Source organism: Callospermophilus lateralis, chromosome 6 (assembly GCF_048772815.1).
Source record: "Callospermophilus lateralis isolate mCalLat2 chromosome 6, mCalLat2.hap1, whole genome shotgun sequence".
Classification (NCBI taxonomy): Eukaryota; Metazoa; Chordata; class Mammalia; order Rodentia; family Sciuridae; genus Callospermophilus; species Callospermophilus lateralis.
In genome coordinates, this window is record NC_135310.1 from 126,133,931 (window position 1) to 126,205,710 (window position 71,780).

General features: G+C 43.3%; 2 protein-coding genes and 2 pseudogenes across 2 annotated transcripts; 2 read left to right on the forward strand and 2 right to left on the reverse strand.

Moving 5' to 3' along the window:
* Window positions 1–55: 55 nt before the first annotated feature.
* On the forward strand, window positions 56–4,162 carry Cdsn (corneodesmosin). The gene is made up of 2 exons (XM_076857795.1): window positions 56–140; window positions 2,652–4,162. Exons 1-2 carry the CDS (start codon window positions 56–58, stop codon window positions 4,160–4,162), a joined length of 1,596 nt encoding a protein of 531 aa, XP_076713910.1.
* A 4,081-nt stretch (window positions 4,163–8,243) lies between these two features.
* On the forward strand, window positions 8,244–9,452 carry C6H6orf15 (chromosome 6 C6orf15 homolog). The gene is made up of 2 exons (XM_076859547.1): window positions 8,244–8,310; window positions 8,545–9,452. The coding sequence occupies exons 1-2, from the start codon at window positions 8,244–8,246 to the stop codon at window positions 9,450–9,452; spliced, it is 975 nt and encodes a 324-aa protein (XP_076715662.1).
* A 624-nt stretch (window positions 9,453–10,076) lies between these two features.
* LOC143402040 (small ribosomal subunit protein uS7m pseudogene) lies at window positions 10,077–25,011 on the reverse strand (annotated as a pseudogene).
* A 23,032-nt stretch (window positions 25,012–48,043) lies between these two features.
* On the reverse strand, window positions 48,044–49,903 carry LOC143400794 (eukaryotic translation initiation factor 2A-like; annotated as a pseudogene).
* Between the last annotated feature and the right edge of the window lie 21,877 nt (window positions 49,904–71,780).

Consider the following 71,780-nt stretch of genomic DNA (forward strand, 5'->3'; position numbering starts at 1 on the left):
TAAAGGCCCTGGGTGTCCACGAGTTGCTGTCAGTCAGAAGGCCACGCCGTCCGAGATGGGCTCCTCTCGGGCACCCGAGATGGGGCGTGTGGGAGGGCAAGGGATGATGGCATTGTTGCTGGCTGGTCTCCTCCTGCCAGGTAGGAGGTTGGGGGCCCTGGGGGTAGGAGGGTAGGGTGGGAGAAAAGGAACACAGACCCAGGGGCAGGGAAGGCTAGGGGAATCCAGTGCCTGAGGAGGGTCTAGGAGAGAATCTAGCGAGGAAGAAAGGCAGGGGCTTTGGAATCTGACCTTTGAGTCTAGGGGCTGCTCCTCATTACTTTGTTACCTCAGGCAAGTTTCTTAAACTTGCCTTGGTTTCTAACACTCTAAGGTAGGGTTTAAAATAACACCTAGTACTAATTTTCCCTGTGTCTCAAATTAGCTAATGTGTGTGACAGGTGTTTTGGAAGCTCTAGAGGGCTGTATCAATGTTGTGGTTGTCATTATGGAAGCACTAGTAGGTGAAGATTGGTAGTAAAAAGATTTTGTAGTAAAAAGAATTGCTACCATTTTTAGAGGTTTTTGTTTCTGTTTTTCTGTACTGCAGATTGAACCCAGGGGTGCTTAATGACTGAACCACATCCCAGCCCTTTTTATTTTGAGACAGAGTCTTGCTAAATTGCTCAAGGCCTCACTAAACTGTTGAGCTGGCTTTGAACTTGGGATCCCCAAGCTGCTGGGATCACAGATATGTGCCCCCAAGTTCTGTTGTGGAATTATTTTTAATGTGTCAGACACTGTTCTAGAACTTCAAATATAGTAGCATTTTTGATTATAACAAAAACAATAAGAGAAGATTTATGGTTCCCTTTTTACAGGTGACACCAAGGCTCCCAGAGGTTAGGAAACTGGCTCAGGATCATGATTAGAAGCAGTTCAGCCAGGATTCAAACCCCAGACTGGGTAGTTTTGGGGCCTGTACTGTTGACCACCAGGTGTTTATGGCCCTTGAGGCTTTTCTGTGACCTTCCCCCCTTGGTCGGGTGGGCAGGTGGAGAGCAGGGTGCACAGCGTCGGGGGGAGCAATGGAGGAGGCGGGGAGTGCTAGATGATTTCACGTGGAGTGAGGGGCAGTGGCAGAGCTGGGGCATGGAGGTTCATGCAGAGGATTTCTTTTTGAGGAGATACTAGGGATGCTGTAGACTAGAGGTCTGGTTGCTGGTGGAGAGCTCAAGGATGAGTAGCAATAAATAATGAATCATAATGTCTAACGCTTTCTGTTTTTGAAAGTAGGTGATCTCACTCAGTCTCATAGTAATGCTGTAAGGAAGGCAGGACAGATTTGGCCTCCCGTGTGTGTGAAACTCAGAGAAGTTTAGTGATCTGCTAGTGTGGGCTCTGTCCATGCCATCTAGGACCCAAAAGGACAAAGGTGGGCAGAAGACATTTAGGTAATAGAGAGTGGTGAAGACAAACTAGGGTAAGCTGAGCCTGGAGGTTAGGAGCAGAGGATTGGTTAAAGAAGAAGTGATTCCACAGTTGAGGCAAATAAAGGCAGCAGGAGTCAGATACAGGGCTGGGTGGGGACGGCAGGTGCACATGTGCGAAGGCTGGGTGGGGAGCAGGGAAAGCTGATAATGGTCACGTGCCTCCAAGGAGGGTTTCATGCTGGTGTCCCTAGGCTGGGCCAGTGAGAGCAGGGGTGGCTTAGGGTGCGGTGTCCTGTCACACTGGTACCAGCAGGTTCTGAAGCAACAGGTGAGTGCCCCCACATCCGGGCCCCCACCCAGCTTCACTGGCATGGTCAGCACTGAGACAGGAATCAGGATTTCCATCCTCCCCTCAGCCTGTTCTCTATGAGGGAGCTGGTGACCAAGTGTTACCCTCATCTTTGTGTTGGTCCCTCTGCCACTGGGTGTCTCTTTTCCCATTATTCTTTTTTTTTTTTTTTTTTTTTTTTTTTTTTTTGTATTTTCTCTTCCCTTTTTGGCCTTCTATTGTTTCACCTTCTATCTTTTCTTTCTGTTTGGTCCCAGGGTCTGGCCCAGGATTTTTCTCCTCCAGATTTCCCTACCTCTCAGAGTTTCAGCCTTGACACTGTATTCTTTTCGACCTAGTTGTTCCTGGACCTGTCTGTTCACATTCTTCACTCTCTGCCGCTTACTCCTCCAATGCCTCCCCCTTTGGAGGCTGGCTACTTCTCTAGTAAATGTTGAACCTCTTCCCCACCCAACACCACACTCCCAGAACAATGAAACTGCCCTTATTCTGCCACCCTGATATCCTTTAGAGACAACAACCACTTCTTCCTCCCTTTTCTTCTGCTGTCAAAATCTCATAGGGCTCACCTGTCATCCCAGCGTCGTGGGAGGCTGAGGCAGGAGGATTGCGAGTTTAAAGCCAGCCTCAGCAATTTAGCAAGGCACTAAGCAATTCAGTGACACCCTGTCTCTAAATAAAATACAAAATAGGGATGGGGATGTGGCTCAGTGGTCGAGTGCCCCTGAGTTCAATCCCCAGTATCCCCGCCCTCAAAAAAAAAAAAAAAAAAATCTCATAGGCTCCACTCTGGAGAAATCAGCATGGAAGAAGACTGGGATTGGTCTGAAAGGTAAGAGAGAAAGCCAGGCTCCTCTCTGGCCCTTACTGACAGCTACTTTCCTCCCCAGGAACTTTGGCTAAGAGCATCGGAACCCTCTCAGACCCCTGTAAGGACCCCACACGAATCACTTCTCCGAACAACCCATGTCTCACTGGAAAGGGTGGCTCCAGCAGCTTCAGCAACTCCATTTCCAGTTCCGGTGGCTCCAGTGGTGGCTCCAGTGGTGGCTCCAGTGGTGGATCCAGCAGTTCTAGTATCTCCAGTGGTGGCTCCAGTGGTGGCTCCAGTGGTGGATCCAGCGGTTATAGTATCTCCAGTGGTGGCTCCAGTGGTGGTTCCAGTGGTTATAGTATCTCCAGTGGTGGCTCCAGTGGATCCAGTTTCTACCAGGGTGGTTCTGCAGGATCTGCATTATTTAAACCAGGATCAGGATATCCCAAAGGAACAGGGGATGGCTCTGCTCTACCTGTCAATGATAAGTCTCACATGACATCAGGCTTTTCCCAGTCTGGAGGAAGCTCTTCCTTTTCCCAAACCTCTCAGATGTCCAGCAGCAGTAGTCAAAGCAGCAGCTCCAACCTGCGTCCCTGTAGCTCAGATGTCCCTGACTCTCCCTGCAGTGGGGGACCCATTGTCTCACATTCTGGCCCCTACATCTCCAGTTCCCACTCTGTGTCAGGGGGGCAGAGGCCCGTAGTAGTGGTGGTGGAGCAGCATGGCTCTGGTGGCCCTGGAGTGATTCAAGGTAGCCCCTGTAGCAACGGTGGCCACCCAGGCAAGCCCTGCCCCCCCATCACATCTGTACAGCAATCCTATGGTGGCTATGAGGTGGTAGGTGGCTCCTCTGACAGCTATCTGGTCCCAGGCATGACCTATAGCAAGGGTAAAATCTACCCTGTGGGCTACTTCACCAAAGATAACCCTGTCAAGGGGTCTCCAGGGTCCCCGTCCTTTGCAGCTGGGCCCCCCATCTCAGAGGGAAAATATTTTTCCAGCAATCCCATCATCCCCAGCCACAGCTCATCTAGTTCCAACATATACCAGTCAGGAGCCTCCTCTGCCATTGCATTCCAGCCTGTGGGCTCTGGTGGGGTCCAGCCCTGTGGAGTTGGCTTCACAGGACCTAAGGGACCCTGCTCCCCTTCTGGCTCTGGAGTGCGCATCAGTTCTAGCATATCCAGCAATTCCGGTTCATCCTACCACCCCTGCAGTGGTGTTTCCCAGGGTCCCTGCTCCCCACCAGGCACTGGCTCCTTAGGAGGCAGCTCCAGCTCCAGCTCCAGCTCCAGCTCCAGCTCCCTATCCAGTGGCAAAATCATCCTTCAGCCCTGCAGCATCAAGTCCAGCTCTTCTGGTCAACCTTGCATTTCTGTTTCCTCGTCGACACTGAGTGGGGGTCCCGATGGCTCTCCTCAGCCTGATCCCTCTGCTGGTGCCAAGCCCTGTGGCCTCAGCAGCCCTGGAAGGATCCCTTGCCGCTCTATCCGGGACATCCTGACCCAAGTGAAGCCTCTAGGGCCCCAGCTAGCTGACCCTGAAGTTTTCCTACCCCAGGGAGGGTCACTTGACAGTCCATAAGTCAGCTTTTTGTACATGCATGCACGGGCACACACATATACACATGCCATCTGCTAGTTGGGTGACATCCAGGGGCCCAGACATGGGGTTAGCTCATATCCTCTCCTAAAAGAGCTGCTCTGCCTTCTCCAGTATTCCAGTGCTGCAAACTCTCCCTTATTACCTCTTCTTTCTTCATCTCCTATCATTCACTGGCCCAAATAGTAGACTCCAAATCCCTTTCCCCATTCTCTCCTACATCTTAGATCCCATTCTACTGCAGTGCCATTTCTACCAGAACATCACCCCTTAAAATTTCCTTGGGTATTTCTTTGAGATAGTCCATTAACAAAACCCACCTACTCAGGTTATTGACTAGGAAACCCCTGATCTCTGATGCCTGGACTAGTCATTCCTTCCTTTGCCAGATAAAGCAAAGTCCAAATTGTTACCTGAAGATAATGACCATGTTTCACTGACCTGTCTTCACCATCTGCTCAACCAAACCTCTATACCACTGGATGCTGTTTCCAACACACCCTTGCATCAAAAAGCCAGCCCTCTCCCTGGCTGTCGCTTCTCTCAATGCTGAGATGCTGCCCTGTGTGAGACACCAGGGCATCTGCTGAGAATGGAGCCATCTCCCTGCTTTCTCTGGATCCTGGACATGGCTCAATAAACTGTGTGAACTCGATGCAGAATTTTTGCCTTCTTAGAGTCCTGGTTCTCCTCCTAGGACATGGGTGGTGAACCTCCTGTGCCTCTAGAGGTCTCCATGTCCCTGTTTCCATTCATAAGTTGGCCCAGTATTTCTCTCATGCCTTACAGCTACTCCCACAAAGAAGGAAAACAATAAATATTTGTTGAACTGAAAGCAGAAGTTGCCTGGTTTCCCAGACCCTTCCATCCACTTTCCCCCTCTCTCTTGGCTCCAGGAGATCCAGTCTCTCTCTACTCCCCATTCACACTGGAGTCCTTTTCTCCCTTATATAAAATCCTGATTATTTCCTCCCCTCTCCACCCAAGTTCTGTCTCCTCTACCATTAGTGTGCCTCACCTTCTAGACGCCATCCTCTCTGGGAGTCCCCAGCGTTGATGACTTCCTGGGTTTCTGGAACACCTGGAACTCTGGGAAGGCTTAGATACAACAACTCAGACCAGATTCCTTGTGAATGAATAAGAGCCTGGTTGTTCTGGGAGCTGGGGGTGGAGAGAGTGAGACAAGATGGGAGGCTGGCAGGAAGTGCAGCCAAGCACGTTGACTCACTTAACAAGATCCCAGCCCATGCAGACCAGAGCCAACAGTGTCCTCTCTGCTTCCTCACACTTGCTGCCTCTGCTGTGGATCCAGAGTGAGAGCTGTGGTCGGTTAAGAGGTTAGAGTGCTCAAGTTCAGAAGGGAAGGTGGCCTTCATGGAAAAGAGAGAGAAAGTAGAGAGTATGGACAGGGTCATGTAATCTACATCCTGAGATGGCAGAGGAGAAGCTGAGGTTGAGGATGCTCTTACATTCCAAGGAGGGCAGGGGGCACTATGTGTCCCGGTAGAAAGGCCTCATTGGCCACTTCTCAGAGCCCCTGCTTTGCTGCAAATAAATCCACCCCTATCCTAGGATCTAACCTTTCCCCTCCTTTCAACAAAGTGGAGTAGGCTTGTACTGAATTTAGAACTGCTGAAGTTCCAAGTTCAGAACCAGCAGCAATATGTTACATTGACTAGAAATGACCTAGGGCAGCTGAACCAAACTTCAGGGTTGATTGGAGACAAAGTAGGGCTCCAAAACAGTCCTATTTCTGTCATTACTGTAGAGTCACCCTTGGTCCAGCACCTGGTCCCCAAACTTCAGTCAGTGGCAGGAATAAAGGCCCTCAGAAGTTCTCTAGATGGGAAAAGTAGGGGAGATAGGCCCTGTGATACGGCGACTCTAGTTTCTGAAGTGGACCAGGTTAAAAGTTTTGCAAAATTGCTGGATGTTTCCCAAAAGGGGTACTGTGCTCCCTCTACTATAGAGTTCTGTCACTCTTCTAGTACCTAGCCCACAGGGTCAGAGGATGAGACCAGATCAATAAAATTGTGTAACAGCTCACATTTTTCCTCAGGCAACCAGGAGCCTATCTAATGTGTGTGTATGTGTGTGGGGGGCATTGGGTTCCTAGAAGAAATGAAGAGAACAAAGGCATGTGTGTGTGTGTGTGTGTGTGTGTGTGTGTGTGTGTGTGTTTCTGATGATTGAATCCAGGGCTCAGTGTATTTCTGCCACTGAGCTATAGGCCAGCCCTTAACTTTTTATTTAAATATTTGTATTTCACAGCCAACTTTCTGTGCCATAACAAAATACTTGACTCTAAGTAATGTACAGTGAATAGAGGTTCATTTAACTTGGTTCAAGAGCATGGAACTAGCAACTGCTAGGCTCTGGTGAGGACCCTCCCGCCCTGACTGTGTCCCAACATGTCAGAATTGCATGTGAGAGGGAGAGATCACATGGCAAGATAGGATGCCAGAAAATTCCATGGTCTGGCTCACTCACTCTTTTGTAAAAACACCCATTAGTGAATTAGTGGGAACTAATTCACTCCAAGAGTCCAACATTGATCATCCCAATGACCTAATTGCTTTCCATTAGGCCTCGCCTCTAAAAAGTTTACCACTTCTCAATACTGCCACACTAGGGACCATGATTCAGTATACGAATCTGTGGGGGACACATTCAAACCGTATGTAAAACATAGCAATATTTAAAAATAGACAAAGAGTTAACAGACCCTATTCTCCCACCACTCTGCTGCAAGTCATGGCCATTTGAAAATAGCATTTAAATGTCCAGCTCTATTGTTCCTTGGAAACAGCTGCTCTCTCTCAGTATTTCATACATTTTATGAGCATATCTGACCATATGCCCAACACCCCCAACACCACCAAAGATATCCATGTTCTCATCATTGGAACCCGTGAATATGTCATATTACATGGCAAAGAAAAATAAGGTTGTGGATGGAGTTAAGGTTGTTAGTCATTCTACCTTGATTTAAGGGGATTATCTTGGATTATTTGGGTGGATCCAATGTAATCACAGGTTTTAAAAAGTGCATATGGGAGGCAAAAGGAAGACACTTGATACAGTGTGAGAAGAACCTGGTGTTTGGAATTACCAGCCAAGGAATGCAGGTAGTCCTAGAAACTAGAAAAGGAGAGTTAACAGATTAGATTGTTCTCTAAAATCCTGATGACACCTTGATTTTTAACCTGGAGAAATTTTTTTTTTTTTTTTAAACTGGGGATTGATCATTGAGCTATATCTCCATCCAGCCCTTTCATTTTGAAACTAAGTTGCGTAGGGCCTCACTAATTTGCCCAGGCTGGCCTCTAATTTCCTGTCTCAGACTTCCCATTTGCTAGTATTACAGATGCATACTACCACACTTTGGTTGAGACTCATTTTGGACTTTTGACTTCCAAAACTGTAACATAATACATTTGACTCCCAAACTGTAACATTAAGTTTGTGGTACTTTGTTACAGCAGCAACAGGAAATTAATACACTATCATCTCATGGATGGGAACTAGTTCTATTTCCCTAGATACAGGGAAGGAGATATGTGTAGAAGCAGTTCCTCAGATGGGGGACCACTCCGTGCCCCAGAATCCCCTGTAGGTGGGGTTCAATATGTAGATATGGGCATGCATGAAGGAGAGTGCTGGGTGAGAATGATCTGAATCACAAAGAGAGAGAAGAACCAAGTGTTTCTATTACTGATGGAGGCAATGAGGATGTTGGGACCCCCAAGGGTGAAGGTCCTAGTGGGCCTGATGTAGGGACTAGGGAAAGGCAGATCTGGCAACCAAGAATGAGCTGTGGGCCAGAACACCTGGATCAAGAAGAGGCAGGGAGTTTTAGGAAAGGAGCCAGGCATAGAAACACCCAGCTTTCTCTGGGACATTCAAGTGACACCTGTTGCCACAGACTGAATCAAGAATGAGGGTGGACCGTGAGATCTATTGTCTCTAAAACCACTGGCCCAGCCTGTTTCTTCTGTCCCCCACCCCACTAACAGGATAAAGGTGCTGTCTTGGACTGAAGGAGATGCTGGAGATGAGCAGGATGCTGGCCCGTGTGGCAGGGAGTCGGGCTCCTCTGGGCCTGCTCCTGGTCTGTCTGCATCTCCCAGGTATGAAGTCCATGCCTGGTCCTTGGGCAGGAGGGGACATGGGCCCCTCCAGAGCTGGAATGACAGGGAGGGTAAAGGCAGCAGGATATACACAGAGGGTACAGATTTGGGTCCCTGAAGAGATAAGAATTGGTGTTGGGGAAGTGAAGGAACTTTTAGTGAAGAGAATCAGGAAAAGAAGGACGTTTGGTACCAAAATGAGTCCATTGACTGCTTTGTCTTCCCTTCCCTCAGGCTTCTTTGCCCGGAGCATCGGTGCCATGGAGGAGAAAGTTTCTCCACACTTGGGGACAAACTTGCCTCTGCTGGGACAACCTTCCTTCACTGGTCCCACCAACTATGGACATCCTCAGCCGAAACCAAACTCTGGGTCTAATGACTTAGAGGGAGTTCCTCTCAAGCCCAATGTTCCTCCACCAGATGGCTCCCAACCTGCAGGGGGATCTGGGGTGCGGAGGTGGCCTCCATCCTGGGGGCCTCCTCTGGGGTTCTGGCCCTCTGAGGATCCTTGGCAGGTGATGGATGCTGCAAATGAGGACCAGCTGGGAGAGATGCCACCTGAAGGACTGCCTTACCTTTCCAGTGCTGGTGCTGTCTCACTGGGTGGCCGTCCTTTGTCTGTGGCATCCTCTGCTCACCCGGAAGAGCCCTCATCTGAGACTTCACTTCTCCAGCAGGACTCAGAGTCAGGACAGCTGCCACGTTCTAACCTGCTGGGAGCCCAGAGACAAGCTCTTTCCCAGCACCCTTTCTGGTCTCTCATCCATAGGCTTCTGCCTGGTGTCCCCTGGGGGACCCTGAATCCTGGTGTGTCCTGGGGAGGTGGAGGTCCTGGGACTGGATGGGGAACAAGGCCCATAGCACGCCCTCCTGGAACCTGGGGTATCCATAATCAATTCCCAGGTAGCATCTGGGGGAATATTAATCGGTATCCTGGAAGCATCTGGGGGAATATTTATCGGTTTCCAGGTACCAGCTGGGGGAATATTAATCGGTATCCAGGTACCAGCTGGGGGAATATTCATTTGCGCCCAGGTATCAATAATCGGTTTCCTCCAGGAGTTCTTCATCCTCCTGGCCTCTCTTGGAACACCCCAGCTGGTTTCCCTAATCCTCAGAACCCTGATGAGCAGTGGGAGTAGAGATGGTGAGAGGAACCCCCAGTCAGAGGAGGGAGTGGAGCTCCGGCCCCTCATGATACAAGTTGAATCACGTTCCATCAGCACTTTCCAATATTATCCCCATTTTTACCTCCTCTCTTACTGCTCCACGCTAATCTCCAATAAAATATAAGCAACTCTTGAATTTGCTACTTGTCGGTGTCTTTGTTTCTGGGTATAAACTGAAGTGCATTTGGTCCATCCCAGTTTTCTAGCCATCCCCATGTTTCTCTAAGGTTCCCTGTGAACTGACCCTCTCTTGTCATCCCCATCTTTGTGAAATATCAAAGCCCAGGTGTATGTGGGTGGAGCTTCATGGTCTCACCTTGTCTGGGTGGGAGGGCTGGTTTCAGAATGGTCTCTCTGGCCTCTCATCCATAGGCTTCTGCCTGACCTCCCCTGGGGGACTCTGAATCCTGGTGTGTCCTGGGGAGGGGGAGGTCCTGGGACTGGATGGGGAACAAGGACCATAGCACATCCTCCTAGAATCTGGGGTATCCATAATCAATTCCCAGGTAGCAGTTGGGGGAATATTAATTGGTGTCCTGGGAGCCGTGGGGAGATATTAATCAATATCCAGGCACCAGCTAGGGGAATATTTATTTGTCAATACTCAGTGTCCTCCAGGAGTTCTTTCCTCCCGGCTTCTCTTGGAACACCGCAGCTGGAGTCTGAAAAGGGGAGGAGAGGTAGCAGGATTCAATGAGAGGACACCTGCTATAGGAGGGAGGGAGAAGGACCCGGAAGCGAGCACCAGGGCCAGGTGGGATAATACCCTTCTATTCACAGAGACACAGAGAACCAGAGGTCACCTGTCTATGCTTATCTTTTATTCCCCAGAAAGTCACACTTCTTGGAAGTGGAGATACATGGATCTCCTCCCTTACATGCATCACTTAGTGCATTGTGCCCCGGAGAACCACACCACAGACTTTGAACATTCGCTGAGTGAATAGTAGCCCTTGATAAAGAAAAAGAGAAAAGGGAGAGGAAAGGGAGAGAAACTTGGAGCCAACAATCCTGCCTACAGGAACATCTGATACTTTTGTTCCCACAGGATGACATAGTTTCTGTGGTCACACTGATATTTCTCCAGCCTCCCTCTGGTTTTCCCAGGAGCTCAGCATCCTTGAACAGGAGTTGGTGTGAGGATAATGGAGAGTTAATCTACAAAAGTGCAGAAAGAATTTAGCAGGAGGGGCATGGAGCTGACTGGGTCTCTAGATTCTCTTTTCCCCACGCTGTCTACCCCGCTCTCAGTGTGCAGGTATGTGTGCTCCATACAGCCTGGGAGCACCCCAGGCCCAGGAGACTAGACAGCATGTGGGGAGAGCAGGCAACAGGAGGACCAATGCCAGAGCCCTAGAGAGCCACCTGCCTGAGTGAGAAGGTGCACTGGGAATTCCTTTTAGGGACCTTCCCCTATCAGTCCACCTTTTCCTTCATCAACCACAACCCCTTCTCCATCGCCTCCACCTCCTTGCCCAATTACTTCCCCTCTTCGGACTGTCTCGTTTTCTCCTGGTCCTAGGGCAAGGATGAAGAGCTGTTATCAGGCCCAAGATCTTTCTCTCAGGCTTAGAGTGTCATTTTTTTCTGTCCCTCTTTCTGGTTGCCCCCTCACTATAATCACTCCTATTTGCACTTTTATATTCTGTGTCAGAAATGCCCTACCCTGTCCCCCAGACTCATTAGTGCAAGCACCAATGGACAGGGACTTTGTCTATTTTTCACTGCTGCATGCCTGGCACCAGGAACAGTGTCTGGACCAGGGCAGGCGCTCAGCAACCCTGAAGGAGAGGGTGAACCTCCTCCCCACCTATCTACAAGTGCTATAGTTTGGACCTGGAATGTCTTTTAAATGGTCTCTCTGACCTCTCATCCATAGGCTTCTGCCTGGCCTCCCCTGGGGGATCCTGAATCCTGATTGTTACATTTTTATTGTGGTTATTAGTGGAAATGGTGGCTGAAGGAATCTACGGGAGAAAGAGCACTTGATCCCCAGTGTGGCACTATTTGGAAGTGGTGGAAACTTTAGGGGTTGGTGCCTAAAGTGGGAAGTATTTAGGTCATTGGAGGTGTGCCCTTGAAGGGGACTGTGGGATCCTGGTCCCTGCCTCGTTTTCTTTGCTCTTGGCTTGCCATGAAATGAGTGGTTTTGCTCTGCCACGTGCTCCCACCATGATGTGATGCCTTGCCATAGGCCATTAAAAAAAAAAAAAAAAAAAAAAAAACAGGGTCAGCTGATCATGGACTGGAAGCTAAATTGACAGCCAAAAGAAACCTTTTCTCTTTATAAGTTATTTCAAGTATTTGTTATAGTAACAGAAAGCTAATGCACTAAGCCTCTGTCATTTTCTTTCTTCTTCTACTGGCTTCCTGAGCCACATGACTGCACACAGAGCCCGATCTGCACTCCTGCTGTGGCCTTCCCACAGCCTCACTGATATTTCCTTTTGTATCTCATGAAGCCCTTCTCAGCTCATACCATACTCTGCACATTTCACCGTTTAACCTTCTATTCATGATGAAGGTATTATAGGATTATTTTTAGTGATGGAGAAACTAAGAGAGAAATTTTACAAGTGACACAAAATTTTACACAAAATTTTGCAGTGACTTCAAGCTAATTTTTCTTATTATCTGTCCACGGAATGTTCAAGTACAATATGCAATTAACAGAAATACCAACTAACTTTTATTATCTGTGCTAGATTCTGGACAAAGTGTTTTTACACACACCCTTCCAGCTAGTCCTCCTAAGAACTCCTCCAGGTCCTGCAGGGCCCCACGTGCAGGGGAGACACTGAGGCCCAGAAAGGAGGGCAGGGCTTGTATGCAGGCAACACTGAGCTGAGGGGGTGAAGTTCAGCACTGATGGCTTAGGAAAGCTGGGTCTGCAACAGAGGAGGGTCTTAGGTAGCTCTGGCCAGTTCCATCAGAGTGGTCTTTGGCTTAAGGCTAGTTGTTGCTTAAAGGGAGGGGGTTGGTAATTTGCCATGTAATAAAGATGCCAATGTTGCAATGGAGACTGCTGCTGGTGAACTTTTTTTTTTTTTAAAAGAGAGAGAGAGGTAGAGAGAGAGAGAGAGAGAGAGAGAGAGAATTTTAATATTTATTTTTTAGTTATCGGCGGGCACAACATCTTTGTTTGTATGTGGTGCTGAGGATCGAACCCGGGCCGCACGCATTCCAGGCGAGCGTGCTACCGCTTGAGCCACATCCCCAGCCCTGGTGTACTGATCTTAATTTTAATTTTTTATTTTGGTATTGGGCATTGAACCTAGGGTCACTTTACCACTGGGCTATATTCCCAGTCTTTTGAGACAGAGACTAAATTGCCCAGGCTGGCTTCCAACTTGCTATCCTCTTGCCTCAGCCTCCCAAGCCACTGTTACGGGCATGTGCCGTCATGCTCAGCTGATTATTACATTTTTATTGTGGTTATTGGTGGAAATGGTGGCTGAAACAGCAAGAATCATTTCTCCTATCCAAGAGGAAGGAAGCTATAGGAGAAAGAGCCCTTGTCCAGAAGCTGGAAGATTACATTTCCCCTCCTGCCTTACAACCTTTCTTGCCATGCCAGTTTAGGAGAATCTTTTACCTCTGTAGACCTTAGTTTTCTCATCTGTGAAATGGGATGAAGGGAGATGTACAGCCTACTTCACAGGGTTGTTATGAAGTTTAATTAAGATGGTGACAGAGTTGGGCTGGGGCTGAGGCTCAGTGGTAGAGCACTCGTCTCACATGTGTGACGTCCTGGGTTCAATCCTCAGCACCACATAAATAAAATAAAAGGTATTGTGTCTGCCTACAACTAAAAAAAAAAAAAAAAAGATGGTGACAAAGTGCATTAGAGACTGAAAATCTCTGAGCAAGCAAGGGGGATTGATGGTAATGCTGCACATTGTCCCAGTGAGGCTGCCCTGGCAATACCGTGTAGGGTAGTTCTTAGGCCACCGTGGGATAGTGACATGGCTGCAATTAACTCTGTGGTTGAGTTTGGGAGGGGTCAGTGTGATGCTCCCCACGGGGAATCACACTCAGGAGAAGGAGTCCAAGATCAAGAAGGGAGAGGTGGCTTCTCATTTAAATATTTTAATCCTTAAACAAACCACTTTTGACCATTCAGATTTATTTTTGTTTGTTTTGTTTTGTTTTCCCTCCAGTCAGATGTAATGAATGTAGTTCTGTATCACATGCTACAACAGTTCAGGGTGAGAATTTTCCTTCTTTTTTTTTGTTTCTTTTCTTTTCTTGAGTACTGGGGATTGAGCCCAGAGGTCCTTTACCACTGAGTTACCCCCCCTCAGTCCTTTTAATTTTTTTATTTTGAGACAGAGTCTTCTTAAATTGCTGAGGGCCTCATTAAGTTTCTGAGTCTGGCCTTGAATTTGGGATCCTTCTGCCTCAGCCTCCTCAGTAGCTGGGGATTATAAGAGTGCAACACTGTGCCCAGTTATGGTGAGCTTTTTCTAATAATTTTTTTTCTGATACTAAAACTGTTTCTTTTCATATTACCTAAAGGCCCACACCAAGCTGAGGAAAGAAAAGACTGGGTACTAAGTTTCTTGGAGTAAATTCCTGTTGATATGTCATCTCTTTATAAGGAGATGTGGCAGGAACAGCCAGTTCTAGCCCCACAGAAAGAAAGATTAATGGGCAATAAACATGGGGCTCATCACTTTTGTGAGGTCTGCCTGCCCTTAAAAAGGAACTATGCCCTTAACCCTAAGGGATTTTTCAATGTGACAGTGGTTCATGTGGCTTCCTATGGCACAGGCCCCTGAGCTCCTCCTGGAACTTCTACTCTCCTGCCACCCATGGTAGTGGGCCAGGGAGCAGTTGGCCTCCGCCATCTTGTGCATGCCACGTTTCCTCTTGATTCCAGGTCCCTGGTTGCCAAAAGCCTCTAGGAGTTTGTGTGACAATTTCCTCTGGCCTCCGCATCTTCAGGTGGTTATTTTCTCAGTCCTCAGTTATCATCCACTACATAGCAGGGAGTAGCAATGTAAGTCATCTAGGGACATAGGGACCTGGTGGAAATGTGGCCTTTGAGGATGGGTACCAACCCCATCACAGGCTCAGAGCTTTTCAGAGGAAGATTATGAAGGGGTTGAATTTGATGGTTGCCTGTTCCTCTGCACATCAGCATGGTACTTCTCTAGAAGCTTCCTTCTTATAGCTTACAGAGTCTGTGTCATGTACTTCATTTTCTGTTTTCATCATCACATTGGTGAACTTACTAGTTACTGGGTCTGCAAACAGTACTGATCACTGAGCCTGCAAATACGGAGCTTGTTTCCTCACTGGGTCAGCTTTGGTGAGTTGAGTCTTCTTGAGCTCCTGGTCATACTTCTCAGTGAGCTCAGCCACAGGGTTATAGTTGTGTTTTTTGTCAATTATGGGATCCAGGAACTCAGGACCATGGCAGCTCCACCTCACCTGGATTAACACTAGAAGCTTCCAGACAACACACTGCAAATTCAGGGCCACGCCCAGCTCCCCTCCTTATTACCTTCCTTGTAGGTGACAGGGTAAGTATGGATTCATGATCCATAGAGTCATAAATCTGCATTTCACCCCTCTGATCTGGGCATAAGATTGTGTCATTCTGAGGCCCAAAAGAAAGAGCCCAAAGGAAGCACTCACCCTCCTATCATCTGTCACAGTCTGGTGCAACCCCTTGTGGCATGGCTTGCCTGTCAGATGTGACACTCTGGGTGGTAATCATAATAGCTCCCATCATCTACATTTACCATGAACTAGATGTGTTGCAAGATTATTTCAATCTTAACAACATTAGCCTGCAATCCCAGCAATTTGGAAGACAGTAGAAGGATTACAAATTCAAGGTCAGCCTTAGCAATTTAGCAAGGCCCTAAACAACTTAGCAAGACCCTGTCTTAAAATAAAAAATAAATAAAATAAAATAGAAAGGGTTGGGGATATAATTCAGTGGCAAAGTGCTCTGGATTTAATTCCCAGTGCAAAAAAATAAAAAATAATTCTTTTTTTTTTTCTAAACTTTAGGATGTACTTACTCTCATTTCCATTTTACAGGTAGGATAACTGAGGCTTAGGTAACTTACCCAAGGTCACACAGTCAGTAAGGGGTTGAGGTAGGCTAAGGTACTATTTGAACACTGCAGGAATGGGTGGGAAAACTGCACAGAGCAGGTGAAAATAAGATTTTATAGCTCCCACAGCTTAATTGCCACTTGGAGTCCTTCCTTCAACAAATCCATTTCCTGTTTTGGTTACTGGGGATTGAACCCAGAGGAGCTACATCCCTGATCCTTTAAATTTTTTTTTTTTTTTTTTTTTTTTTGAGACAAGGTCTTGCTAATTTGCTGAGGTTGGCCTTGGACTTATGATCTTCCTGCCTCAGGCTCCTGAGTTGCTGGGATTATAGACATGCACCACTATGCTGGCTCACATTTCATCCCTCTTTTTTATTCTGGTACTAGGGATTGAACTGGGGGGCACTTAATCACTGAATCATATCTCTAGCCCTTTTTATTTTTATTTAGAGACAGGGTTTCACTAAGTTGCTTAAGGCCTCACTAAGTTGCTGAGGCTGGCTTTGAATTCATGAGCCTCCTGGCTCAGCCTCCCAAGCCACTGGGATTATAGGCATGTGCCACTGTGCTCAGCCTTCATTCATCTCACATGTCACTCAAAGGCCACCTGCCTTTGTCTCTCTCCCTAGACCAGGCACTTACCTCTGCTCCTCTTACTAGTCGACCTGGAGGGTGTTCTCAGTGTGCTTCCCTCTCCTTTGTAGGTCAACATTCTCCCTTTGCTCTCAAGGGACTTGTGCAAAGACCCCTGAGACACCTTTGCTAACCCACATTCCTACAAGTCCTCAGGAGTATCTATTGTGTAACAGGGTGTTGCCCTAGACATGCAGTCCAGGATGTTGGGAGGAGAATAGGATCATCAGGTCCCATTTAAAGAGCATAAATCAGTGTTTTTTTAACATATTCACAGACTTGTGCAACCATCATCATAATCAATTTTAGAACATTTTCATCAACCCAAAGGAAGCCTCCTGTAACAGCACTCACTCCCCATTTCCCCCTCTTCTTCCTCCCCCTTCCTCTTCAGCTCCACCTACCCCAAACCCTAGGTAACTACTAATCTGCTTTCTGTCTCTATGAACTTGTCTATTTGGGACTTTTCATGTAAATGGCCTAATGCATGTGTGGTCTTTCATGATTGCTTCTTTCACTCAGCACAGTTTTCCAGGTTCGCCTATGTTGCAGCATATAGCAACACTTCATCTTTTTTTTATTGTCAAATGCCTTTTTAAGGGGGCTGGGTGTAACTTAGTAATAGAGTGCTTGCCTAGCATGAGCCCTAGGTTAAACCCCCAGCACCACAATAATTAATTAATTAATTAATTAATTAAAACATTTTTCCTTTTTATTCCATTATATAGATAGATCACATCTTATTTTCCAATCATCAGTTGATGGCTATTTTAGGCTGTTTCTATTTGTGGGCTACTGTGAATAATGTTGTTATAAATATCTGTGAACAAGTTCTTGGGTAGACATGTGTTGTTGTTTTTCTGAGATATTTACATAGGGGTGGAATTGCTGAGTCATATGGCAACTCCATGTTCACTGCCCCCATGCCCACCCCCCAAACCCTTTTTCAATCCTGGGGATTGAACCCAGGAGTGAATTACCACTCAGCAGCTGTGTACGTGGGTTGCAATTTTTCTACTTTCTTGTTAACACTTGTTATTATCTTTTTATAATAGCCTACTGTGTGCGAAATTGTATCCCCTCGGGGAATGAAACTCTTTAAAGGTGCTCATCTTTCATAATATTAGAATTTTGCAACCTGTTTGCTTTTTTTTTTTTTTTTTTTTGGTACTAGGGATTGAACCCAGGGCTGTTTAACCACTGATCCCCATCCCCATCCACCTCCCCCTTTTTTTTTTTGAGACAGGGTCTCACTATGTTGCTCAGGGCCTCACTAAATTGCTGAGGCTGGCCTTGAATGTATAATCCTCCTGCCTCAGCCTCTTGAGCTGCTGGGATTATAGGCATGCACCACTGTGCCTAATTTGTAATCTATTTTCTCCTGCTAATATAAAATAGCTTTAAAATATGTGTTGGCATGGATGTATAACCAATGTGATCCTGCAATCTGTACACGTGGAAAAATGAGAATTCATACCCTATTTGAATCAAATGTATGATATGTCAAGATCATTGTATTGTCTTGAACAACTGATAAAAAAAAATGAAATAAAATAAAATATGTGTTGGTTTACATTACATAATCCATTTTCCTTGCATTATGATATGTTGATGTGATCTATAGCATTATTACATTTTGTGCATTTTTTTTGTAATTATTATTATTATTATTGTGGTACCAGAGATTGAACCCAAAATCACTTAACCACTGAGCCATTTTTCAACCCTTTTTATTTTTATTTTGAGAGAGGGTCTCGCTAAGCTGTTTAAGGCCTTGCTAAGTTGCTAAGGCTGGCTTTGAACTTTCAATCCTTCTACCTCAGTCTCCCAAATTGCTGGTATTACAGGTGTGTACATTCAGCATATAATTCCTTTTATGATTATTAAGTTAGTTGTATTAGTCATGTTTACATCACTTTGACCAAAATACCTGACAGGAACAATTTAGGGGAGGAAAAGTTTGGCTGGCTCCATTGCTCTGAGCCCAAGGTGAGGCCAGATCATACAGAAACGCTTGATGGAGGAATGCTGCTCCCTGCTCATGACAACCAGGAATAGGAAAGAAGGAGGAGCCTGGGGACAAGATTTAATCCCCAAGGGTGTACCCCGAGGGACCCACCTCCTCCCACCATGCTCTACCTGCCTACAGTTACCACTCAATCCATTCAAACTAGGATGGAATAATTAGGTTACAGCTGTCATGATCTAATAATTTCTCCTCTGAATATTAAGACAGTAATTTTTGGGAGACACATCATATCCAAACCATAAAAGCAGTCTAGATATTTAATTTTGAGGGGAATGAGGAATTGAGTTGATGTAGTTAGCTCTCCTCTTTAGGGATTTTTTGGTACTTATACAGATACTGCCTTCTCTTGCATTCTTGCTTCCTACATTGCCTCTTGCCAGATTTTTTATTTTTATTTCTGCACCAGGGATTGAACCCAGGGGCACTAAACCATTGAGCCACATCTCCACTCTTTTTTATATTTTATTTTGAGTCAGGGCCTCACTAAACTGCTCAGGGCCTCACTAAATTGCTGAGGCTGCCTCAGCCTCTCCAGCTGCTGGGATTACAGGCCTGCGCCACCACACCCAGCGCCAGATGGGTTTATTGCTGCTAAAGTTTATGCATATAGTAGAGCTGCTTGGCTTTCTCACCATTCCCTGTGAGTTTCCTTTCAGCTTAGATAGATGAAAATAAGCACCTACCTCTGCCTTCTGAATGGACACATAATTAATAGAACAATCAAAATGAACAGTTCCCTTTTTGTTCAAATCAATGAAAAAAAAATTATTATTTTCTGTTACAGCCATCTTTTGTGCCCTTTATATAAACTTGAATTTTTTGAGTATCATAATAATCTCAGGGCCTCCCATAGTCTCAATTTACTTCAACCAACCATAATTGTCATTTCACTCCCTCAGCACCTTTTTATGCTCGGTCATCTCCTAAACAATGGGAGCTCCTTTAAGTTGGCTCCTTTTTAGCACTTTCCTTGACTCACTCACTCTTTCTTTCTTAATCCATCCTTCCTTCCTTCCTTCCTTCCTTCCTTCCTTCCTTCCTTCCTTCCTTTCTTCCTTCCTTCCTTCCTTCCTTTTTCAGTGTTAGGATGGAACCCAGGGATGCTCTACCATTGAGCTACATACCCAGAGTCTCTTTATTTTGAGACAGTCTTGCTAAATTGCCAAGGTTGGCCTTGAACTTTCCATCTGAGCAGCTGGGACTAAAGGCATGTGGCACCATCCTTGGCATTCTTGAAGATGTCACTGCTCTCTGGAAATGTCAGATCCTAGTTCTTCCCTTCCCTGATATACTGTCTCAGCTACTGTCTAGGCCCTGCATTCTAAGGGGCTCTCATTTCTTTAGGTGGAGAATAGTATCTGAAAACAAAGGCTGGGTGCTGGGGGTCCACATGAGAGTTGGTGGTAAAAACACTTTCTCTTTGGGGCTGGGGACATAGCTCAGTGGTAGAGCATGCAAGTAGCATGTGTGAGACCCTGGGCATGATACCTACACCTAAGTTAGACAATTGACATTGGCTAATTTAAAAGATATTATCACCTCCTACTTTTATTGGAGCATAGGTGTCACCATGAAGTGCTTAGTGATTTCCCATCTGTTATTCTTACCTAGCTAGGGCCCATTTAAGTTATAGTCATTTAAGATGTGTCCTGCTGCATCCCCCCAAAAATGATATATTGACATCTTTATCCCCAATACCTCAGAATGTAACTTTTATTTGGAAATAGGATATTCAAAAAAGTACTTAAATTAAAATATAGTCATTAGGGTGAGTCCTAACCCAATATGACTGATGTAATCTGGACACCAGGAATACACAGAGAGGGAAGCTGATGTAAAGACACAGGGTGACACTATCTACAAGTCAGAAGGCCTGAAGCCACGAGAAGCCAAGACAAAAGTCTGGAACATATTCTCTCATGGTCCTCAGAAGGAACCAACCCTATTGATACCTTGAATTCAAATTGCAGACTCCAGAACTACGAGACAATACATTTCTGTTGCTTAAACCACTTAGGTGATGGTACTTTGTTTCAGCATCCTTAGCAAACTGATACACATTCTTCAGTGAACATCCTCTTTGACTGACATATCTCTAGGGATCACCTAAGTTGTTTCTAGTCATCTGCAACTAAGAGCAAATGGCTTTAAGAATTTTCTTTCTTTCTTTCTTTTTTTTTTTTTTAAGAGAGAGAGAGAGAGAGAATTTTTTTTTAATATTTATTTTTTAGTTATCGGCGGACATAACATCTTTGTTTGTATGTGGTGCTGAGAATCGAACCCGGGCCGCACGCATGCCAGGCGAGCGCGCTGCCGCTTGAGCCACATCCCCAGCCCTAAGAATTTTCTTTCTTTGTTTTTGTGGCACTGGGGATTGAATCCAGGGGTGTTCTACCACTGAGCTATACCACCAGTTCTTTTTTTTTTTTTTTTTTTTTGAGACAGGGTCTTGCTAAATTGCCTAAACTGGCCTGGAATTTGCAATCGTCCTGCCTCAGACTACAGGCATGCACCACCTTGTCCAGATGCTTTAAGATATTTTCTTAAGAGCAGGTCACATTATTCATTCATTTATATAGTGTACTTCTTATCTCTAGGCATTTTGGCCAGAGGGAATGAGATGCATTGGACTACTGAGGGCCCATGTTTATATAAAGAATATTGAGAGAGAAAGCTTTGGGTATATGAGGGGGTGGGGGACAGTGGTAAGAAACATGTGAGACCTGAGGGACAGAATCTGGAACATTTAAATAACTGAAGGGAGCCTAACAGCAGCTCAAGGGGAGGGACTGGCCAGATCCTGCAGGGCCCATGGGCCCTCTCAGGGCATTGAGCCTTATCTGAAGAACCATGAGAATTCCAAGTTTCAAGCAGGAAAGTAATAGGATCATGTTTGCCTTGTAAAATGGTTTTCTGAGCCAGATGGGGTGGTGCGCACCTGTAATCCCAATGGCTCTCAGGGTCTGAGGCAGAAGGACTGCAAGTTCAAGGCCAGCAGGACAATTTAGCCAGACCATGGTTCAAAATTAAAAATAAAAAGGGCTTGGGATGTACCTCAGTGGCAAAGCATCCCTGGGTTCAATCCCTAATATTTTAGAAAAGAAAAACAGAAAGAAAGAAAAGAGGGAAGAGAAGGGAGGGGAGAAGATTCTCCTGGTGGTGAAGGGATTGAAGGGGGCAGAGTAAGTATGGGTGAGCTAAGAAATAGATTCAGGTGATCTCGGAGCTTCAGTAGATGGGTAATGGGTGGTTTAGTGCACTGATAGTGAGTGGAGGCCTTCAGCTCGTCAGGACTGTCTCCAATCAGGCAAATCACCAGGAGAGGAAATGACTCCTCAGATGTTTCTGCAGGGCCTGGCAGAGATACATGCAAGAGGGAGATGCTTTTGTTTAATTGTTAAGGAGGTGCTTTTGTTTGATTGTTAAATTTGTTTCCTGTTTATGCCCTTTGTTCTCACGTGGGGATCCTCCTGGCCCTCCTGCCTGGGTGGTTAGTGCAATCTCCTAATTGACCTCATACCCACAGGCTCTGTGACCTCAAGCCCATCCTTTAGGTCAGCTGTCACACCACTCCCCTGCTCAGGTATTGACTGTTGGCAGAGTCTGGAGCTTGCCATTCTAAGCAGCTGGCTCCCTTTACTTCTCATCCTCAGTCTAGGCAGACATTACTGTTGGGACTCAGGGAATGTTTGCAGAACCAATGGATGAATGCATCAATGTTCCAGGATCCCTGCCCGCACTTCAACTTGGGCCTTGAACCCTGGGCCATTCTGTATCTTGCACCTATTATCACCCACCTTCACTTTCTCTACTATTAAATGGTCCATTCATTCACCAGATTCCAGTTCTGGATTTTCCCAAACCTGGGGAATCCTAGGAGGGTATGCTCTAAAGCAAAATAGAAGAAGGAAAAAAGTGAAAGTGTGTTTGGTTCAGGGGAAAGACTAAAGATACAACCCAATTTTTGATGTTCAATAAAAATGTAATAACTAAATAGCTTTGTTTAAAAAATTAATCACTAATTAGATGAGAACTAAAGGTTCATGTTTTAAACTACCAGAAAGGCTGAAACAATCATATACAAAGTAATCCTTCCAGTATGAATTAGTGGGGAAAATGCTACCCAGAAAAATAAAATAGTATATACTCTAAGTTGATCTCTTTTTAAAAGTATATTCTTGCCAGGTGCTAAGGGCAAGCCTGTAATCCTAGGTATTTAGGAGGATCACAAGTTCCAGGTCAGTCTGGGCAATTTAGCAAGACTCTGTCTTAAAGTAAAAAGGTTTTAGAAAGGGTTAGGGATGTAGCTCAGTGGTAAGGCTCTGCTGGGTCCCTAGTACAGGAGGGAGAGGCAGGAAGGTCAAGATGCTATTCAGTGATTACTCTTTGGTGGTAAAACTTTTCATCTTTTTCACTTTGTACTTTTTCAAGGACCATATCCAGTACTAGGTTTCAATGGAAACAAAACAACCAAACAAGTCCATCCATCTACAGATAATTCATTGTTCAAGTGTTTCCCCAGCCCTAACGACCCCTGCATGCTCCTGGTGCCTTTCTCATGACATTAAATAATTATAGTTAGGACTGGGGATGTGGCTCGGTGGCTAAGTATGCCTGGGTTCAATCCCTGGTACCAAAATAGTAATAATAATAATAATAGTTATTATTATTATTATTACAACTACTGTGCCTAATGGGCCAGGCACTAAGCACTCTAAGCCTTAGTTTTCTTATCTGTAAAATGGGCCTAGTCAGAGTTCCCATGTGATAGAGTTATGGAGATGACTCCACCAAACATTTGCATGTTAAACGCTTAGTTTATTGTCTGTCATCATAAGAACTCAATAAACTTTTGCTGCTGTTACTATTTAATGGCAAGCAACCTTCCTAGGCAGGAATGCTCAACTTTATAAATGATGGAAAACAGGGCTCCAGAAATGATGAGTAACTTGCCTAGTCACACAGCTAGCAAGTGTTTCCTGGGAGATTAGATGGAAGCTAATCACTATAAATGAAAATTGCAGGGAATCTGTACACTGTGAATGAGAGGTGCCATCTGGGGAAGGAATTGCTAAGGGTGCCAAGGAAATTGGGAAGCAAATAAATCCAATCAAATGATAATCCCAGGAAGCATGCATGAACAGATTATAAGAAAATAAAAATCTAATCTACGGCACTGGGCCTGTTCTGAAGAAAGAATGTGGGTGCAGAAGAGGCTGGTTTTTATGGAATCTAAGAAAGGGGAACCCACAGGACAAGAATTGTGAGCTGCTTAGTCATTGCTCCTGAAGGAGAGATAGGCAATTTGAGTATAGTATTCTATGGTAACCTACTTTTAATCAGCAGCCCACATTGGCTACAAAGTCAAGTGCTGAACTCACAGTAATGCTCTACATATCAAAAGATGGGTACAGGGAGGGACTTCTTATGTTACTTTGAGGGAACACTATATGTGTCCCCTATTTCATGATTATGCTAGAATCCCTGCCTGGATGAAGCCTGACCAACAGCAGGGGCACACAGTGTCAGATCACATTGTTCTCTTTGCCTGATTCTAACTGACCCCAGTGCCAACAACTGTCACAGAGTCATAGAAGCAACAAATGAATTCTATGAAACTTGTATTTATGTTAGAATATGGTTTGAGATGTTGTCATATTACTACACCACTTCTAATCCAAAGGTATTAAATGAAAACTGCCTTCTAATCTCAGAAGAAGGAATAGCTGTGCTTCCTCTGTGACTGGTCTCTTTTTGCCTTGTGTATGTTGGGAGCCATGTGATGGTTGCATTTCCCTCTTTGAATTGGCTGCTAGAGAGTTCAGTGACAAATTTGTGATCCCCTCCCAGCATGATGTTCATACTTTCACTGATTTTTATCTGATTTTTCTAACTTTTCATTTGCCTTAGTTCCCCCGCCCCCCTGCATTGTGTTTAGGCTATTTTATATTGTTTTAAACAAGGCTGGTATAAATAAATACAATGTTCTACTGCAAGTGAGTTTTACTAGCCTTAAATGAAATGTTCCCAAAATGTCTACTTCTTCTGACTTTAACTTCTTGGTCACTAGACAACATCTGGATCAGCAGTCAGCCTTTCCTTCCAGGTATCTTGTCACCAGGAGGTACACAACCTGGTGAGCCAAGGTATTCTACCTTAGGAACCAACTGGTTCTAAAACTGGGGATCCAGCAATAATCTTGAGTCTGTTTCTTTTCTGGATTGTTCAGAAGGGAGCTGTCTTGGGCTGGGGGTGTAGCTCAGTATTCCAGTGCTTGCCTAGCATACCTGAGGCCCTGGATTCCAGCTCCAGCACCCCCTGCCCCTCAAAGGGAGCTGTCTGAGCAATATACCCTACAGCTAACTCCCTTGTCCCCTTTTATATGAAGCAAATGCTTTCCAGGGGAGAGGAAAGGAAAGGAACTAAACACCAACTCGACAGGACTCAGAATATGAGCAGTTTATTGGGTGGATCCACTTAAAGCTGTTGACCCGCAGCAGGTCAAAGAAACTCAGAGACTCCGTTTCTTCATTTGTAAAATAAAATAATAACACCTCCCTCTTTGTGGGGATTAAGTAAGATGACTCAAGCAAATCATTTAGCAAAGCTATTACAATTATTGCCATTCCCGGCGTTGTCAAGGCCAAAGTCATTAATTACCCTTGCCAGGCTCCAGTGAGGAAGGGAAAGGGGAGCCCACGCTCCCGCCGCCCCGCGGTCCTCCACTAGGGGGCAGACTGGGCGACCTTGGCACACGGGAGACCGCAGCGCGGCGCTTGGGCATCACCACGAACATTGGCGCTGCGGCTGGAGGGATGCGGGCCCCAGAGTTCTAAACAGCAGCCAGGGGCCACCTCCTTCGCCTGTTCCCTCCTTTCCATGTCCAGTTCAGCTTCAGGTCTCCTGTGGTCATGGCTTTTTATGACTGTGGCTCACAATGATGCCTAAATCCACCCCCTACTGTCTTTCTAATGAAAACCCCAATTTCTTCCGGTGTTCTGAGATTTGAGTGCCAGATCTCTTCCAGCAGTGACATCTTCCACCTGAACAAACAAAAGAGAGACTGCAAAGGGAAAACCCCTGGAAGGTGAGGTAGGAGAGAAGACAGAGGATAGGTAGAAAGGAGACATATGGGACAAATCAAGAGAGGCCATGATTTTAACTCCGGATTTAAATGTCAGTTCCACCTCCTATACTCACAAACAGCTCTATTAAATCAATCATCAGATCTTATCTAGCGAGCTCATAAATAACTCTTTCCTGACCTGACTTAAAGAAAAACAAGCCAGAAAATGCTTTGGTCAACAGGATTTATCTGGAATCTCTATTTTTAGGATCTGATTACTCTATGCATACACCAGCCAGACTTAAAAAAAAAAAAAAAAACCCACAATAATTCTCAATGTTAAACAAATATAGTTCTGTTTAAAAACCCAGGGGATGAAATCCAGATACAGAAGTTAACAGATTTTCAACAACAACAAAACAAACAAAAACCCTAATAGGTAATGATTAACATCTCAAGTGACTAACAGAAAGGAAGATCAAAAATACCAACTTAGATCATGTCTATAAAACTATAGATTTTAGCTAGGACGCAGTGGCATCAGGCCTGTGACTCAAGAGGCTGAGGATCCCAAGTTTGAGGTCAATCTGTGCAACTTAGCAAGAACCTGTCTCAAAAAATAAAATGGATTGGGGATATAGCGCAGTGGTAGAACGCCCCTGGGTTCAGTCTCCAATATTACAAAACAAAAAAATATAGGCTTTACACATCTATGCCAAGATCAAGCCATCGAGTTTCTCTCTAATGCCCACTCACATTCTATTCTGTCAGTGTGTGCTTCTTCCTTTCTTTTAATAAAGTTGACTTGTGTATCACTATGATCTGTCCTTAAATTCCTTTCTGCAGGAGATGTCAACAACAGCATGAGATGAGGTCCACCTCCCCTTAAGGGCTTCCTCAGGACCTCCCTCCCAGTGAAAGGGCCATTCAGCTTTCTCCTTCAGGCAGAAGAGAAACAAATAACTTATCTTCCACCTGTGCAGAGTCAGGACCTCATCTGATTTCTCTGTTAAGATAATAACACCTGCCTGAGGAGATACACCCACCTGGCTGGCCCCTCCTGCAGGCACAGGCATCTGGGCTCCTTTGCTCACTCAGTAGGGGATGGGGAGGCTCCCGCAGAGCCCTGTAGGGGACTGGAGATCTGGAGGGCTGGGACAGGCCGACCACAGTGACAACACTGAGCACTGTGAAGATTATCTGTAGGATAAACACAAAACAGCATCTATTGGCTTCCTTTTCTCCCCCATTCAGACCTCCTGAGGTCTCACTGCCTCTAAACTTCCTCTCCAAATGAGCTTTCTCCTCCCAAACACAAGAAGCAGCTACAGCAACCTCTGCTGATTCTGAGCTTTTTTTCTTTTTCATCTCTAGATAAGGCTTTTGAGAGCCTGGGAACCATCCAAGGAGCTGCACAACACTGTATGAGTGGCTCCTTCTTGTCTTGTCAGCATTTCTCCTGCTTTTCCTCATTCTCTTTACCACTCCTTTGCTAGTTCTCTTTTCTCTGCTTCTTCCTCCTCTCATTCTTATTACTCTCCTTTCTGTCTACTTGAGGTGTTGTAGTTGATCTGGCCCAGGGTCCTGGGGCCTTTATTATGTATTTATTTATTGGTACTAGAGATTGAACCCAGGGGGGTTCTATCACAGATCTACATTTCCATCTCTTATTTTGAGATATGGTCTCTCTCAACTGCCTAGGCTGGTCTCCTATTTGCGATCTTCCTGCTTTGACCTCCCAAGTTGCTGGGATTATAAGCAATCGCCAAAAAGTCCAGCCCCCGCCCCTAGAACTTTATTGTTTCTCTGACACCTTCTTAGAGGGCTGTGACCCTGTAGGTGAGATGCTCTTAGGCAGGGTAAGAGGTGGCTGTTGAGGTGACTTTTCAGGGAACCCCTGCTGAAGGATCTTATGTGTATTTCTCCATATGGGTCCACAGTTTTTAAATTGGGGCCAATTTTAACTTCAAATATAAAATACTTTCTCCCCTCCTCCTAGTCTTTATTCATTTGTATTATTTTGGATTTCTTAGATTACTTTATTATTTCCACCTACTAGTTTCAATATTTCACTGGGTCCATTTTGTTCTTGTACTTTTAAGGGCAGTAAGTTTAATATTGTATTTGATATGCTTTTCCCTTATTTTAACTTTCTTTTTAACTGTTTAGTAGTCAAGTTCATTAAAATATGTTGTGGTAATAAAAAATTAAAAACAAAAAAGACATGTTGTGGTATATATATATATATATATATATATATATATATATAGTATAATATAAAATTTACCTTTCTTTTTCTCTTCTTTTTTTGTCCCCCCAGTACTGGGGTTTGATGGCATCACACATTCTAGATAAGTGCTCTCCCATGGAGCTACACCCTCAACTCTTTCTACATTTTATTTTGGGATAAGATCTCACTAAATTGTCCAGGCTGGCCTTGAACTTGCAATTCTCCTGCCTTAGCCTCCCAAGTACTGGGTTTACAGGCATGCATCACTACACCTGCCAAAACTTGCCTTTTAAACCATCTTGCATGTATAATTATGATGACATTCCACTTCCCCTACCTCCAGTCCCTCATACCATTAGTCTACTTTCTGCCTCTGGATTCCCTACTTTAAATATTTACATAGTGATTCATCATACAATTTTCTTTATTTTAAGTGAAATCCTGCAAAAGCTTTCTTTTGGTGTCTGGCTTATTTCATTTAGCATAACTTTAACAAGGTTCATCTGTGTCATAACATATCAGAACATTATTTCATTTAATGGCAGAATGATAGCTTGTTGTACTAACCATGAACGTTTTTGTTTAGTGTACTTTTAATTAATTTAACTTCCAAATTTTATTTTTTGAATCATTTTCTATTTTATTGACTTATTAGATCACTGAAAGAACTGGCATAATGATATCAGCTGGTCACAGTAGCTTTATATAGCATCTTCCTACCTAAGGGTTTTTGGGTGTTCTTACCCCCAGATGGCGCTGTAACATCCTTTAAAGAGCCAGCCCTCAATCTCTCCATCTTTAACTCCCTGAATCAAAGCACCTGAACTGAATCATTTAGGAAGTCTAAAGTTTTACGCATTCTCCAGTCTCCATATTCTCTCCCACTAAGGGCAACAGAAATTTTATCTTTATTATTAGCACCTGTGACCTTCTGGCACACTATAAATTTTATTATGGAAAATTTCAAACATGAAAATAAAGAAAGTAGTCTGATGAACTTATACCTACCATGCAGCTTCAACAATTAACATTTGCCAATTTTGGAACAATGTTATTTTCTCACTTTATGTTCTATCTCATCCCTCTTAAAGAGTTATAGATGGAAAATCCAGGCTCAATAATAACCTAGTAATACATTAGGAAAGTTGTGGAAACAGATTGTATTTTTGTAGGAAGAGGAGGGAGGTTTTTGTATTATTTCAAGAAAATAACCTTAAGTCCTGTCTCCTGACATTGCTGGGCATGTCAAATGTACTGCATGCACACACGTGCATGCACACACACACACACACACACACACACACACACACACTTCTTATGGAAGACAAAACTAGAACATAACTTGACTTTTGAATACACTTATGTCTGTCTTTGTCTTGTCTATTTTTTCTTTCTTTTTTGCAGTACTGAGGACTGAACTCAGGTGCACTCTACTACTGAGTTACAACACTAGTCCTTTTTATTTTTTATTTTGAGATGAGATCTCACTAAATTGGTGTCTGGCCCTGAACTTGAGATCCTCTTGCCTCAGCCTCCCATGTAGCTGGGATTTCAAGTGTTCACCACTGTGCTAGGCTTGTGTTGTCTATTTCCACTCTAATTCCACCCATTACCTTTCATAGGAGGATATTACAGGGAGGATCTCAGGGTGCAATAGGACTCACTTCCTTCTTTAGAGTGAGACCAGGAGATGTTAGCAAGGCCTGGGAGTGTGCCCTAGGCAGGTTTTAGAATGAAGTCTACTGCATTTCTACAAAGAGAAATCTCAGGACAAATCAGAGCACCTGTTTGGCAGTCCAGGCTGGCATATGTCTTACCCCCAGATGGCGCTGTAGCATCCTGTGCTGGGGCTGGGGATTGAACCCAGGGCTTCCTGATACTAGGTAAGTGCTCTTCCAAGGAGTCACACCTCCTGCCCTCTAGATCATGAGAATAAGTGCTGTGTCCTATGGATAACCAGAGTGGAAAGCTGGAAGCAGCCTGGATTACAGAATTTTTACTATAGAGCTGTCCTACCAGTTTTGAACTGCCACTATCTGGACCATTACAAGGCTCCAAGTAACTCCCAGGGCACCAGTCATTAGGAATGACTTCACCTGGAGTGTCTGCCACACATGTCTCCCTCAGGACCCCAGCAGGGCCACTGCAGCTGGCTAATGAAGGCTTTGGGATTTAGAATCCTCGTTATCTCTGAATACTCGACCAATATCTAGCAGAGTCTAAAAATGAAATTGAGGAGGACATATGCACAGACCTCTGGGAATTAGAATCAAGTCATTAGAGTCTCTACCCTGAAGAGCAGACGCCTTCCTGTTGGGCTCTGGCCAGGCCTGAGGCTAGTGTACTGACCATACACTGGATCTTGCTGGCTCAAGGGAACAGGCTCATTTGTGATCATAGCAGCTTCATTGACAGAAGGCCCATGAAGCCTTGAGTTTCTGTAAGAGTAGGAAAAATCAGGCAGGAGGAGAGATGAGATGATGGAGAATGTAGGGCCCCAATCTGCTGTGATTGTCTGAAATGTGAGGTGCTTTGTGGGCTGCACTGTGCTCAGTCCTGGGCTACATGAATAAAGAGGTAAGTAAAGAAAATCTGCAATACATTGGTAGAAAACACAGATTTTTAAATTTACAAGTGGTGTCCCTATCATGTGTTTATAAATCTTCCAGGATGTAGGAAAATCCTGATGCCACTGTTAAAGAGCCAGTCTGCATGGATATGGAGTTTTTTGTTTTGTTTTCCTGGTACTGGGATTGAATGCAGAGGTGCTTAGCCACTGAGCTACATTTTTAACCCTTTTTAATTTGAGACAGGATCTCCCTAAGTTGCTGACTGAGGCTGGCCTCAAACTTGCAATCCTCCTGCCTGAGCCTCTGAGTTGCTGGGATCATAGGGTGTGCCACTGTAAACAGCTGTTTTTGTTTTTAAAACTCAATATTTGTCTTAGAGCTTAAATGTATATTACCTCTTAAATGAAGTTTTGACTATTTTAAATTTTTAACCAAATTTATACATGCATGTAATATTAAGAGTCCACGAATTCTACAAGACTTTCAGCAAAAAGCTAAGGCCTCATGCATGCCTAAAGCTAGCACTCTACTCCTGCGCTGGAGCCCCAGCCCTCGTTTGCTCTTTATTTTCCTATTTCTTAACAATTTGTATCTCTAAGTTAGTGTTAAGTACCTGAAATAGAGATTATTCTAGGTTTATTAAACAGGAAGGAATTTTATAAAGGTTATTAGGAGCTCCTGAAATCTTTAGAAGGGCTGATGGTAAGCCTTATAGAATAATGTCCAGAACAACACACATCTGCTAGGTTTTCCTTTGATTACTTGACTATGAATTTATCAGTAATTTGCCACCAAATTATCCTCAGAGGCATAGTTTTTCTCTCCATTAAAATGCATGATAATTAATTAATCTCATCTTTTTCTTGGAGACAGCTTTCTGAAGCCAGGGGAGGAATTCTCTTAGTCCCTGAGGTTTGGGCTCCAAACTCTTGTTTCAGTCTGAACCTGTTGATCCCTTGCTCTGCAGAGCTGCCTCCTTGGGGTTCCCTTCAGTGTCACAGTGGGACTTCCATTCACCTCCCACTTGGGAGGATCCCATATCTATTTCTCTTGACCTAACCCTTCATTTTGATGGAACACACACTCTACTAACCTCCTCAAGGAAGAGAAATGTCTGAGACTTTTCTGAAATGTCTATATTATCATTATACTTATCCTTAGTAAAACCATTACATAAAATGGTTTTAACTAAAGATAGAATTCCAAGTTGCAGATTTTACATCAAAATTAAATTTTGACCTTTTTTTTTTTTTTCTTTTCTTTTCTTTTTGGTGGTACTGGGAATTGAACCCAGGGCCTCACACATGCTCCGCAAGCACTCTACCATTGAATTTCATTTCAAGCCCTTCTAACTTTTGAAAGCATTGCTTCACTATCTTCTAGCTTCCAGTGATGATGTCAAAAGGCCCTACACCAGCTGCATTAATCAGTTTTCTGTTAGGTTGACAAAATACAGGAGATAATCAACTTAAAAGGAGGAAAGATTTATTTTGGCTCACAGTTTCAGAAGTTTTAATCTATGGTTACTTGGCCCTGGTTTTTTTTTTTTTTTTTTTTTTTTTGGCCTGTGGCAATACAGTAGTATATCATGGCAGGAATACATGTTGGGTGGAAGAGGTCTGTTCATTTTGTAATGGCCAGTAAACAAAGAGAGGAAGAAGAGGAGCCAGGATCCCAATATCTCCTTCAGGGGCATGCCTCCAATGACCCAACTTCCTTCCATTAAGCCCCAGCTTCGAAGGTTCCACTGCCACAAGCTGGGGACTGAGCCTTCAAATTGGAAGTTTGAGGATAGCCTTAGCAACTTAGTGAGGCCCTAAGTACTTAGCAAGACCCTGTCTCAAAATAAGAAGTGTTGGGATGTAGCTCAGGGGTAAGGCACCCCTGGGTTCAATCCCTAGTACAAAAAAAAAAAAAAAAAAAAACAGTCCCCCAACACACTCAAAATACAAACTTTTGAGTCCTTATCCTTTTTATGTGACTTGCCCCCCACTTTTTTGGGGGGGCTCAATTTTTGGATTTTTCTCTTTGTGTGTGGCAGTATTTTTATTTTTTATCATTTATTTATTTTGTGGTACTGGGGATTGACCCAGGTGCATTCTACCATTGAGCTATATCTCCAGCCCTTTTTATTTTTAATTTTAAAGCAGGGTCTTGCTAAATTGCCAAGCCTGGCCTCAAACTTGCAATCCTTCTGCCCTTACCTCCAGAGTCCCTATGATTGCAGGTGTGCACTATGATACCCAGCTGACCTAGAATTTTTAAAATTTATAATAATCTGCCTTGGACTTCATTCCTTTTACCAGACATTTTTCTAGATACTTGAGGTTCATCTCAATGTGGAATTTTATGTCTTGCACATTTGGGAGATATTCTTGCATAATTTTCCTCAATAATTTCTTCTGTTCTTTCTAGAAATACTATTATTCATCCAGATTAACTACCTTATTTTTATATATTTTCTATATCACCAACATTTATCTCTTGCTTCTTCAACTTTAAATTCTAACCCTTTCATGGAGCTTTTTGCCCTTGAAATTATATTTTTCAATACACTATTTTTAAAATTTTCTTAAGTATTCATTTTTAAGTCCTCTTGTAGTTTTTCCAGGCAGAAAACTCTTTCCCTTATTTTTATGAAACATTAATTGCAGTGGGTTTATTATATGCATTGTCTCCATTTCATCAGTTTCTTAATTCCTGTGTTTGCCATTCCGATCCTTCTTGTCATTGTCTTTCATCACACGATGACTGTTGGTTATTAATTTGTTGCCTCTCTACCATAAGTTCACCCTGTTAATTGCTCTGTGTTATTGGAGCGGGAAGCGTTACCCCTTCTAGTGAGCACAGTACAAAGTTTTATCAGTAGAGGGCACTAGAGGGACGTTGGTGGAGAAAAGAATTTCTCTAGTTGGTACCAAGGGCGGTGGTTTGCGATTCTTGCTGCCGCTGTTGTTGTTGTTTCTGGTCACAGATGGGGACATCAGCGGGCTCCGCTTGCGTCCTGTCAGTGAACTGGACCTGACACCGACACTGTGTGTCCTAGGCCTTGCATGCAGTGCCTGAGCTCTGGCTTCCCGACCCCCTCCCGTGCCTCCCCTTCACCCTAGAGGAGGGTTTTTGTTTGTTTATATCAGGGTTTGAACCCAGGAGCTCAACCACTGAGCCCCAACCCCGGCCCTATTAATTTTTTATTTTAAGATAAGAGCTCGCTAAGTTGCTTAGGGACCAACTAAGTTGCTGAGGCTGGCTTTGAATTCATGATCCTCCTGTCTCAGCTTCCCGGGCTGCTGGGGTTACAGGCAGTCCGCAGCTCCTGGCTCTGAAGTGTTTGCTTCTTGCCTACTGTGGACAGGTTTTGGCCCAGTGAAATTATCTGCCATCCAGGGTCTCATCCATGGGCCTGCAAGTGTCCAATGGGTGACTGGAACCACGTGTAAAGGTTCCATGCAGGGTTGCAGGGTCGACTTGACCTAGACTTGGCTTAGTCTCTCTTCAAGTGGAGTGGCTGGGACAGCATCCAGTTCAGGCCACAGGAGCAAGAGTCCCCCAAGATGGTTGCTAAAGGTGCTGGACCCACCATCATCCAAGCCCACTTATTATTATTATTATTATTTTAAAGAGAGAGAGAGAGAGGGAGAGAGAGAGAATTTAATATTTATTTTTTTTAGTTTTCAGCAGACACAACATGTTTGTTTGTATGTGGTGATAAGGATCCAACCCTGGCCACACGCATGCCAGGCGAGCATGCTACCGCTTGAGCCACATCCCCAGCCCTAAGCCCACTTATTATTGACAAAGCTCTTTATTCTCTCACTTAAGACACTGGCTTTGAGTCACTGGCTTTATTGGGCACAATATTACAGTGTCTCCATTCCTTACTGGGGTCCAACTGTGTGAAATCAACCTGCTGTTAGGATTCTCCCACAGGAGACTTCACTTCAAGTTGCTTTTATCTGCTAAACAGTTGTCCATTTGCTGTCCAGATCCTGCTCCATTCACTTATCTATCTACTTATTTAGGTTATAGAGTTTCCTTTCACTCATTCATTCATTCATTTATTCATTCTGTATTTATTTGTTTTTGTCCTTTGTAGGTTCTTCACTTTTTCAAGCCCTTTATGTGTTTGTGTGGGATTTCTGGTGGGGGCAGAGAGGGCTGCGTTCAACCAGCCACACAAAGGCTAGAAGACCCACTTGAGTTCTTCCTGTGCACAAGGTGCATTCTGGATACCCAGCCTGGGCTGATGGCATCATGTGCAGCGCGTGCTATGAAGGCTTCCTTGTTCTTCCCCTCCATTTTCTCTGGCTTGCCCTCTCCCCAGGCGGCACCCAGGCCTCTGCTTCAGAGTCTGCCTCAGTGCATTGCCAACAAGTTCCTTTCCAGTGGCCATGCACTCTGACCTGCCTGTTGTCCTATGATAGACCTTTTAGGAACAAGAGGGACTTTACAGTTGTATTTTATTTTTGTTGGCCTCTGACTAATCATCTGAAGCAAATCCAAGATCAAATAAAGAGGCTAATTTGCATTCCTTGCTATTGATGTTCAAAAAAAAAAAAAAAAAAAAAAAACAACCTGTATTTCTTTATATTACCAGAAAAAGCTGGCTGTTTTTATATTGCTGCCAAATACAAGTGCAGAACAAATACTGGGGTGGACCTGATAGCAATCTTAATAACTATAAAATTCTTTTTTGCTCAATATGTTTCTTCTTCTGTTAAAAAAAGATTACACACACACACACACACCCCTTGGATTTGGAAACTTAAAGGATAACACATGTAATATTAAAAATTGAAAATCATTACTAGCCCCAATAACATAAAATAAACATTACTATGGATAAAGATGATCTCTCTCTCTCTCTCTCTCTCAAACACACACACACACACACACACACACACACACAACACACACACCATGGAGTTTTACTCAGTCACAAAGAAAGAAAACATTTGTGGGAAAATGGAAGGAATTGAAGAACATCATGTTAAGTAAAATAAGCCAGACTCAAAAATGTCAAGGGTTGAATATTTTTCTCTCATATGCAGAAGCTAGGGTTGGGGTACGCAGGGGTAGCGGGGGTATCAGGAAGATAGCAGGAAGACCAATAGAGTATAGGAAAGAGGAAGGGAGGAGGGAAGGGCATGTGGTAGTACAAGGGTCGGGAATGAAATCTACCAAATTATACTGTCTATAGTATAGATGGGGGAGGGAGGAGGGGAAGGAAAGGGAAGGTTCTGGGAAATGAGATTGATGAAATTATGTTCTGTGCATGTACAGATACAGCATAACACATCCCACTGTTGTGTATAATTATAGTACATTAATAAAAAAGTGGGGGGAGAAAAATAAATAAGTATTGGTGAAAGACCCACCGACTCCCTGTCCAAGAAAGACGCACGAGGCACTGGCTGCAACCGCATGAGGTTTATTCAGACACAGACGCCTGTGGGTGCTCAGCGAAACCTCAGCCGAAGCTTTGGTGAGCTGGCACACCGGGCTTTGGGGTACAGGTTTTTTATAGGGTCAAGGGGCAGGTTTCGCGCGCGCGGTAAGCAACAGGTTTCTTATTGGCTATTTTGAACCCAGCATATAGGTTACCTAAAGGGTAAAGTTATTTTTTTATTTTATGTTCCTGGAATTACACCACATGACAGTTACATATGAGCACTCTGATTTTTCTGTTCCTGCTTATTAGCCCCTGTTTATTCAGGCATGCCCTGGAATCTGTTTTTCTGCTCTTTCCCAACCATCCTGTTTTTCCCTTTTCAATCGGTCACACTTAACTGATTATCTGAAAAACACATTGTCTGCAGGTTTGTGACGTGCCCTAATAATTTTGTAACTAAGCCTAAGGTTGCTGGGCTGGGGTCTTTCATTGGTAAGTCTTGATTTTTAAAAAATTGGGCATATACCTTTATTTAATTTCATGTCATAAATAATAGTTTATCCTTAAAAATTCTTCATAAAATAAAGTTTCTATCTAATATAGCACCATAGGATATACCCTATTGTTGGACTTGTGAACCATTTCATGTTTATAAGAGACACTACCATGAACATTCCTGTACATAAAAGTTCTTGTTACTTATTATCAGGATATTTCCAAAAAGATGGCACCCACTGTACTGTGTGTGAGTGCTTGTTTCACCACAGCTTCATAAAAATTGAGATATTACTTTTTTTAAAAGTATCTAATTTCCTTTTAAAACTACTCTCTGGCTGAGTGCAATGGTACATGCTTGTAATCCCTTCTACTTGAAGGTCAAGACAGGAAGATTGCAAACTGAAAGCCAGCCTCAGCAAATTAGTGAAGCTCTAAGCAACTTAGTGAGACTCTGTTTCAAAATAAAAATAAAAAGGGCTGAGGATATGTCTCAGTAGTAAATCATTTATGGGTTCCATCTCCAGTACCACACCCACAAAAACAAACCAACCAAAAAAAAAATATATATATATATATACATATCCCAATAACTATTCTCTGAACAATTCAAACATGCTTTTACATGAACTAGATGTATGACAATACTGCAGAACAGAGTAGACTGGTGATACACTTTTGTTAACTTTAACGGAAGGAAATGGAGACTTACAAAACCCTCAGGAAAAAGGCGAGCTCAGGAATCTGACCTGTCTCAAACTCCATTATCTGCCAAAATCCCCCTGCCCATGGAAAGTAAGTCCACCAAAAGTAACTGACCAACTCCTCCCAAGACCTGGCCCTCTAAACCCTATAAAATTCAGATCCTTGTTGTAGTCTTTCGCAATGTAACCCTCTTGAAAATGTGCCCCTCTGCTGCTCTATAAAGCATTGCTGATCCATCTTTTTCTTTTTGTATTCTCTTCCATTTGCTTTCTTTAACTAGATTGCTTCTCAGCCTTTTGGCTAAGATCAAATATAGCAACTTTAACCAGAAAGGATTTTAAGAGATGCATGATTTGGATAACTAAATAGGGTAAACTACATTAATTATTATGGAAATTAAAACAACTGTTTTAGGCAGACTCTACAATTAATTTGGTATATTTCAACTCAGTTGATAGAAAATTGAATACATACATTTTTCAGGGTTTCCTGAGAAATTGGTTGCAATCCTCAGAAGAATTCTGAGGTCTGGTGACTAGTTGTCATTGCTTTGAAATCAAATAAGAATAATGGATACTATTTTTTTTTTTTTAATAGAAGAAGCATATTGAGAAAAAGACAGTTTTTTTATAGTTCTCTTTTTTTGGGGGGTGGGGTGGGTGGGTGGGTACCAGGGATTGAACTTTGGGGCATTCAATTACTGAGCCACAACCCCAGCCCTGTTTTGTATTTTATTTAAAGACAGGGTCTCACTGAGTTGCTTAGCTCCTCACTGTTGCTGAGGCTGGTTTTGAACTCTGACCCTCCTATCTCAGCCTCCAAGCCTCTGGGATTATAGGCATGCTATAGATCTTAAGATGGTTATCAGATCCACCCCAATGTTTGTTGTTTAGTTCTTGTTTTTGGCAGCAATATAAAAAACAAATATAGTTTTTGGTGGTGCTATAAAAACAGGCCTTTTCACATCATCAATAGCAAGGAATGCAAATGAGCCTATTTATTTGAACATGAGTTTAGGAATGGGTCTGTCTTCTTGTAGAAACGTTTTGTGATACAGCTAGTGACTCAGTTCATTGCTGGTTTATGAGTTGCATAGATCCCAAAATGGTAATATGCCTGGCTTATGTGTTTCTATAGAGCTCTTGCAGAGCATCCCTGTGCAGAGAGTGGGCAATCTCCTGTTAACATGCCCCACAGTCTTTGTTTTCATGGGGCAGTGCAGACCTGTTGCCTGCCCAACTGAGTTCCTAAGAAAAGGTAACAAATCTCAATCAGCAACAGAAAATATAATCTGCAAGGACCTAATGGGCTCGGCAAGGTATGCAGAATTTTTTAATTTAAATTTTATTTCCTCAGTATGCTGTGGCACATGCCTATAATCTTAGTGAGTTGGGAGGCTGTGGCAGGAGGATTGTAAGTCCAAGGCCAGTCTCAGCAGTTTAGGGAAAAAAAAAAAACCTGGGATGTAGCTCAGTGTTAAAGTGTCCCTGGGTTCAAGCCCCAGTACTAAAATTAATAAAGAAATTTAAACAATAAAATAAAATTTTATTTCTTTATCCTTCCTTTGTGTTTCTTGTTTACTTTTAAAAGAATTTTTATTTCTTCTATTCTTCTTCAATTCCAAAAATCAGTTTCTTGTATATTTGTCATAAGTTCTTTATCACAGTATAGTGTTACAGTTAATGTCATTTTATATGTTTGTTTAAATATTTGTATATTAAGTGGTTGAGATCACTTTAAAGTAAAAATTTAATTGCATCTTGAGAGCAGGACTTAGGAACTATTTCCAAACCTATGTGGGAAATGAAAGTCAGATAGGTTGAGTTTATGGGAATTTCATCCATTCCTGGGAACCCAACATAAATAAAGCAGCTATACCAACTTACATTAAGTAAAAAGTGACAGGATATTAAAAAATATGTGACAAATTGCACAGTTCCTCCTCTTTATCTTGTGCTTCTATTCCCCTTTTCCCATCTCGTCGATGGTGGTTTCTAGCCCCTCAAGGGAGCAGAAAGGGAAGAACTGGAGAGTGCCAGGGCTAGGGGTGGGGAGTAGCAGGAGAATTTTTTCTTGCCTGGCCTAGTTGCAAGAGGGTTTTTATTTTTATATTACTGGGGATAGGGCCTGATATGTGCTAGTGAAGCACTCTCTTGCTGAGCTGCATTCCCAGCCCTTTTTATTTTATCTTGAGATAGGATCTTACCAAGTTGCCTAGGCTTCGAACTTGTGTGCTTCCCCCGCCCCCCTTTCTTTTGCAGTGCTGCTGATTGAACCCAGGACCTTGTGCATGCTGTGAATATGTTCTACTACAAAGCCACACTCCAGCCCAATTTGGGTTTGGGGGCAACAGTACCGACCTCTCTGCTTTTTTCTTTTGTTTGGCCATGAACACGTGGTCCTATTGCTTCAAACACCGGAGTAGCTGGGATTACAGAAGTCCTTCACTGTGCCCAGCAAGGAAGCTTTTAATTTGTTTGTTTTTGTTTTGTGATGGCAGAGGATGCAAAGGGCTTTGCATTTTCTGGAACTGGCAGGTCTTAAAGCTGGTTCTTCTTGCTTGTGTGCTCCCATGAATTCTTCTGAGACCCTCACTCCCCAAGACCATTGCCAAAGACCACACAACTGCAGTCCCCTGCTGCAAAGGAGGTTCTCCTTTCTTCCTCCCTTCTTCCTCCCTCCTTCCTCCCTTAGGAATGCCTGTTACTTCAGCCTCTAGTTGCCTAGGCCTATTAACACCTGTAGGTGGCCATAGCAGACAGGATTAACTGAGCCCACAAGACTTGTTTTCTAGCCCAGCTCACAGCTAGTTAACCCGAAACATACACAGCCTTTGTCCTGAAAAGCTCAGGGACAAAAGCTCAACTTTTTCTCCTCTACCCCCACCCCAGGGCAGATATGCAGCCTGTCTTCTACAATTAGGTTTGCAGGCCATTGTTAGACTCTATCCTCCCTCCTTACAGCACTGCTGTCCATTAGGGAACAAGAAGCCCTATACTGGAAAATAGAAAAAAATGGTATTATTCTGAATTAGATGTTTATATACATAAAATGATACTGCCTTAATGCACGCCTGTAATTCCAGAGACTGGGAAGACTGAGGCAGGAAGAATACAAGTTCCAGGCCAGTCTTAACGTTAGTGAGACCCTCAGCAATTTAGAGAGAACCTATCTGAAAATAAAAATAAAAGGAGCTGGGGATCTAGCGCAGTGTAAAATGTCCTTGGATTCAATCTCTGGTATGAAAAAGAGGTGGGGGGGGGGAGAGAGCTCTTAACATCTGAAGGTAACAAGAAAAATTCTGCAACTTTGTTGATTTGAGGGCAGGAAAGAAAGATCATGGGTTGCCATGGACACTGTGTCACCCCCTACTTTGCTCTCTTGACCATCATTGCATATTCTTAGAAGGACTGAGCTAGGAGAAAAATATGCCATTTCTTGATTTAACCAGTCAAGACAGGCAATAAATGAATAATATCTACTTAAACAGATAAACTAAGCAAACTAAGACTGAAAGAGATTAAACACTCTATTAAAGAGCAGAATTAGATAAGAACCTGGGTTTTCTGATATTTTATCTGGTGCCTGTTTTTCTTCTACAACTCACTAAGGGTCATAGAATTATTCACTCAGGATTTTAGTATGGCAAAGATCATCAGGAATTCCGCAGTCACTAGAATTCACTAGAATAAAAGCCCCATAAATTTAGACCAACTCCTTAGTATACCCTCAGTGCTGAAGTCAGCGCTTATTTAGGAATTAGCACTAAACAAATGTGCACAAAATGAATGGATGGACGGTGTAGCCATTTACTTTATGGGTAAGGAAACAGAGTTCCAGAAATAAGCAACTCACCAAAAATCACTTGTCATATGTTGTAGATTTTAAAACATAATTATTTTTACATTTAACATCTCTCAAAAAGGGATGGATCTTAAAATCAATCGAATTCCTAATTTAATTGACTGTATTTTTGTTTCTTAGTGGTGCATAAAATGATGGTATGTTTTCCAGAGAATAGTCTTTAGAATCAGTGAGAAATGGCAGGTGTTTGTGGATCTGTGTTGTGCCTCAAGCCAGCAAGCTCAAAGCAAGGAGCGAGCTAGGGTGTGACAATGAACTGCTGGGCAAGCCAACTTTCCCTGAGGCACTCCCAAGATCAATTTCCAAGAGTCACTCAAAGAGTCACTCGTCCCGCGGCCGATACCCAGTCATGGCCACCAGGGAGCGCATGAGCACATTTCATCGGGAGGATACAGACAGTCCCTGAGCCTCCCTTCTGACCAGGCCATGGATATGGTTTCCATAGTTGCTTTGACTATCATTGCATTTTTTTTCTCCATTATATATTTCTGAATCCTGAACATACATTCTCATCAAATCTTCATGCCAATTTAACAATTTTACTGTATCCAGACTTTTCTAATGGCCAGTTTTCATCAGTCGTGACATTCATGGTTTTTTGACTTTGATAGTGAGTTCTGCTTTTTAAAATGTTTGCAGCGTCTGTGATTCATCCATCCTGCATTAGACTTCAACTCCACTCACAAGTAGGATATCAGCTGCGAGCAGCTGAATACAAGAGGTGAATACTAATCACAACCAAAAAGAATGGGTCTGTTATAGTCTCAGAGTAAGTGAAAGGAACCTGACCACAACAGTCGGAGCAACCAAGGGATCTTTATTGCAGCAGTGCAAAAGAGGAGAAAAAGAGAGAGAAAGAGAGGGGGAAAGGGAATAGAAGGGGGGAGAGCAGAGAGAGAGAGAGAGAGAGAGAGAGAGAGAGAGAAGAGAGTGAGAGGGAGAGTGAAAGAGAAGAAAGAGAGAACAAGAACAAGAAAGAGGGACCCAGCAGGAGGGAGTTTTTAGAGCCTAAATCTAATGGGGTCTCTGGGTCTTCAAGCTGCCTTGTTGGTGTACAGTGATCGGATCATACAACAGTTGCTAAGGGTGTCATCTTCTGCCTTCAGGCAGATGGGGCAGGGGTCAGATGTGGGTTTCTGTTGCACCAGACCCATGAGGGTCGAGTGTTCAGCCTTGAGTGGGGTTGAGGGTTCAGACTTGATGCAAACAGGTGATAAAGGATCAGACAGACAGAGGGGGGTTTGAGTGTGTGGGTCATCCTGCAGCTAACATTCCTTCAGCCTGCCCTGCAGACAACATAGTTCAGCCTGTCCTGCACCAAACAGTAAGAGAAAACTTCTCTGCTCCACAGTGCATTTGTAGCTCAGTTACCTGTTTTCCCATTTGGTTACATTGCTGGTTGTAAATATCACTGCTGAAAACTCGATGGATTCCTTAGTGATCTCCAAAGAAGGTGTGGAATATTGAGGCATTTCATAAGCTTGCATTAGCTTCTGTCAGGCAGCTGTTTGTATGTCTCCACTGTGTCATCAGAGCCATGTTTGTGTCCTCAGGAAAGAACTGACAAGTCATTTAATGAATCATCACGTGCCACCTCTCTTCAGGTAGAGAATAGAGAGGCTGAATAACTCCCCAAGGTGGAAAAAATTACTTAACCTCAACATCACCCTGCCTCTGAACCCTGATTGTGGTCCTGAGCTAAAAATAGAATTTCTGATTGTGTCTAGTCTTCAAATTCTCTGAGAGTTGGGCCTAAGATGTTGGAAATACTTTCAAAGCAGAACTCACTAGCAAAAGCAAATAAATGCCACGGAGTGTCAAAATTGTCCAGCTACTTCCCACTGTCCATCTTAGATGCCAGGATTTTTTTTTTTTCTTTTTTTTCTGTGTTTGAAACTTATTTCTAGACCAGGAGCTCCCCAAGAACAAGGACTGTGTCTGGTTTTTCTTGCTTGGCTCAAAATCCAAAACAGGTGAAAGGAAAGATCACAGTGCCTGTCTTTACAAGCCTTAGAAGATATAATGGATAAAGCTTTTCACACCTGTGAACAATTTTGTGAAGAGGGTGCTGAGCAATTATTCATCATTTGGGATTCAACTCAAATGAGGCAAAAAGTGAATGACCCTGGAGACTGAAGCCATGATTTAAACTCTCTCATACCAGCCCACTTCGCCATGTGACTTGGGGACAATTCAACTTCTCTGAGCCTCAGTCTTTGCATTTCTTTTTTTCTTTTTAAAATATTTATTTTTTAGTTTAGTTGGACACACTACCTTTATTTTATTTATATATTTATATGTAGTGCTGAGGCTTGAACCCAAGGCCTTACACTTACTTGCTAGGCAAGCACTCTACCACTAAGCCACAACCCCAACCCCTCAGTCTTTGCATTTCTAAGATTTTCCTATCTCACAGAGTTAATGTGAAGAGACCAGGAATGTAAAAGTAGCTCAAAATACCCCATAAATTTGCCATAAGCCTTGGGTCAATTACCCCATTTCTTGGGGAGCTTTTCTGCATCTGCATAGGCTAAGCAAGCTACCTCTCTGGACTCCATCCCAACACATTCCTCTATTATAGCACTTAGCACATTGCACTGTAATTGTTCATTTTCTTGTCCTCCAGGGAAAAGACTATGTTCCTAAATGAATTCCCAGCACAGATTAAACACTCACTTAAAGCTGTTTGTGTGTGGAAGATCAATCTTACACATGACTGAGTCACATTCCCTGGCTGGGTGCTGAGGCGCTCAGTCACAGAAATGTGGCAGAGCTTTCCCCACCCTTCTTGGGTTCGAGGGTCGGTGTCTCGTGCATGGGTGTGTCTTGCTACAGCCCCATGAGTGAAGCTATGCTCACCTGTTCCTTTGTAATATAACCCCTTGCCCTATTTAGGATAGAATCTTCCATGGAAGTGCCTTGTGTGTGTTCCCTTCTCTTACTGTGCCCTTGGGTGTGGCCTATCCAGGTGTCATCAACCTGCTGACAGTGGACATCATGAAGATAGACTCAGTCCCCTGAAACCTGACCCCTTGCCTCATTTGAATAGCTTCTCCTCAATAAAAGGGGTCAGCTTGTGTTCTCGCGTGCTCTCTCTTTCTGTGGACCCTTAAGGTCAGAGAAGCCGTCACAGTGACCCCAAAGAAAAAGGTATTTGTGTCTCTTGTGTGGTTATTTCATGCAGCCCAGTTAGCCCAGTTCAACTGGAGTGACCCCTGAGCCTTTTAGTTGCGAGAACAGAAACCTGGCACTTGTGTTTGTGCATGGTACTGGAAATCAAACCCAAGGGCCCTACCACGGAACTACATCCCCAGCTCTAAAGGAATTTTAATTTCATTGTGATTCCAAGCAAGATCAAAACATAAGAGTTAGCATCAAAAGAAAGCATGCGTTCATTCATTTCAGAACATGTATTTCATCAAATCTAGGATGACATTGGGTATAAAGTGAACCACTACTTATGTCCCACTAAGGAAGAAAAAGTGCTGCCAACTACACCATGACATGCCCTAGATGGTAAGTCACAACTCCATTTTAAATTAGATTACTGTGGAGGAAAGTTGCCTGTTAGGATATTGAAAGCACGTGATTATTGAATACCCACCTGGTTTCATATATTGCTCTCAAAATCTCTGTTTTCAAGAAACTGATGTTCCAGTTGAAAGATAGTGAGCAGATAAATTGACATATGAATAAACCTTTACAAAGTTTGTGATCAGGTCTATAAAGGAAATAAATATGGTGCTAGAGACTGGAGGGAGGGATCGGCTTTTAGAAAAATTGCAGGAAAGGTACCTACTCAATGGTAAAAAGTAAGGGAGGGTGTTGAATCACTATTGCTGAAAAGCATCACAAAACATTGTCTTGTTGGTAAAGATAGGGGACTGGACCAGAGTGTGCATTTTCAGACATTTTTTGTGCAAGGTGACACACCCAAACAGGCACAAATCCAGTTCAGGCACAATTCTGTTCGGGGAGTACTTGCCTGGTCTACTCAGTCTGGGCAGAGTGGTGATGGTATTTGCCAATTGGATCCACCTGGATTTGGTACTGCTCTTTAATTATACCTTATAATAGTATAATAGTTTAAAGTAATCCTTTAAACACTGGACTTTGTAAAGAGAAAAGGTGGATTAGCCAAATGCTACTGAACTCATATGATGGAATGAACTGGACATAATCACTAAAGAGACGGTATGCACAGAAACATGTAGTAAATCGCTAGTGTCCATGAGTATGAGTGTGCTATGGTTTGGGAGCCAGTTACCAAATCTTGTAGTACAAGGTCCCAAAAGGGGTTAGGGAGGTTTGCTCCTTATTTTTGAGCTCTCTTTTTCTTTTCCTTCTGGATGTTTCTGCAGTATCCTCCTGTCTTTTCTACCTTCAATACTGTCCAGCGAGGCCCAGTATCTCTCTGGGGCCTGAATTGCAGGACCTATACCCTCCTTCCTAGCAGCACTCTGCAGAGGTAGCCATGTTTTAAAGAAGAAGGTGATGTGGTAAGTTAAGGGACACTCACTCACCAAACACACCATGCCTGTGGTGGAGCTGATGCAAAAGGACATGGGTTCTTGGAGGGGTAATTAGGACAGGCTAGTTGCTATTGACGTTAAGGGTGTCCTGTGTACCTCTGTCCCATGTATGACTCTTCAGAGCAACAAAAAGGACTCCGATTGATTTTCCCTCAAACCTGACAGGAGCAAATTCAACTCTATTGAAAGAGAATAACAATTTTTGATATTCCTTGCAAGCTAGAATTTCAGGACTAAGAGATTTACATGCTATGCTGATTACAAAGATCTCATGGTTTCTACAAGTGCTCAAAACTGCCCTCAACACTCAGAGACTCAATTACACAGACTTCCTCGGTAAGAATTCACAGCTCTGGCAATTTCTTTGTCTACTGCACAAACCAAGTATGTGCTGAGACAGCAGAAGTTCTGCCTCCTTGAGAGCCAAAGCAGGCTCTGGAATTCTTTCTGCTTGCCAAAGCAGTCTTGAGCCCCAGTCCAAACTGCAGGGGGAGGATTTTATAGAGACACACCTGACTTTTTCTGACTGTATATTAATGAAGAAACTCTTTTCTCCCCTGTGATAAACAGATATTCTTGTTGTATCTTGAGTCCCCAAACTCTGCCTTTCCACCTATGGGGGTAAGGGAGAAACTTATGTTGTTCTTTTTCTATTCCCACGGTGTGTTAAGTCACACATTCTTAAACTCTTAGCACTAGAGGGGACTATAGTAATAGTCTTTTTCCAAAAGGGACTATGAATGTATTCTCTGAAGTCCACATGTTTTCCGTGGTATTTTTATTTTCACTACAATAAAAATATCACAGAGTGGGGCTGGGGTTGTGGCTCAGTGGTGGAGTGCTTGCTTAGCATGTGTGAAGCACTGGGTTCAATCCTCAGCACCACATAAAAATTAAATAAATTAAACATTGTGCCCTCCTATAACTAAAAACAACAACAACAACAACAACAACAACAACAAAACCACAGAGCGGTATTCAACCCCCAGTGCAGGGGGTTGAACATGATTGTGACTCAATACTCATCTCATGTGTAGTGGTGTGGGCTTGCAGTCCTGGACCAGCTGGGAGGTATCTCCTAGGAGGTAGGAGGATCACTTGAGCCCAGGAGCTAGAGGCCAGCCAAAGCTTCATAGCAAAACTCCTTGAGGGGGCTGGGATTGTGGCTCAGTGGCAGAGTGCTTGCCTCACACATGTGAGGCACTGGGTTCGATCCTCAGCACCACATAAACATGAATAAACCAAATAAAGATATTGCATCCATCTATAACTAAAAAAATATTAAAAAAAAAAACTCCTTGAGGAAAAAACCCCAAAACCAAATTAAAAACACACACACACACACACACACAAAAAAAAAAAATCCAGAAGGAGCAGCTGAGAGCTCAGTAACACCACTGGGGATCCAGCTGATGTCTTTCCTTTGCTCCACTCTCTCCTAGTGAGTACTCTCCTGGGCACTTTTATGTCCAGAGATGACTGGCCAGAATAGCACCTCCTCAGCACACTGGGTGCAAGGGAGACTGGGAAATTTTTAGGTGCGTACATGGCTGTCCCACATAAAACTCAGTTTTTCAAGCAGGAAAGGAAAGGAAAGGGGATGTTTAATAGCAACTAGCATTTCTGTCACATGTTTTCCTGAAATTTCCTGAATAATCTGAAATTTCCATAATGTAAGCCTTTCCTGGTTCTTCCTGATGACTAACATCTAAACCACATAAAGCGAAGAGGGATGATTAGTCTTTACAACTGTCACAGACTAACAAAAGTAGAACAAGGACTGTCTTAAAATTTAAATGGTGATGGCAGAAGAAGAAATGGGAAAAGGTTGATTAACAGGTACTAAATATTAGGAGAAAGAAGTCTGGTGTGCTATTACCCAGTGGCGGTGACTTCAGATAATAGTAATGTTAATGTACTATATACACGAATTTTTAAAAAGTTATATGGTACACTGTATTAGGTGAAGACCAGATAGTCTCACAGCTGAAGGTCTAGAGAGAATTCATAAAGAGCAAATCCAAGAAAGAAGGAAGACATCATGCAGCTGAGGAGACTTGGGTGAATATGCTGTAGTAATCCATACACATTAATGTTGGGAGCAAGGACTGTCGTTTATCAAATTAAATTGCTGCTGTTATTTCTGACTTTATCAGAATAGTAGCACTATAAGCACAGCAGTCTATATTTCATTTCTTGGTTTTAATATAGTCTGGTAATATAAGAAAATAATTTAAACCAACACTGGAGTTCTCAAAATGTATCTTTCCCTTTAAAAGGACTTATTAACAATTTTGAGAAATGTCACTTTAATATTTATTTAATCAATTCGGTTCTTTCATTTTAAAGGTTGGAAAAGAGGCTCTGAGAAGTTAAGGGACTTGCTCCCAGGATGCCCAGCTGGCTGGTGATGAAACTGAGTTTTTCAGTTTCTTGATACTTCAATGTATCTGTATATTAATCATATCACTTGTAATATTATATAAAAATTATGAGTGTACTTGTCTGTTTTGAATCCTACCTGTGAGGCAGTTTGACTCTTACCCAACTTGCAGTATTGATGTCTGGATGATAATAAGTAATGTATAAATTTTGGAAATCAAACTGGATTCTAATATTTTGATTTATTCTGTGTTTCTGATTCAATGCCAGATTTTTTAAAAATTTAAAATGACTTTATTCATTTACAAATTAAATAGAATCCTCTACTATAAAACACTGCCTCTCAGTCTGTCAAACTTAGCTGAAAAATTCATGTATCTCTTTTCTTTATGCTGACATGATATAGGATGCAGGTTGTAAACGTTAATTTAATAGACATTATTACATGACTTCACACATATACAGACATAGGTAAATGGTCAAAATTATAGACCAACATTAAATGTGGTACATGGATATTCCATGAGCACCAATGTGTTTAGCAGATGTGTTTGTACTAAATTCTGGTAATCAATTTGCTTTCTGTAAATCTTTAAATCCCCAATTCCAAATCTTCCAGCTCCTGGAGAAGGGTTGTCTCTTTTTAAATTTTCTTTTATTTGTTTCTTTTATTGGTATGTTATGATTCTTTTTCTTTTTTGTTGGTGCATTATAATTATACATTCATTATGCCATATTCGTACATCCACATAATTGGATCATCTCATTCCCCTGTGCCTTACCTTCTTTTTGAAATTTCTCCAATTAGACTTTTTTTTTCTAGTTTCCAGCTACTGCTTTTTCCTTCAGTTCTTCGATTGCTTTCACTTTCTTCTTTAAGTTCTTTCTTTTTGTGTGTCTACCTTAGAGTCACCAGAAGTTGACAGAGGAGTGGTGTTTCATGTTATGCTCTGAGGGCAAGAGTAACTGTCAAATATGACCTCTTGTCACTTCTTGCTTTTCACTTGGCAGCTTTCTTAAATCATGCTTCCTTTGATTTTTAATGGCTGTTTGGGGTAATGGCTTTTATTTTCTGCTTCTGGTTTCATATTCTGAACTGGTTCTCTTCATGCAATTTGGAATCAGTAATTGCTTTATTTCCTAAAGCTGGGGGTCTATAAGCTGCTGCAACTTTTGGTTCCTAAAGGTCCTCACTGGGTACTTCATTTGGATCTGCTTGGTAAATTATTGGTTTTGCTGAAAATATTCCATCCAAAACTGGCTGCCAAGAGACCTGCCATGATTTTGCATTTGATGGTACATCACATTTAGAGCCAGAGCAATGCTTTATCTTGTACCAATCATTAACTTGTACCTGGGAGTAAATGCAGCTGTTAAAATACACTCCCCATCTGGGCACCAACAAAACATATAGAATCAGAAACCACTAGTTTAGAAAAAAATTTATAGTTTTTAATATTCCACGTTTCCATTTGTTCCCTCAGGTTTCCAAATCCAACTAGTACTAATACATATCCACAAGGGCTGCAGTAGGCTTCATTGTAAGGATGGATTCCAAACTCAAACCCAGGGTCACATTTCAAGTTGAAAAGTGTTGCTTTGGCAGGCCTAAAACCAGAACAGCAAAAATCTCAGTAGAACTAGAATTCCAACCTACATCCTGTATGGGGTTAGTTTTTAGTCATTGTACTACCTCACTTTCTTCCTTGGTTGCTGTGTAGCATTGGATTGGTTCTCCATGTAGGAAGCACCTTCTCTTGTCAACATCTATACAACTATTACCAACACAAAAGTAGCTTTTTTATTCCGTAGCATGGTAAAATGATCAGCTTTGAGGAAACTTTTAAAATAACTTTAAACTTTCAAAGGAACACAGCTTTAGAGCTGTGTGGAATCCAGCAGAGTTGGAGTGTTGGTGTAATCCAACAAACGAAGGTGTAGCTTTACTTCCTGGAACATAGGTGACTTATGTGGTTGGCATACAAGGGATGAAATAAAATTCTTAATTTTTGCAAATGTAATTTATTTGCACCTGTGTTTAAATTGTTGCTTTTAAAGACGTAAACTTCACTGTTTTTTTCCTCAAATAAATTATTTCAAATGTATCCCAGTTTTCACACCATTAAGTTTAGTTTGGTAATTCCAGCTGCACCATCTTTAGAAAATAGTATAAGGCTGCTATACTTCCAGGACAGTGGTTTTGGGTGAGAATTAAAAGCAAAATGCCTTTGGAAGGTTGAAGGAGTACAGTAGTTCATTTTTAGTGACATTGAGACTATTTACTTTTCCTTTTTTGACCCAGAGAAACAAGATCCCATCCTTACTAAATGTATAGAGTTTATAATTTTTCCTAGATTCTCCTTGAAACACTGTGCTATCTGTAAAACAGGGTGGTCCATTGCCTACATACTGTCCTGATTCAGACTGCCAACAGCAGAGTAGCAGGTGCCATATTGTCCTTGGGGGAAAAAGAGCTCCATACCATAATTCCACAGTCACATTGCTTAGCAGTGTGGTAATTCTGTTAGGAGCGGCAGAGTAAGCAAACAATGATCAACTCTCATCAACTTGTGGGCTCAAGTGATCTTTGTGCCTCAGCTTTCTGAGTAGCTGGACTATAGATGCACACCACCACACCTGGCTTCATCAAAAATCTTTGTTTATTTGCTTTTTTGTCCTATACTTCCCATGGAACTGTTATATTCAAGGTCCTGACCTTGTCTAAGCTCTTACCATCTTAAGCATCATTTATAGGACTCCCCAGTGAAGGAAGTCACTTCTTGGTGCCTCACAGAGACAGAGGTGTTCTCACAGTTAGAGGTCAGTCCTGGATTTTGTGTTCCTCATCTCACATTGTGACTGAGATGAGACTCAGCTACTTGCTATGACAGTCTGTCCACAGTACATGCTCAATGCATACTTGTTCAGTGACCTGCTGGCTATATCCTGTATATGTGATTCTTTGGTCTGAGTGTTGAGAGGACTTGGGCTTTGAGACCAAAGAGGTACGTCTTCAGCTTACGGAGAGATTGAGAGAGACAGACTGAAAAGCATAGAGTGTCTGGCTTGTGCTAGGCACTTATCTATTCTGTTAAATGAATTAATACAGACATGTGACTCAGATAGGAACAGTTACTTTATGTATATTATCAGACAGTGAATGTCTCTTATATCTGAGTTGTATGTTTCTACCTTAGATGGTTTTCATGACCAAACTTTGTAGATGGATATAGGAAAATTTCCCAAGGAAATAAAAATGGCCAGACAGAACTGGGAGATTCTCAGAAAGGTCAAGTGTCCTTCCAAGTGTTACTAAAATGCTTATTCCCAAAGCTAGATTTCTTCCTCATCTGGTGGTCACAGGGCTGAGACCATTGACCCTGGAACCTGAGGACACACCATGCTTCTTGGTCCTTCTTCAGAAGCTAAGAGAGGTCTGTATTTGTTTTGTTTTGCTACTTGGATTTGAACAGGGTGTGCTTAAGCATTGAGGCATATCCACAGAACTTCTTATTTTTTTTTTAAGAGAGAGAGAGAGAGAGAGAATTTTTTAATATTCATTTTTTAGTTTTCGGGGGACACAACATCTTTGTTTGTATGTGGTGCTGAGGATTGAACCCGGGCCGCACGCACGCCAGGCAAGTACGCTACCGCTTGAGCCACATCCCCAGCCCCAGAACTTCTTATTTTTAATTTTGATACGGGTCTCTCTAAGTTGCTGAGGATCTTACTATCTTGCAATCCTCCTTCCTCAGCCTCCAAAGTCTCTGGAATTACAGGTGTGGTTCCTCTTTTTTTTGAGGGGGGTTATTGGAATTGAACTCAGGGGCACTTGACCACTGAGCCACATTCCCAGCCCTATTTTGTATTTTATTTAGAGACAGGGTCTCACTGAATTGTTTATTGCCTCACTTTTTCCCGAGGTTGTCTTTGAACTCACGATCCTCCTGCCTTAGCCTCCCAAGCTATTGGAATTACAGGTGTATGCCACCACATCCAGCCAGGTATGGGTCCTCTTGATAGTGTACCTCAGTCTGTGGCATGGGGACCATGCATAACCTTGTTAGATGGATTTAATGGATGTAGCAAACACTTATTCTAGGAAGAAAGAAAGTAGTTAGCTTTAAGATCATTCCTCTCTTTGCCTACTGGTTTGTGGTTTATGGAGATTTGTCCAGCCCATGCGTTCAACTCTATGACTTCTGCCTGCCTCAGTTTCTTCATCGGACTGTGACACTTACCACTGGAGATGTGTGATATACACAAACATTGAAGTTATTTGGGGGAAAATTATTTTGATTGATGGGATTAGGGGAAGGGATGGAACTAGTGATAATTCTCTTCTTTCAAAAATCTCCCTAGATAAAAAGTCTAAAACTTAAAAATTTAGAAAGTTCTGGAATACAGCTGTTCCTCTTACTTCCTATTCCTTGGGCTTTTTGAGCTATCTCTTGATTTTAGTCTCTACAAGAGATAAAGAAGTTGCAGATGCTCAGGTCTGCTCTGTGTCAGTGGTGGGAAGTCTGGTTTTGGGGAGGAAGGCATCCTTCATCCTTCATCCTTCATCCTTCAAGGCTGGGTAATGTCTCTTCATGCTCCACATGATCAGAAATCCACTGAAGACTTTCCCTCTGCTGAAAAGATTTTTGTTTCTATTTTTGTTTGATTTTATTTGGGTGCTAGAACTTGCACCCTGGACCTTGCACATCCTAAGCAGATGCTGTATCACTGAGCCACACCTCCAGCCCCTTTGACAAGTATTAAGTGTGACTCATGTGTGAATCAAGTACTGTGGCAGCTTTCACTCCCATTTTCCTCTTGTTAGCCCTCTTTCAGAAGGCTCTAGTTTCAAGGTGTCATTTTGGTAGGATTAAACATGAACACTCAACTGCATAATGCATCACTGTCCACTTTACTCACAAGTGGATCCACAGCTGTGGCCTTTGGGGCAGAGGTCAGCATACAATGGCATAAATGATCCACAGGAGTTAACTAGGCTTTAATGACCTGCATGAGTTAATTAATCTCACAACTAACCACTTGTTAAAATTCCAGCACGCACTTGATCCTTAGATTAAGATGGCTAAAGAGGAGCAGCCCTTCCCTGTTAACCCCAGCCCAAGAGTTCACTTTTTGAGAACTTCTACAAGCCACCTCTCTGGTGCAGAGCATTCATGCACATAAAACTCATCCAGTTCTGATTTGAAAAACAATCTTTTGTAGGATTTCAGAGTAGGCAGTGATAACACAAAAAATATGATTTCTGACATGCGTGGACCATCAAAATGTTTTTATTTCCTCTATTTCTCTTACCCCCAATTCTCTGTCCCCTCATATTCTCCTTCTTTCTTGTTCTTTCTTTTCACACTAGGGAATAAAGCCAGGGGTGTTTTACGCTTGAGTGACACACCCAGTTTGCCCTATACCCCACATATTTGGAGACAGGGTCTCACTAAGTTGATCAGAGTGGTCTTGACCTTGCAATCTCTCCTACTGCAGCCTTGTGACTCGATGGCATTGCAGGCGTGTGCCACCATACCCAGCCTCTGTCTTCTGATAACTTACAGCTTTTTACATCTACCTTCACGTAGTGGTGTGTGCTTGCTCTAGCTCTCACTGTACTATGTTTCTCTTTCTGTTTGCTTCATCACTGACTGCACTCTCTTCTCTTTAATCCACCTTCTCTCCTTCTGCCAACCTCTCACAACTTCCTCTCTTCCTTCCTCATCTTTTCTGCTAGTTGTTTCTTTCCTTTCTCTCTCTCTCTCTCTCTCTCTCTCTCTCTCTCTCTCTCTCTCTCTGCTGGCCTCCTCCTACCTGACCATCTCTTTCACCTTTTACCTCCATCCCTGTGCCCACCTTCTCCTCACATGCCCTCCTTCCCAGATGTCCTCCCTTTCCTGCATCCACCATGAAGCCAGGTACAACACAGAGTTCCTTGGTGACTGTGGACACAGGTCTGCAGTGACATAGCCTTCAGTTGTCCTTGAATCATCTGTGGTATAATTTTCTCTTATCTTTGAGTCTTTATGACATATCTCAGGGTCCCTGGTGAAATCCTACTCAAAAATAATCTCATCTAATTTGTACCCTCAATGGCTTGTCTTATCTGTTCTTACTCTTTGTCATAACTGTCTACCCACCCAAATGACATATATGCTCAGTTAATGTGATTGCATTTATGTGAGTTAAGAAACATCTGATACTTTGGATTTAATTCTCATAAAACGTATTTTACAAGGAATCTTCTTGCACTATTATATGGATTATCCAGAGCTAAGTCATATCCTTGGAGCATCTTCTCACCCAGTCTTTGATTCTGTCCTTGCTGCGTCTGGTCTCTCTTTTTTTTTTTTTTTTTTTTAAGGGAGAGTGAGAGAGAGTGAGAGAGAGAGAGAGAGAGAGAGAGAGAGAGAGAGAGAGAGAGAGAGAATTTTTTTAATATTTATTTTTTACTTTTTTCGGCGGACACAACATCTTTGTTTGTATGTGGTGCTGAGGATCGAACCCGGGCCGCACGCATGCCAGGCAAGCGCGCTACCGCTTGAGCCACATCCCCAGCCCCGCGTCTGGTCTCTTTCCACAGAACAGTAACCCTGACTCTAACCTCACTATCGCCCAGTCAGTGTTTTAGCAATTAAGAAATTCTGACTGCATGTATGTGTCTCCTCTGGTCCAGTTGCCCCTGGTGTTCTGGTTAACAAGCAAGGTAGGAACTGTGATTCATATTAGAGATTAAATTAAGGCCATGGTTTGGTATATAATTTAGAATAAGATGGTTCGTGGGTCAGATCTGGCACTAAAGTGGCAAGATGGAAATGGGTGAGATTCCAGGTGTTTGGGGGCAGGGTCAGCAGAGGAGTCAGAGGCCGTTATGGGTATGGGCTGGTTGGGGCTGAGGGCACCACTGATTTGGGTATAAGTTGGGTATAAGAAAAGATGCATCCCCTGCATCACAACACACCTCCCCACCAGCAGGCTTCAGGCCTGGGAGAATTTAATCTCAGGAATGAGTGCAGCATATGCTGGCATAAATTTTGAAGTTTTGGGTCCCTTTGCCCCAAATCCTTCCAACCGACTTGCTGTGGATTCTCAAGAGTCTTCTAAAGGGACTCAGAGCTTTCATTTTTCAAGGATAGTTGAAGTATACTACCCTGAAGTATAAATAATCAAAAAAACCGACGTGAGGCAGAGAGTGAGCAGGACTCTGGCTCCTGTTTCCCTGGGATGGAGATTTGGGGCAGATAGTGATATGGTCTGAACTTAATCAATATAGATTATAAATTATAGGTTATAAAATAATAATAAGTAGGATAATAGGATTATTGTAAGTGTCATAAAATAAATAATGTTAAGCTGTTTCTAAGATGTAAAAATTGTTTTTCTGTACATATGCCTACAAATGTGCTCGAACCCAGGATGTGGTTGTCTGTTTTGGCTCTGCTGACTGCTTTCTCAGCCCTTGTATCCTGCTGCTTGCCTGTACCTGCATTTTCGAGGATGTGGTTTTTCCCCTTATAAATTCCACATAACTTGGACCCAGTGCTGTTCCTGGCAGAGACAATTTGTGTCCTGTAGGGAAGCAGTCACCAGCTGGCTTAAAAAAAAAAAAAAAAAAAAAAAAAACCTCTCTAATTTGGACAATATTCAGACTGAGAGTGTTTTCTGAGCGATCAGCCCACAACAAGAGCAGGGTCTGGCACCTTCTGAGCTTCCCTTGCCTTCCTGCTACCTGTGCTCAGGACCCACCCTGCCTGAGACCCCAGAGGTTCTTTCACTAGGGATCCTGAGGGATCCTGACTCCATCTCTCCAGCCCTGGGGAACATTTGTGTCATTCTTCCCCAAATTAGTTCCTCACCTTGCAGCAGCAGCAGCAGCAGCAGCAGCGGGATGGAGCATTTTCTTCTTTTCTCTTCAGGAAATCTGCACAGGCTGGAATGGAAGCCAGTGCACCTTGTCCTCCTTCCTTCTCTCAACTGGATTTCCCGTCTTTCCCTCCTCAGCCCACAGTGGCTGTGGGATTTCTAGGTGTGGCTGCTGATGGCATCCAGGGCTCCTGGGTTTTCCTTTCTGCAGGGAGGAGCAACCTACTCTATGACTCTGCATCTCCCAAGGGAGGAAGGGTCCAATCCAGGAGAGAGGCAGGGCTAGGAGGAGAGAGATGCCTCAGGGCAGGTAGGACCTTTGCCTGAGTCTAGAATTGAGCAGCAATGGGATCAAGCTTGTCACTGTGAGTGATATTACTTGCTAACACCTCTAGATCAAAACTGTTCTCCAAAGGCTGGATGTGTCAGTGGTCAGAGAGGGCCTTGGTTCCTTTTGGTCAGAGAGGGTTGGTAAGGTCAGGGTGACCAAGGGGGCAGCCAGGCTGCTTGGGGGACCAGTGCCTGGCAAGGAGGGGAGTTAGATGTCCCAGGGTATAAGCACCTTGATTCTTAACAGAAAAGGAGGAATGTCTATGAGGGGGCCCTAAACACCCAACCTCACCTTTAGAACTGGTTCTGAGGATTGAGCCTAAGGGCACTCTACCATTGAGCTACATCCCCAGGCTTTAATTTTTTTTTTTTTTTTTTACTCTTTAGTTGTAGTTGGACAGAATACTTTTATTTAGTTATTTATTTACTTACTTACTTACTTTTATGTGTTGCTCAGAATCGAACCCAGGGCCTTGCAACGTGCTAGGCAATTGCTCTACAGCAGAGCCACAGCCCCAGTCCCCAATCCTTTTTAATTTTTATTTTTTGACAGAATCTTGCTAATTGCTGAGACTAAGAACTTGGGAACCTCCTGCATTAGCCTCTCATGTAGTTGGGGTTACAGGCATGCTACAGCAAGCTCCTCTTTACCCTTTTCAACTCTGGTAATTGGAGTGTTCTTGCTTGGATCTTGTCCCATTACAACTTACAAGGCTGTGTTGGCTTCCTGGTATGATAGGATGGACTGTAGCCTCCTTGGTGTGGTGTCACAAGCCTTGTAGTTAACCCTAGCCTCTCTGTGGTGCTATGTAGTCCTACAAGTTTTCTGACCATTCACTGACCATGCCAGGCCCAGGCTTACACAAACTGTTGGCTTTGCCTCTTTGTAAATGCTACTAAGTCTTCATAATCCACATGTTAATATCTATGTGAGCCAGCCCTGACTCCCTGGGCCAAGTTATACATTTCTTCCTGGGACAATTTAGTTGATTGGACTTCATCATTGACCCACAGCTTATCTGTCTACAAATAGGTCTCTTTCACCCAGCCATGACCAGCAGGTTCATCCTTGTCTCCCCAACTCCTGGGGACCTTCTTATATGCTCTATAAATATGGTGCATGAACAAATGAAGAAATGAGCGAGGAAGAGGATCATTATTTTAGGTAAAGGATTGGGGTCTGTTAAAGATGAAGAGGAGATAACTGATAGACTAGTTACTGCCTTCAAGGATGTATTTTTTGACAAACCTTTTGTGGGCTGGGGCGGTGCCTCAATGATAGAGTGCTTGCCTAGCATGTGTGATGCACTGTATTCAATCCTCAGGACCATATAAAAATAACTAAATAAATTAAAGGTATTGTGTCCATCTACATCTAAAAATATTTTCCGGGGGCGGATGGGAGGTACCAGAGATTGAAGTCAGAGATACTCAACCATTGAGCCACATTCGCAGCCCTTTTTTGTATTTTATTAGAGACAGGGTCTCATTGACCTCACTAAGTTGCTGAGGCTGGCTTTGAACTTGCAATCCTCTTGCAATATCCTCTGGAGCTGCTGAGATTACAGGCATGCACCATTGCACCTGGCTACAACTAAAAATATTTTTTTAAAATAAAAAGCAGTATGGAGATTCCTTGGAAAACCGGGAACCACCATCTGATTCAGCTATCCCTCTCCTTGATCTATACCCAAAGGACTTAAAAACAGCATACTACAGGGACACAACCACATCAATGTTTATAGCAGCACAATTCACAATAGTTAAACTGTAGAACCAACCTAGATGCCTTTCAGTAGATGAATGGATAAAAAAAATGTGGCATATATACACAATGGAATATGACTCAGCAATAAAAGAGAATAAAATCATGCATTTGCAGATAAATGGATGGCATTGGAGAAGATAATGCTAGGTGAATTTAGCCAATCCCCCCCAAAAACAAATGCCAAATGTTTTCTCTGATATAAGGAATGTAATTCATGGTGGGGAAGGAAGGGGGAGCATGGGAAGAATAGATGAAGTCTAGATAGGGCAGAGGGGTGGAGGGGAAGGGATAGGGCAGGGGGTTAGAAATATTGGTGGAATGTGATGAACATCATTATCCAAAGTACATGTATGAAGACATGAATTGGTGTGAATATACTTTATATACAACCAGAGATGTGAAAAAATGTGCTCTATATGTGTGATATGAATTGTAATGTGTTCTGCTGTCATATAAAAACAAATAATATATATATATATATATATGTATATATATATATATATACATATATATATATATATATATATATATATATATATAAAATAAAATAAAAATTTTAAAAAGTCTATTGTATAGCCAGGATTGGAGGAGCATGTCTGTAATCCCAGCTACTTGGGAGGCTAAGGCAGGAATATCTCAAGTTTGAGGCCAGCCTGGGCAACTTAGTGAGACCCTATCTCAAAATTAAAAAAAGGGCTGGGGGTTTAGCTCAGTGGCAGAGCATCCCTGGGTTGAATCCCTGGTACTATAAAAAAACAAAAACAATAACAACCTGTTACATGATTTTAATTTTAACATAAAATAGTGAAATGCAAAGACCTTAAGCATTCACTTAAATGAATTTTGACCAATTTCTTTCCTGTGTAACTATCTAGCCAACTATAAAACACTTCTATCGTCCAGGAAGTCCACCCTTCCTAGAAATTCTCATCCTCTTAGGAGACTAGATCTGATCTCATAGGCATAGGTTAGTTTTGCCTATTCTTAAATTTCCTACCAATGGAATTTCACCCCAGTGATACTCTCACTATGCATCTGTTAAAAACTGTCCTGTTAACTCTGTGGTAAAATGAACCTGGAGAATCAGCTTTATTCTGGTAAAAACCCAGCCTGAGAACCTCCCAGATGGAAGACACTGGCAGGATTAAATTGATAAAACAAGCAAATGGTTGATTTTCAGTAAGAAGGGGGCAGAGGCATGTGTATGACCAGCCAATTGCCCAAGAAGCCAACCCGGCTGAGCCTTCAGCAAAACCATAGTGCTGGCACATGGAGGGATAAGTGCTGTGCCCCTGCCTGAGGCCTGGTTGGCAGGGGCTTCTGAGAGCCTGGAGCCTGGCAGGGCCAGTCAGGCCTGCCCTTGCAGAAATTGGGAGTGGTTCTCCTGACCCAGGACATCTGCTCAGGGAGGGGAAGGTGGCACACACACCTGGCCTCCCATGAAAACCTCTGCAGAGTGATGAGAGGAAATGTGGTCCTACCTGGGAAGCCCCATGACAATCCCTTCTCTGCCTTGCAGAGCGCAGGGTCACTTTCCCCCTCTGCACATTCTAAGAGCACACAGATACTGTTTCCCACTTTGAGACACAAATTCCAAATTCATGAAGCCCAGCACCTGTCTGCCCCTGTCCTTCCTGGGGACTGGGAAGGAGTGGGGAAGAAAACAGGACCTAGTGAGGTCTCTGGACTTCACTCAAGGGATCTGACAACTGGGAGTACACAGGGAAAGGGGGTCTCTCAGGTGTGGGAACCTGTCCGTCGTGATGTATAAACACCCACAGAGTCTGGCTCCCACAAATATTAGATGAATTTATTTAATAATCTGTTCACAGCTCTAGCCTCCCTTTTGCAGTCTGGGAAAACCAGAGAAAGGAGGCTGTTGGGGGCTGAAACGGCCAGGAGGAGAGATTGGGCCTTGGTCTTCCTGGCCAGCTGCCTCCTTCCCTCTCAGGATGGTGATGCTTCTGTCATTAGGGACATTCAGGGACACTGTGTCTCCCAGTAAGCTCCATGGTTTCAGGGGGACACTGGTCTCTGCAACCAGCTCCAGTGGCACTTGGCATGTTATGGGCCCCGTGATAGCCTTAAGGGCGTGAACCAAGGTGGGGGCCATGGGGGTGGTAGAGGTCTGTGCTGAAGAGATTTCTTACACATGGTGAGCTTTTCTGGAAAACAAAAGGAAGTGCTTCAAAGTCATGAGACTTCTCTTCCTGTCTCTCCAATCCCACCCATCCCCCACCCCTGCCCAGCCCCCTCCATGTCCCTCTTTTGGCCCCTTCTTCCCCCCTTCAGTGTTCTCTCAGTATCTCCTGGCTTTTCTTATCCTCCATCTTCTAGTTCTAAGCTGAGGTTTATATACAACTGTCTCCTGATTTCTCATTTCCCATCAGCCCTACAATGACCCTGCTTTCTCTGCCCACTTCCTTCCCTCTCTCTCTTGCACTTCCTCCTGAGGAAAAGGGGTTCCCTCACTTCAGACACTCACAAGAGAGATGGCAACTCCAATGGAGAGAATCACAGCCATTGCAACGGAAGCCAGTGCGATTAGGGCAACTTCCCAGGGACTCAAGTTTCTGACCACGCTTCCCGTGGTCCCTGGAGAGGCAGTGCTCACACTGGTGACATTGGAGGTTGTCACCATTGTGTTAGTCACACTGGAGCTGGATGATGAGGAGGAGGATGTATTCATCCCAGGTATAGTTGATCCAGAGGAGATGGTTGTGTTTGATCCAGAGGAGGTGGCTGTGGGTGACCCAGAGGAGGTGGCTGTGGGTGACCCAGAGGAGGGGGCTGTGGATGACCCAGAGGAGGTGGCTGTGTTTTGTCCAGAGGAGGTGACTGTGGGTGACCCAGATGAGATGGTTGTGGTTGGTCCAGAGGAGGTGGCGGTGGATGACCCAGAGGAGGTGGCTGTGGGTGACCCAGAGGAGATGGTTGTTGTTTCTCTAGAGGTGGTGGCTGTGGGTGACCCAGAGGAGATGGTTGAGGTTGTTCCAGAGGAGGTGGCTGTGGACGACCCAGGGAGGGTGCTTGCAGTGCTTTCTGTGGCTAATGTCGTGTTACCATTGGTGGCTACAGCTGATTAAGAAAGAATGCTGGTTAGTTTCATTGGAAATTTAGTTTGGTCCTGCAACTACTAGTATTACTCCTCATAATAATAGTAGTAATAGTTGCCTTTTATTAAGTATTCATTAAATGCCACCCCCATATGAATTAGTGCCTCAAATCTTCACTATACCTCCAGGAGATAGGAATTATTATTACCCACATTTTACAGATGGGGAAATTGAGGGTTAGAGAAAGGAAACAACTGGTTCCAGGAAGCCTTTAGTAGGTAGTGATACATGGATTTATACCAAGGCAATCTGACCCCTGAGCCATCCCTTAATCCATATGTTATTCCATATCCCAGGTGTGGGGAGGCAGTGGCCTGGCGTCACAGAGAGACTGTGTTATTCCTTCTCCACTTCTCCATGATACCGTCCAGATACAGAACATAAGAGAGAAAGTTGAAGGGGCCACATGTGCCAATTAAGCTTCTCTCCAAATGGCATTGTTTTCTTCTAGGGAGGAAAATCAATTTTTGCGGGAAATAGTAATGCACTTTTTTTTTTTTTTTTTTTTTTTTTTACTATTCGATAATTCTCATACACAATAAAGTTTGGGAGCCACCAGTTTAATGGATCCCAGATGCTCTTAGCATATGGTCTAGCAAAATCCAACCAGGTATACTTGAAGTAATAAGATCTGGGATTCATGGAAGGGGTTCAGCTTCCTTGATTGGTCAGTCAGAGTCAAGATGAGAACTGGACTCCCTCTCTACCTCATGTACACTATTTTATACCCTCTTCTGATTTCTCCATCTGAGTAATAACCAAGAGCTTGTCTTCCCAGATATCTATACCCCCTCAAATCACCTATGACCCTGTCTTCCAAACTATTGGTGTTCAGTCCCTCACCCTCTGCATGTGTTCCTTCTTTGGTATTGTCTGGGATAACATAAGGAATGCAAATTTAGAATCCTCAAAACCTTGTGTTAATTGTTTCCGATTAGGTTTAGGGAAAAGGTAAGGGTCAAGAGAGAAACAAATTGAGAAGCTGAGATGAAAAGCTGCCCCATTGAGGAGAAAATTTTTTGTTCTGTTCTTCAGAAGAATAAAACAAATAAGTTAAAGCCTAATTGTACAGATTCTAGAAGGAATTAAGAAGGAACAACATGGCTTATACAATGTGTAACTGGAGGCCAGAGATGCTGGAACAGGGTTCCTGTCTACTATGGGTGCTCAGGTACTAACTTTAAGATCCCTTCCAACTTTAATGCATTTATATTTGGGATTAATTTATTATAAAGAGAATTGGTTAAGTTTCTGGGCAGAATTGTTACTGGGAACAGAAAGGAAGATAGATGCTCTGTTGAATGGGACAAAGCAAAGCAAAAATAACAATTCTGTCTTCTTCTCAAAGGAGAGCTAAAAGGATAGATTTGCATTCCAAAAGGTGGTAACATTTTTCCCAAACACTACTTACACCCCAACATTACTTTCTTTTCAACAAAATCACTCACCATTGACTAAAAGTAGAAGAAGGTAAAACAACCAGCAGGGAAGGAAAAATGCTTTTCTCTTCATCTTGAGGCAGTATAACTACGTAGGGCTGAAAGGGAGGGTGCTGAGTTCAGATGTGATCAAGGCCTAGAAGGGAAAGAAGACAAATGAGGGTCTTGAGAGCAGAGTCTTAAGGTGGAGATCTAAGGGCTGGGGTTCCCTTCGGATCTCCACAGAATGGGTCCTCAACCTGAAGAGAAGCACCAGGAGGGGGGACCTGGGGCCACAAGATGGGAAGGCTGGATGTTTGCTTCCTTAGGCTCCCTCCACAGAGTGTCACCTCTCTCTCCTCTTTCAAAGAAGGCCTTTATAGCATCATCTGGGTGGGCAAGGGCTGGCCATGGAGCCTGTTATTCTTGCTGCCGTGAGCAGTGATAGGACACCTGAGTTCACAGAGGAAGGGACAGAGGACAGGAAGTACATCAAGATGGAGAAAGGCTCAGTCCCAGTAGATGAGTCCTTGGGAGGAGCAGGAAGTTGGAGAGTTCAAGGGGATCAAGGTTGTCAAGATTGGGACCCACCCTCTGAGGCAGAGAGGGAGGTTAAAATTCTTGTTTCCTGAACAAGAATTCCACGTGTTTGGGATAGCTGGGGAAGCAGGGTTGTGAGAATGGAACTTAGGAAGCGAGACACCTAGAGTGAGGTTCCATGTGAGTGGGAAGTAGGAACAGTGCCTCTGGATAGTGCTGAGTATGCAGTAGGCACCAAAAGCACTTCTTACATGAGGGGGACTAGAGATCCAGGGGTCAGGAAATAGACTCTGGGGTCTGTTAGGCATGGGAAGTGGGGTCTATGGCTATTGAGGAGACAGGACCAGTAGTGAAGTGGTATTGGTACATACCCATTTGAAAGAGCCTACTTTAAAATTTTCAGGATTTTTCATAACACAACCATCACTAAAAATTAAAATGAGATTATTTATAAAATATTAAATGATATTTTAAAAAGCAATGTAAAAATGCCTCCAACTTATCACTTTTACGCATTCTGTACACCCAGGAAGGCATGTACATCAATTGCAGCTGTCTGGTGGGGATGTGTATTAAGGTCTTCCCAACTCCACATTTCATGGTTCACACTAGCCATGGCAGGGGCTTTTGTACAACAGATCAGACTTTAAACCTTCCCCAGCATTCACAGGACAGGACCTAACAAGCATGACAACTGGAGAAGAATGTCCTTGCTGTCCCCCCTCCTTGGTAGAGGTATTCTTCTTTCATTTTTATTTTTAATTAATTAATTAATTAATTTTCTTTTGAGGTCCTGAGGATTGAACCCAGGGTCTCAAACATGCTAGCTAGGCATGGGCTATGCCACTGAGCTACATCTCCAGCCCTTGTTTCATTTTTAAAAGAATTCATAGGAACTTTTCCATGGGAGAAGCTTCAGTTGGTTCCTCTCATCAGTGTTATGTGCCAGATAAGCTGAACCATAAGGAGGGATGTTGATCTTGAGGCAGCCCTTGGAGCACTGACAATCTGCCACCTGAACTGAGTACTTCCCATATCTCTTGGTTGACTCTAAATGAGGCCAACAGAAATAGCATGGCTGAACAAAGATGGTGCTGGGCCAGGTGGTACATGCCTGTAATCCCAGTGAATCGGGAGATTGAGGCAGGAGGTTTGTAAGTTTGAGGCCATTCTCAGTAACTTAGTGAGGCCTGAAACAACTTAGCAAGACCATGTCTCAAAAAGTAGAATGGGCTAGGTATGTTGTAGCTCAGTGATAGAGCACCCTTAGGTTCAATCCTCAGTACTGAAAAAAAAAAAAAAAAGACTCATGGGAGCTTAAATTCTATAATATGTAAGATCAAAACAGGCTGTTTCCATCTGAAGATATGAAAGAACCATGAATGAACAAGTTCTAGAAGTGGGAAGAAAATGGACCAAGGTAGAAAATAAGGTATTGGGTGGAGAGCGGGCAGGAGTCCATATTCTGCAATGCCCTGGGAAAGAGCTGGGGAGTCAATCAGCCATGTGTCTCTGATGGGAAGTTCTATGTGGGGAATGGATGAGGGTTGTGGCCAATAATCAGTTGATTCAGGGACCTCAGCCCCTGCTCTAAGAGAAAAAAATCCAAATAACATTTTTTTTAAGTTAGTTATAGTTGGACACAATATCCTTATTTCACTTACTTATTTTTATGTGGTACTGAGGATCGAAACCAGGGCCTCATGCATGTAAGGCAATCACTCTACTGCTGAGCCACAACCCCAGCCCAATTCAAATAACATTTCTAAGTAAAATGACATGCATTTTCCTCTCTAGAATCACCAGGAGTTAAAGAACCTGTTCCTGCTTGCTCATGTGTTAGCTATTTACTTAGTGGGGATTATAGTCTGCAGTTTGTAGGATTGTTATGGAGACTGAGTGATGATGTACATAAAAGAGTCTAAGCCAGATGTGGTGTCACACAGGTAATCCCAGTGGCTCAGGAGGCTGAGGCAGGAGGATTGCAAATTCAAAGCCAGTCTCAGCAATTTAGTGAGATCCTAAGTAACTAGGTGAGAATTTTTCTCTAAATAAAATTTAAAAAAGGGCTGTGGATGTGGCTCAGTGGTTAAGTGCCCCTGGATTTAATCCCTAGTATCAAAACAATCAAACAAAAAGACAAAAAACAAACCTTCTAGCACAGTGATTGGCAGATGAAAATAATTTGGAATGAAATATACAGCAATACAGACTCAGAGTTTTAAAAAAGAAAAGAATTTTATCTGGATTATATATATATATTTCTTTTCTTTTCTAGGGAATTAAACCTGGGGCAATTAACCACTGAGCCATATCTCCAACCCCTTTTTATATTTTATTTTGGGACAGAGTCTTGTTAAGTTGCTGAGGCTGTTTTTGAACTTGTGATCCTTCTGCCTCAGCTTCCTGAGCCACTGGGATTATAGGGATATGCCACCATGCCAGCTGGATATCATAAATATCTTAATGAACTTTTATTTCTTAGTGTTTAGTAAGTTTCTCCTCAGTCACTGCGATGTCTGAGAGTATCCTCCAAAATTCAGATACTGGAAACTTAATCCCCAATGGAACAGTGTTGGGAGATGGGCCTAAAGAGAGGTATTTAGTTCCTGAGGGCTCTGCCATCATGAATGGATGTGTGCTATTATAAAAAGGGCTTGTCGGAATGGGATTTTCTTCTGGCAGGTAAGGACATAACGTTTGTTCCTTTCTTGGGAGGAAGCAGTAAGAAGGCCATCACCAGAAACCTGGTGCTAGTGCCTCCAGAATGTAAAAAATAAATTTCTGTTCTCATCAATTACCTCATCTGTGGTATTCTGTTGTAAGAGCAGAGAATGTACCAAGATCGTCACACACATCAGGAGACATGGAGGAAGGAAGAAGGCTTTCAAAGAGTTAAACCCTGAAGGGCACCTGAATGACTCGGGGTCAGGGAGAAGGGAATGACACTGCCCTGAGTGCAGTCAGTGGTCCACCCCAGCCCCCATGAAGGGCTCTCCACCTCCTTGGTCCTGATCTAGGGAGGCAGCCCTGGGAATGTATTTATTTGAGATCATTTCCAGGCCCAGTGAGGATTTGGTCTTTCAAAACTCTCTGCTTGACCCAGTTTTAGTGGTCAAACTCTTGAGAGGCTTTCCTTGGTTCTGTCCTTGACCTTAGCCATGACCTGTGGTCATTTACTGGGAATATTTTGGTGTCCCATCTTGACACACTCCCCTCATTACTCGTTGTTTTCTTCTCCATGATGTTCCCCCTTCCCTCCAAGGTTCACTGTACAGAATGTCTTCCATTATCTCATGGCCATGGCTTGGCTTCTTCAGTGATCTCTGAGGCCTTCCTTATGATCATCACTGAAATGGCTTCTACCATGGCTTCCTCAATGTTGGGGACTGCAGATCAAGTCAAGATGGTGCCTGGCAGTTTGCCAGGAGGAGTGATTTGTGAAGCAACGCTACGGAGCCATTAAGTTGGTGGAGACTCCTTATTGGCTGATTGCTGTAACTGATTGATGCTAATTGAGTCAAGCTGTATGTAATCAGTTAGTATATATACCTCTGCTGTTTTGCAATAAGGCGGCTCCTGCTACCTTGGGTGCCCGCTACCTTGAGTTCCTGCTCAGTTCCTGCTGAGTTTTCCCTACAATAAAGCAGTTCCCGCTTCAACCTTCAAGTTGCTTGTCACCTCCTGGTTATTTTGCCTAGCGGGACTGTGGTACTTGCCTACACTTATTGTTGTTTGTCTTCATATAGCTGTCATTCTGACTGGAGTGAGATGATATCTGGGAGTGTTTTTTTTAAATTATTTTTTTAGTTGTAGTTGGACACAATATCTTTATTTTATGTATTTATTTTATGTGGTGCTGAGAATTGAACCCAGGGCCTCGCACATGCTAGGCCAGCACTCTACTGCTGAGACACAATCCCAGTCCCACTGAGAGTGGTTTTGATTTGCATTTCTCTGATTGCTAGAAATAATGAGCATTTTTTCATATATTTGTTGGTTGACTGTATATCATCCTCTGAGAAGTGTCTGTTCATGTCCTTGGCCCATTTGTTGATTGAGTTATTTGTTTTTTGGTGTTTAGCTTTTTGAGTTGTTTATATACCCTAGAGATTAGTACTCTATCTGATTGTGAGGGGTAAATATATGCTTTCAGGATGTAGGCTCTCTGTTAACCTCACAGATTGTTTCTTTTGCTGAGAAGAAACTTTTTAATTTGATTCCATCCCATTTATTGATTCTTGGTTTTAATTCTTGCACTATAGGAGTCTTCATATGATGAAGATTAGGGCCTACTTTTTCTTCTATTAGATGAAGAATCTCTGGTTTAATTCCTAGGTTGTTGGTCAATTTTGAGTTAAGTGTTGTGCATGGTGAAATATAGGGGTTTAATTTCATTTTGTTGCATATGGATTTCCAGTTTTCCCAGCACCATTTGTTAAAACTGCTATCTTTTCTCCAGTGCATGTTTTTGGCAACTTTGTCTAATATAAGATAATTATAATTTTGTGGGTTAGTTTCTGTGTCCTATGTTCTGTACCATTGGTCTACTGACCTGTTTTGGTGCCAATATCATGCTGTTTTTGTTACTATTACTCTGTAGTATAGTTTAAGGTCTGGTATAGGGATTCCACCTGCTTCACTCTTCCTGCTAAGGATTGCTTTAACTATTCTGGGTCTCTTATTTTTCCAGATAAATTTCATGATTGCTTTTTCTATTTCTATGAGGAATACCATTGAGATTTTGATCGGAATTGCATTAAATCTGTATATTGCTTTTGATAGTATGGTCATTTTGATAATATTTATTCTGCCTATCCAAGAGCAAGGTAGATCCTTCCATCTTCTAAGGTCTTCTTTGATTTCTTTCTTTCGGGTTCTATAGTTTTCATTGTATATCTCTTTCACCTCTTTTGTTGACTCCCAAGTATCTTATATATTTTTTAAGGATATTGTGTATGTGGTAGTTTTCTTCATTTCCTTCTCAGAGGATTTGTCACTGATATACAGAAATGCCTTTGATTTATGGGTGTTTATCAGCTACTTTGCTGAATTCATTTACTAGTTCCAGAAGTTTTTTGGTGGAGTTTTTTGGGTCTTCTAGGTATTGAATCAGATCATCAGCAAATAGAGCAAATTTAAGTTCTTCTTTTCCTATATATATCCCTTCGATTTCTTTCATCTGTCTAATTGCTTTGTCCAGTGTTTCAAGAACTATGTTGAATACAAGTGGTGAAAGAGGGCATCCCTGTTTTGTTCTAGATTTTAGAGGGAATGCCTTCAATTTTTCTTCATTTAGAATGATGTTGGCCTGGGGCTTAGGGTAGATAGTCTTTATGATGTTGAGATATGTTCCTGTTATCCCTAATTTAGAGTACAAAAGTACACAGGAGGATATTAGAGTACATAAAAACAGACACACATATGTATTTAGAAAATTATAGGCTGTTAAAATAGTAAAGTTTGGAGGGTGCAAGAAGATGAAAGAAGAAAAAAACGGAAAGAAAGAAAGAGAAAAAGGAGAGAGGATAAAGGGAAAAGAAAAGAGAATAATAAAATTTAAAAATTAAAAGAAAACAACAACAACAACAAACAAAACTCTTAGAATTCCATTTCCTTCCTGCTTCTCTTCTCTTCCAGTAGGTGGAGTTGTCTTAACCCAGGTGAGAGGACTTGAGCCCCCCCACCCCCATTGTCTCCCTCTCCTGCTTGGAGCTTCCCAATCCTTGTTTCTCTGATTTGCTTCAGGTTTTTTGCTCTTAAGTCACTAGATTCCTCCCCTCCTTTGCTTATCAGGTCTCAACTGTGGTGTCTCACTCTTGAGCTTACGCCAGATGGATGGTGCCCTGGTTGCACTGCACTGAGAGTGGTTTTTGAGCTGGGTAGTCACTGTGCAGAGTAATCGCCTCTGGAGAGGGAGGGAGGGAGGGCTAGAAAGTTGGAAACCAGGTGCCTGTTCAACTGGATGTCCACGCTGATAGCCAGAACTTCCATTCCCATTCAGGCGAGAGCGGTTTTTGCAAAAAACGGGGTAGTCACTGTGCGGAGTAATTGCCTCTGGGGAGGGTGGGAGCGGGAGAAAGTTGGGAACCAGGTACCTGTTCAAATGGAGGTCGCACTGATAGCCACACCTGTAGGAATGGTGGAAAAAGTTCCATAAACTCAACAAGTCAAAACAACCATTTACCTGTCTGAGATTTTATTAGAAAGACCTTAGCGGCCAGTCGCAGAAGAGAAGGGGGGCGAGAGAGAGACAGAGAGAGAGAGAGACAGAGAGAGAGAGAGACAGAGAGAGAAAAGAGAATAGAGGAGAGGGGGAGAGAGAGAGAGGAGAAGGGGAAGAGAGAGAGAGAGAGAGGAGGGGAGGGAGAGAGAGAGAGAGGAGAGGTGGGGGAGAGAGAGGGGAGAGTAAGAGAGAGAGGGAGAGTAAAAGAAAGAGCATGAACAGGATGTTGATATTTATGGGCTCAACACAGGATGAGGAGGAGCAAGGGCTGTTACTTCTTCATTGGCCGAGATTTCACGCCACTTCAGGGATTGGAGGTGTGCCATTCAAAGTTCGAGCCATTCAAAGTTCTTGCCATTCACAGGGATTGGAGGTGATAGTTCCTGTGCCATTCAGTGCATCATGGACCTGAGCTCCTGGAAGAGAAGCGCTCTGGGCGCCATCTTTACCAACATTCCTTCCTTTTTTGTTTTAGTTTGGGGGCGCTTTACTCAATCTGGCTACTTCCTGCTGAGTGGGGGCATTGTTTAGAGGGAGGGAGGGAGGTCAGTTGGTTGGAGAAGAAGGGCCAGGAGGCCCCATATCCATGCACTGAAGGCATGGATTTCCTCTGGGGAGAAATCCATGAATGTGTCCTGCGGCTATGAAAAGAAACAGCATTAATTTCTGGCATGTCATCCAGTCGGTAGGGCTGGTAGAAAAAGCCTATGCCCAGGAGAAGGCAGATTAGAACATAAAAAGCTGAAAACCAAGGGCTTATTTCTTTGGAATGGTGGGGTAGAGATGGCCCTTCCATGGAGTTGTCATTCGGTATCTTCATCTTTCAGCACTCGGTGGAGGTTTCTTGGGATGACTGGATGTGCATGTCATCTGGCTCATTGGCAAGTAACTGGTAATCCCTGAGGAGGAACTGATTGAAAGTTTAGTTAGAGATTTTGTTAGTTTGTTCTTAAAGGAATTTTAAAATGCAAGGAAGGAAGGTACAGAATAAAAAGACCCCTACTAGAGGTCCCAGTATCGGGAGAATCCAGTGGTTGACAAGGTTTGTGAAGAGGTCCCAATAGGATTGTTGTGCCAATTACAGCTTTTTTAGTTGTTCCTGTAGCCATTTCTAAAAAGAGTTTGGGTGTACTGTGTTGCTGTGGGTTTCTAGATCCTATTGGGAGGTCCATTCTTATGTGTGTTCTTCTCCTCTGGACTGGAAGGGAGGTGTGTGACTGTGAAAAATGGACCTTGAGAGGGTTTTCTGGGGATATCTCACAGGTAAATCTGGGTGATTGTGGGGGTCCTTCAAGGTTGGGAGCTGTGGTTGGATTTTACTCTGGAAGGTGTGCCACCAATTTTAACCTAGAAATATGAATCCAGGGGGTTAGTTTCTTTCCTTCCTGATGGAGTTTTGCAGCATTGGGTGTACACAGGACTACCTGTAATGGCCCTTCCCATTTTCGGGTTGGGGGGAATCTTTCCCCTGGGGAATAAAAGTAGACTCATTCTCCTGGTTTGAGCAGAAAGGAAAGGAGGCAGCTGAGTTCTCTGGTCCAGAAGCAACAAATCTTGTTGCTTCCATAGCTCAGAGCATATAAGGTAGAGGAGGGGAAAAGCATATTGGTCGGGGAGGGGCCAAGGCTCTGATGAGATTCCCAGGGGAGAAGAGGACAACCACATATTATCTCAAAGGGGGAGGCATGGGATGGCTTTTTTGGTAAAGCCCTCAGGCATAGTAGGATAAGAGGGAAGAGTTTAACCCACTTTAAATGAGTCTCTAAAGATAGCTTCGTTATGATGTCTTTCATTGTGCGGTTGGCTCGCTCAACCTTACCTGAGGCTTGGGGGCGATAGGGACAATGAAAGTGCCATGGGATGGACAATGTCTTTGCCACATTCTGGCTTACTTGAGAGACAAACTCAGGCTTGTTGTCGGATTGGATTGAAGAGGGCATCCCAAACCGAGGGATTACTTCGGTTAGGAGGATGTTAGCCACCGTGGTAGCCCACTTATTGGAGGTGGGGAAAGCCTCTACCCAACCCTAGAATGTATCTGTTAAAACTAGTATGTATTTGAAGTTTTTTACTCTGGGCATGTTGGTAAAGTCAATTTGCCAATCTGCCCCAGGAATATGGCCCCTAGTCTGATGAGAAGGGAAGGTTCTGGGTTTTAAAGATGTATTGGGATTCACTCTTTTGCATATCTGGCATGAGGCTGTGATTTGCTATATCACTTCTTTATCCTGGGGTGTCAGAGTAAAGAAAGAGTGGAGAAAGACTTTGAGAGTCTGTAGACTGATGTGGAAAATGGAGTGGAGGTAAGTAAAGAGGGCATGTTTTGGTGGGTCTCTGTTACTGGGTAATGTTGGAGAGCACGTGGCTATGAGAGATCCAGTGGGGTCTGAAAGAGCGGCTGACCTGGCCGCCTGATCTGCTTTTGAATTTCCCTGTGTGACGGGGGAGGAGTCATTTTGGTGTGATCTGCAATGGACAACTCCAAGTTTTTTAGGAAGCTGGGAGGCTTGTAGTAGCTGTGTGATGAATGTAGAGTTCGTTATAGAGGTGCCCTTTGAGTTCAGGAGACCGCTCTCCTTCCAAATTGCTGCATGAGATAAGAGAATGTGGAAAACATATTTGGAATCAGTATAAAGCATAAGATTTTTTCCCCGCTGCCAATTTGCAGGCTCGCATTGCAAATACCAGCTCAGCCTGTTGGTTGGTGGTATTTGCAGGCAGGAGATTGGCTTCTATTACTCATGATAGAAACACTATGGCACATCCAGCTTTTCTGATTCCCCTCATGCATAAAGGAGCTGCCATCAGTGAACCAGGTGTAATCAGGTTGGTCTAGAGGTCCCTCAGTGATATTAGTTGGGCATGGGAGGAAGTTTTCTAGAATTTCCCTGCATTTATGTATTGGGGTGCCGCAGTCTGGCTGGGCACAATTCAGGAGCCACTTGTCAAAAGAAACTAACTTTATTTTTAGAACCACACAAGATAAACAAAACAGCTCCTCAGGAAAAAACCCTCAGAGCCCAACTGCCACCACCGGCTTCCCACAAGCCACACACCCCAACAAC

Coding starts and splice junctions, on each gene's coding strand:
- C6H6orf15 (XM_076859547.1), top strand. CDS start 8,244: ATGCTGGCCCGTGTGGCAGGGAGTCGGGCTCCTCTGGGCCTGCTCCTG. Junction 8,311..8,544: donor GGTCTGTCTGCATCTCCCAG/GTATGAAGTCCA, acceptor CCCTTCCCTCAG/GCTTCTTTGCCCGGAGCATC.
- Cdsn (XM_076857795.1), top strand. CDS start 56: ATGGGCTCCTCTCGGGCACCCGAGATGGGGCGTGTGGGAGGGCAAGGG. Junction 141..2,651: donor GGCTGGTCTCCTCCTGCCAG/GTAGGAGGTTGG, acceptor TTTCCTCCCCAG/GAACTTTGGCTAAGAGCATC.